This window comes from Zea mays, chromosome 3, assembly GCF_902167145.1.
Source record: "Zea mays cultivar B73 chromosome 3, Zm-B73-REFERENCE-NAM-5.0, whole genome shotgun sequence".
NCBI lineage: Eukaryota > Viridiplantae > Streptophyta > Magnoliopsida > Poales > Poaceae > Zea > Zea mays.
The window spans coordinates 4386844-4456720 of NC_050098.1; the positions used below are offsets into that span (position 1 = coordinate 4386844).

The following is a 69877-nucleotide window of genomic DNA, read 5'->3' on the forward strand; positions in this document are numbered from 1 at the left end:
GGAGGTCGTTCGGCAGAGGCCAGGGCGGAGTCCGAGCCCTGGGGTCGGGCGAAGCGGAGTTCGCCGTCTTCCGGGGCTAAGCCTGAGTCTGAGCCCTAGGGTCGGGCGGAGCGGAGTTCGCCGTCTTCCGGGACTTAGCCCGAGTCCGAGCCCTGGGTCGGGCGGAGCGGAGTTCGCCGTCTTCCGGGACTTAGCCCGAGTCCGAGCCCTGGGTCGGGCGGAGCGGAGTTCGCCGTCTTCCGGGACCTAGCCCGAGTCCGAGCCCTGGGTCGGGCGGAGCGGAGTTCGCCGTCTTCCGGGACCTAGCCCGAGTCCGAGCCCTGGGTCGGGCGGAGCGGAGTTCGCCGTCTTCCGGGACCTAGCCCGAGTCCGAGCCCTGGGTCGGGCGGAGCGGAGTTCGCCGTCTTCCGGGACCTAGCCCGAGTCCGAGCCCTGGGTCGGGCGGAGCAGAGTTCGCCGTCTTCCGGGACTTAGCCCGAGTCCGAGCCCTGGGGTCGGGCGGAGCTTCCTATGGTGCCTTTGGCAGGGCCTGACTGCCTGTCAGTCTCACTCTGTCATGTGGCACTGCAGTCGGAGTGGCGCAGGCGGCGCTGTCCTTTTGACAGGCCGGTCAGTGAAGCAGCGAAGTGACGGCGGTCACTTCGGCTCTGCCGGGGGCGTGTGTCAGGATAAAGGTGTCAGGCCACCTTCGCGTTAAATGCTCCTGCGATTCGGTCGGTTGGTGCGGCGATTTAGTCAGGGTTGCTTCTTAGCGAAGGCAGGGCCTCGGGCGAGCCGGAGATGTGTCCGCCGTTGGAGGGGGGCCTCGGGCGAGACGGAAATCCTCCGGGGTCGGCTGCCCTTGTCCGAGGCTAGGCTCGGGCGAGGCATGATCGAGTCGCTCGAATGGACTGGTCCCTGACTTAATCGCACCCATCAGGCCTTTGCAGCTTTATGCTGATGGGGGTTACCAGCTGAGAATTAGGAGTCTTGAGGGTACCCCTAATTATGGTCCCCGACAGTAGCCCCCGAGCCTCGAAGGGAGTGTTAGCACTCGCTTGGAGGCTTTCGTCGCACTTTTTTGCAAGGGGACCAGCCTTTCTCGGTTGCATTTTGTTCCGGTGGGTGCGCGCGAGCGCACCCGCCGGGTGTAGCCCCCGAGGCCTCGGAGGAGTGGTTTCACTCCTTCGAGGTCTTAATGCCTTGTGTAATGCTTCGGCTGGTCTGGTCGTTCCCTCATGCGAACTGGTCGTAGCCCGGGTGTACGGTCGGGGCCCAAGTTCTCGGGCTCGTATGTTGACGCTGTCAACGGTTCGGCCGGAGCCGGGTTTGCGAGAGCAGCCCCCGAGCCTCCGCACAGGGCGAGAGGGCGATCAGGGACAGACTCGGCTTTTTTACATACGCCCCTGCATCGCCTTTCCGCAAGGAGGAGGGGGGAAAGCGCCATGTTACCCTCGATGGGCGCCGAACATGGTGTCTCCGGTGAGCTGCAAGCGGGTAATCCGAGTGGACGTCCGTGCCCCGTTCGTTAGGGGTCGGCTAGGGGCCCAGAGGCACGCCCAAAAGTACCTGCGGGTGATCTGCCGGACCCGGTCCCCTGGCGACGGGGTCTGAGGGCTCGATGCCTCCCTCTGATGGGATTCCGTTACAAGATCGCTCCCGCTGGTCTCGAAAATGTCCTAGGGTACCTCGGGAGCGCAGCCCGAGCCTTGGTTATGTATCGAACGTACCCCTGGTCATCCCTCGCTCGGCGTCTGAGGCGGCTGTGAACCCTTCGGGGGCCAGCCTTCGAACCCCTGATCAGTAATGGGCGCGGAGCCCGAGTAGCCTGAGGCGGCCGTGGAACCCTTCGGGGGGCCGGCCTTCGAACCTCTGACCAGTAGTGGGTGTAGGGCCCACGCGATCTGAGGCGGCTGTTGAAACCCTTCGGGGGGCCAGCCTTCGAACCTCTGATCAGTAAGGAGGCTCGGAGCCTGGTTCCTTCACGGGGAAGGATCTTTTTCGGGGTATCCCCCTTTCCCGGTCCCTGTTGCAAGAGATAGAGAAAGAGAAAAAACGGAAAAGGATACGAAATCGAACGACGCGGCGTACCTTTTTTGGCGCGGTTATTACGGCGAAGGCGAAGCGTCGCCCGCTCCTCCTGCCAGAAGCGTCGTCTGTCCCGCCGCGGAGTTAATGCGACGGGGCGAGTTGTTGGTAGGGCGGTCGTCGCGCGTGCGTGAGCCGTTCGAGGAACGGATCACGGGCGCGTCGTCTTCACGCCGTGAGAGGAGGTTCTCTTGCTGCCCCCGGATGGGACGTGAGCTTGGTTGACGACGCGACCGCTGCTCCCGCCCGCCTGCCACCGTCATTACTGCCGGCCCACTTTTGGCCGCTTTGACCGCCGCGTCCGGCTGGCGCTGCTGGGTCGTGCGCTGGGTTGCCTCGAGTCGCGGTATTGGTTCCGCAATCCAGGAGGCACGGTGGTGGCGCAAGTGGCGGTGCAGTTGCTTGCATGCAGCATCCGGCGCGCCGGTTGCGTGACGCGTGGGCCTGGGCCTCCAGGCTGGGCGCGTTGGGAGTCGGAGAAGCGCGTCCACTCGGCGCGGTTGCATGCCGCCTGCATGGCTGCCCGCCTCTTTCGCCCGTTGGTCTGGGCAAAAGTGGAGGGTCACTTGTAACCGCTGGGTGGTTGTGTGCACCACGCGCGGCGGTTTGGCTTCTTCTGCTCTGAGCCGGTTTGCATGACATGCGGGACCCAGCCCCCGCGCCGCAGGGGAGGGCCTTGGAGCGTGTTGGAGAAGACTCAGCCCGTGACGGTTGGGGGCGCAAGTAGGGAGAGTTGCCTTTAAAAGGAGGGCGACCCCTTTCGGAAGGCGACCATGTCTTCTCGCTCCCTTATGCATCGCGTCTTTCCACCTTCCAAGCCCCCGGATGGGGGATACCCGTCGTCTTTTCGCCTCATCGTTGGAGGAACGCAACTCCATGGGAGTTGGTACCTTTCAGCCATCGTTCGGCTTCAAGGATTTTCATCATGCAGCCCGGCTGCACCCCTCCACCGGCGGTCACCCAAGATGGTGACCTCTAGCTTGATGGTGGGGGAAAGCGAGCCGGGCTGCAGCCTCTGCCCCTCCCTCAGCCTCAAGGATTTTCATCACCAGGGCTGGGGAGGGGAGTGTGCCGAGCTGGGGTCGGCCCCTGCACGGGCAGCGGCCCGCTCCTTCACTCAGTGATCGGAGGGAAGGGCGGTCGTCGTCCGTGGCGCCGGCAGCTGCACCGTGCCTGGCTCTCAGACGCGAGTGGCTTCGGAGCCGCTCGCGGCGCCGGCGTCTGCCACGGCAGCTGGAAGAGGTTCCTCCACCGACGAGATAGCCAGGGCCGCCCACGGACCGACCTCCAACTCTACGGCCTTCTGCCCGTCCTTGCCTCACAAGTTTGGGCATGGGCGGGGGCCTCCTAGCAGCAGCACCCGCCCTGAGGTCAGTGCTGCCGCTGTTCGGCCCCCCGGAGCAGAAGTCGTCGTCGTCGCTGCTGCTGGAGCAGGTGACGGCGCACCGTTCGTCGGTCTTCTGTTGCTCCGCAGGCCCACCCCTATCGAGTGGGGTTGTTCGTACCTGCGGAGGGGGAACCGGAGTTCCGTTTGTAATAGCACTTTGAATGCCAGTGTTTTTGTTCATTATGGCTGTCGAGGCCTGAACATGTATGTAATTTTGGCACGGAGCCGTGTTTTTTCCTCATTTTCGAGCACTAAGACTCGCCTGTTGATTATCTGAACCGCTTCACCAAGCATGAGTCGCCCCGTGTCAAGGTGACGAGTGAGGTATCCGTATCCCGGAGGCGTAGGAGTCCCTCGGCTCGGTCGGCCTTGTTGTCTGAGGCTCCTCTAGCTTAGTTAAAGGGACCCCTTGGCCGCTCTTCGACGAGCCGAGGCCAGGGGTAGCGATATCAGCATGAACAGAGGCGGAGTTGGTTCGAAAATGAAACCTGGTTGGCCGGAGCCTAGCCGGGCTGTCCGTTAGCGGGACCGACGCCGGAGTTGACCAGCCGAGGCCTCGAGTCGGGCTGGCGCCCTTGGAAGATGGTTGGCTGAGGCCCCAGAGGTGACCGGCCGAGCCGCCTGCTCGGGCCGGATTCCCGGAGAAGACCCTGGCGGCGATGGCCCGGGCGTGGTGATGACGTCGTCCTTCGGAGTGGAGGTCTTCGGACCGCTTCGCCGTCCGAGGCTAGGTCGAACCTCGCCGAAGTTGTCGTCGATGCCAAGGGTGCTGCTGCCCCCTTCCAGCGTCAAGACCCAAGCCTGCAGGATCAGATTGTCTTGTAGCGTGTGCCTTCTGCGGCCGTCGAGGCCAGAACACACACCCTCGCTGCGTTGTAAAGTTGTGTCTCCTTTCCTCTTGTTTCGAGTATCTGGACTTTTTTGTCGGTAACAGGGATGTTTGTGCGAGCGAGAGTTGCTTCTCGCGGAAGGTGATGAGAGAGGTATCCGTATCCCGGAGGCGTGGGAGTCCCTCGGCTCGGTCGGCCTTGCCGCTTACGCGCACTTTCACCCGTCCATGAGGCCCTGTCACCGACTCAGTCGAGAAGGCTCGAAGGATCGCTTCGGCAGAAGAGCTTCCGAACGTGAAGACTTGTTCGGTCCGCGGAATCACTTTATCCGAACGCGAGTTACTTATCGCAGAAGGTGATGAGTGAGGTATCTGTATCCCGGAGGCGTAGGAGTCCCTCGGCTCGGTCAGCCTTGGCTGCTTACGTGTACTCCGTCGTTTTCAGGATCCACTTTTCGAAGTAGTCAGAAAGCACGAAAGATATTCTGGCAGAAGAGATCTTTTTTTGAGGAAAATTTCAACGCAGGGGGGGGTCCCCCCCTTTTTAGCCCCCGAGGGAGGGTCGGGCTTTGCCGAGGCGAGGCCGACCCTTCCTTGATGACTAAACTTTGCGTGGGTGCGAGGTATATGAACAACTTGAAAACATCTTAAGGGTAGAAGCGACGTAGCTGTTGGATGTTCCAAGCGTTGTCGTAGACCTCGCCTTGACTGTTGGCCAGCTTGTACGTTCCGGGCTTCAGAACTCTGACGATGACGAATGGCCCCTCCCAGGGGGGCGTGAGCTTGTGCCTCCCTCGGGCGTCTTGCCACAGCCGAAGCACCAGGTCGCCCACCTGGAGGTCTCGGGGCCGGACCCCTCGGGCGTGGTAGCGTCGCAGGGACTGCTGGTACCGCGCCGAGTGTAGTAAGGCCTTGTCCCGAGCTTCTTCCAGCTGGTCCAGCGAGTCTTCTCGGCTAACTTGGTTGCTTTGATCGTTGTAGGCCCTCGTCCTCGGGGAGCCGTATTCCAGGTCAGTGGGCAAGACGGCCTCGGCCCCGTAGACCAGGAAGAACGGCGTGAAACCCGTGGCTCGGCTCGGCGTTGTCCTCAGGCTCCAGACCACCGAGGGGAGTTCCTTCATCCATCGCTTGCCGAACTTGTTGAGGTCGTTGTAAATCCGAGGCTTGAGCCCTTGTAGAATCATGCCGTTGGCACGCTCTACTTGCCCATTCGACATGGGATGAGCCACGGCGGCCCAGTCCACCCGGATGTGGTGATCCTCGCAGAAGTCCAAGAATTTTCTGCCGGTGAACTGGGTACCGTTGTCGGTGATGATGGAGTTCGGGACCCCGAAGCGATGGATGATGTTGGTGAAGAACGTCACCGCCTGCTCGGACCTGATGCTGTTCAGAGGTCGGACCTCGACCCACTTGGAGAATTTGTCGATGGCGACCAGCAGGTGCGTGTAGCCCCCGGGCGCCTTCTGCAAGGGGCCGACGAGGTACAGACCCCACACAGCAAAGGGCCAGGTGATGGGTATCGTCTGTAGAGCCTGAGCGGGCAGGTGGGTCTGCTTCGCATAGAATTGGCACCCTTCGCAGGTGCGGACAATTCTAGTGGCGTCAGCCACCGCCGTTGGCCAGTAGAAGCCTTGCCGGAAAGCATTCCCGACAAGGGCTCGAGGCGCTGCGTGATGGCCGCAAGCCCCCGAGTGTATCTCTTGCAGGAGTTCCTGACCTTCGGCGATGGAGATGCATCGCTGGAGGATGCCCGAGGGGCTGCGGTGGTAGAGCTCCTTCTCATCGCCCAGCAAGACGAACGACTTGGCGCGTCGCGCTACCCGCCGAGCCTCGGCTCGGTCGAGGGGTAGCTCTCCTTGGCGGAGATACTGTAGGTACGGGGTCTGTCAATTCCGATCAGGCGTGGCCCCGCTCCGCTCCTCCTCGATGCGCAATGCCTCGCCCTCGGAAGCCGATGGTACCTCGGGCTGAACCAAGGGCGCCTCGGGCCGAGCTGAGGGTGCCTCGGGCTGTGCCAAGGGTACCTCGGGCTGGACCGAGGGCGCCTCAGGCTCGGGCGAGTCGTCGATCTTGACGGAGGGTTGATGCAGATCCCGGGAGAAGACGTCCGGGGGAACCGTTGTTCGCCCCGAGGCTATTTTTGCCAGCTCGTCTGCAGTCTCGTTGTAGCGCCGAGCGATGTGGTTAAGCTCGAGCCCGTAGAACTTGTCTTCCAGGCGCCGAACCTCATCGCAGTAGGCCTCCATCTTCGGGTCGCGGCAGTGGGAGTTCTTCATGACTTGGTCAATGACGAGCTGCGAGTCGCCGCGGGCGTCGAGGCGCCTGACCCCTAGCTCGATGGCGATCCGCAACCCGTCGACCAGAGCCTCGTACTCAGCCACATTGTTGGACACCGGGAAATGGAGGCGTAGCACATAGCGTAGGTGTTTCCCGAGGGGCGAGATGAAGAGTAGGCCCACGCCGGCTCCCGTCTTCATCAGCGACCCGTCGAAAAACATGGTCCAGAGCTCCGGTTGGATCGGAGCCGTCGATAGCTGGGTGTCGACCCATTCGGCTACGAAGTCCGCCAATACCTGGGACTTGATGGCCTTCCGAGGGGCGAACGAGATTGTCTCGCCCATGATTTCCACCGCCCACTTTGCAATCCTGCCCGAGGCCTCTCGGCACTGGATGATCTCCCCCAGGGGGAAGGATGACACCACAGTTACCGGATGAGACTCGAAGTAGTGTCGCAACTTCCGCCTCGTCAGGATCACTGCATATAGCAGCTTCTGAACTTGTGGGTAGCGGATCTTGGTCTCGGACAGTACCTCGCTGACGAAGTAAACTGGCCTCTGAACGGGCAAGGCATGCCCCTCTTCTTGCCTCTCGACCACAATCGCGGCGCTAACCACCTGAGTGGTCGCGGTGACGTAGACCAAGAGGGCTTCTCCGTCAGCTGGAGGCACCAAGATAGGCGCCTTTGTGAGGAGCGCCTTCAGGTTCCCGAGAGCTTCCTCGGCCTCAGGGGTCCAAGCGAAACACTCGGCCTTCCTTAAGAGGCGGTACAGAGGCAGACCTCTTTCGCCGAGGCGTGAGATGAAGCGGCTCAGGGCCGCGAGACATCCCATGACCCTCTGTACGCCTTTTAAGTCCTTGATGGGCCCCATGCTAGTGATGGCTGCGATCTTCTCCGGGTTGGCTTCGATGCCCCGCTCGGAGACAATGAACCCCAAGAGCATGCCCCGGGGCACCCCGAAGACACACTTCTCGGGATTGAGCTTGACGCCTTTCGCTTTGAGACATCGGAATGTCACTTCAAGGTCGGAGAGGAGGTCGAAAGCCTTCCTCGTCTTGACTATGATGTCATCGACGTAGGCCTCGACCGTGCGACCGATGTGTTCACCGAACACATGGTTCATGCATCGCTGATACGTCGCGCCCGCATTCCTCAAACCGAACGGCATGGTGACATAGCAGTACATGCCGAAGGGCGTGATGAAAGAAGTCGCGAGCTGGTCGGACTCTTTCATCCTGATTTGGTGATACCCTGAGTAGGCGTCGAGGAAAGACAGGGTTTCGCACCCAGTAGTGGAATCCACGATTTGATCGATGCGAGGCAGAGGGTAGGGAACCTTCGGACATGCTTTGTTGAGACCAGTGTAGTCTACACACATCCGCCATTTCCCCCCTTTCTTTCTCACAAGCACAGGGTTGGCAAGCCATTCGGGATGGAATACCTCTTTGATGAACCCTGCTGCCATTAGCTTGTGGATCTCCTCGTCTATCACTCTGCGCTTCTCCTCGTCGAATCGGCGCAGAGGCTGCTTGACGAGTCAGGCTCCGGCCCGAATATCCAGCGAGTGCTCGGCGACATCCCTCGGTATGCCGGGCATGTCCGAGGGACTCCACGCAAAGACGTCGGCGTTTGCGCGGAGAAAGTCGACGAGCACTGCTTCCTATTTGGGGTCGAGCCCGGAACCGATCCGGATCTGCTTGGAGGTGTCGCCACTGGGGTCGAGAGGGACGGCCTTGACCGTCTCCACTGGCTCGAAGTTGCCGGCATGGCGCTTCACGTCTGGCACCTCTTTGGAGAGGCTTTCCAGGTCGGCGATGAGGGCCTCGGACTCGGCGAGGGCCTCGGCGTACTCCACGCACTCCACGTCGCATTCGAACGCGTGTTTGTACGTGGGGCCGACGGTGATGACCCCGTTGGGGCCCGGCATCTTGAGCTTCAGGTAGGTGTAGTTGGGGACGACCATGAACTTCGCGTAGCATGGCCTCCCCAGTACCGCGTGGTAGGTTCCTCGGAACCCGACCACCTCGAACGTCAGAGTCTCCCTTCGGAAGTTGGAGGGCGTTCCGAAACAGACAGGAAGGTCGAGTCGTCCGAGGGGCTGGACGCGCTTCCAGGGAATGATCCCGTGGAAGGGCGCAGCGCCTGCTCGGACGGAGGACAGATCAACGCGCAGGAGCCTGAGGGTCTCGGCGTAGATGATGTTGAGGCAGCTGCCCCGTCCATAAGGACCATGGTGAGCCTGACGTCGCCGACGACGGGGTCGACGACGAGCGGGTATTTCCCCGGGCTCGGCACGTGGTCGGGGTGGTCAGCTCGGTCGAAGGTGATGGGCTTGTCGGACCAGTCTAGGTAGACTGGCACCGCCACCTTCACCGAGCAGACCTCCCGGCGCTCTTGCTTGCGATGCCGAGCCGAGGCATTCGTCGTATGCCCACCGTAGATCATGAAGCAGTCGCGGACCTCGGGGAACTCTCCTGCTTGGTGATCTTCCTTCTTGTCGTTGTCGCGGGCCTCGCCACCCTCCGCGGGTGGCCCGGCCCTGTGGAAGTGGCGCCGAAGCATGACGCACTCCTCAAGGGTGTGCTTGACGGGCCCCTGATGACAGGGGCACGGCTCCTTGAGCATCTTGTCGAAGAGGTTGGCACCTCCGGGGGGCTTCCGAGGGTTCTTGTACTCGGCAGCGGCGACAAGGTCCGCGTCGGCGGCGTCGCGTTTCGCTTGCGACTTCTTCTTGCCTTTCTTCTTGGTGCCGCGCGGAGTAGACGCCTCGGGAGCATCTTCCGATGGGCGGCCCTGGGGCTGCTTGTCCTTTCGGAAGATAGCTTCGACCGCCTCCTGGCCAGAGGCGAACTTGGTGGCGATGTCCATCAGCTTGCTCGCCCTGGTGGGGGTCTTGCGACCCAACTTACTCACCAGGTCGCGGCAGGTGGTGCCGGCAAGGAACGCGCCGATGACATCTGAGTCGGTGATGTTGGGCAGCTCGGTGCGCTGCTTCGAGAATCGCCGGATGTAGTCCCGGAGAGACTCTCCCGGCTGCTGCCGGCAGCTTCGAAGGTCCCAGGAATTCCCGAGGCGCACGTACGTGCCCTGGAAATTGCCGGCGAAGGCTTGGACCAGGTCATCCCAGTTGGAGATCTGCCCCGGAGGCAGGTGCTCCAACCAGGCGCGAGCGGTGTCGGAGAGGAACAGGGGGAGGTTGCGGATGATGAGGTTGTCGTCGTCCGTTCCACCCAGTTGGCAGGCCAGGCGGTAGTCCGCGAGCCACAGTTCCGGTCTCGTTTCCCCCGAGTACTTTGTGATAGTAGTCGGGGGTCGGAACCGGGTCGGGAACGGTGCCCGTCGGATGGCCCGGCTGAAGGCCTGCGGACCGGGTGGTTCGGGCGAGGGACTCCGATCCTCCCTGCTGTCGTAGCGTCCCCCACGCCTGGGGTGGTAACCTCGGCGCACCCTTTCGTCAAGGTGGGCCCGACGGTCACGATGATGGTGCTCGTTGCCGAGGTGGCCCGGGGCCGCAGGCGCGGTGTTGCGCGTGCGCTCGGTGTAGACCGAGGCTTCCCGCATGAATCGGGAAGTCGCGGCATGAGGTTCCGAGGGGTATCCCTGCCTTCGGGAGGCAGAGCTCTCGGCCCATCGGACCGCAGCGCCTTCCAGGAGATTCTTGAGCTCTCCCTGGATTCGCCGACCCTCGGTGGTTGATGGCTCCAGCATCGCGCGGAGAAGCATCGCTGCTGCAGCCAGGTTCTGACCGACCCCACTGGATGCGGGCGGTGGCCTGAGCCTGACGCCGTCGGCGACGCGGTGCTGGAGACCCTGGGGCAGGTGACGTATTTCTCCGGCCGGGGGTTGGCCCGCCCACGCCTGCCCGACGTCCCGGCGGATTGGCTCAAGCGCTCCTGCTCCCTCGTCGAGCCTGGCCTGCGCCCCGCGGACTTGCTCGAGCTGTGGGTCGTGACCCCCCGCCGGAACGGGGACCACAGCTAGCTCCCGCGGGATGTCAGCGCGAGGCACCGGCCTAGGGAGATCACCGTCCTCCGGCATGCCGAGATGATTGCCTTCGGAGGGATCCCCTAGATCGACGTGGAAACATTCGCGGCTTGGGCCGCAGTCCTCGTCGTCGAGGCTGCGGCTACCGTCAGAACAGTCGGAGAGGCAGTAGTCACATGCGGTCATGAAGTCCCGCATGGCACTGGGGTTGCCAAATCCAGAGAAATCCCAACAGATGTTGGGGTCGTCATCTTCCTCGGACCCAGAGGGCCCGTAGGTCGAGACGTCCGTCAGCCGGTCCCAAGGCGACCGCATGCGAAACCCCAGAGGGTTTGAACTCGCCTCTACGAGAGCGCCCGCCAAAGCAAGGTCGCTAGGCGGGTTGAGGCTGAGTCCAAATGACGTAGGATGGGAATCGGTCGGTACCTTTCGGTCGACGAGCAGCGACATAGTCACGTCGGGGACTGATTGCACCGTCGTCTCAGGTACGAGGGCGACGTCCTGCAAGCCCTCCGCGAGCGCACTGGCGTCGTCCGCTTGCTCGGGATTGGCGTGTCGCGGGGAGACGGCACTCGCCTTCGTCTCAAACGCGAGGTCGACGCCCGACGCGCCCCCCGTTGGGGCGCTAGGGACGTCGACTCGCTCGACAGCCGACGAGGCGCGGCTTCCCGCTTGGCCTTGGTTGCCCCGCCTCCTCCTCTGTTGGCGGGGGAGAGGGCGGGGCGAGCTCGAATGTTGTTCTTCCACCACGCGGGGAAGACGTCGTCGATCCCGCCGCCGGCGGGCGGGCTGTCGGCCGCCATTGTCGTTGTCGCGCGGCGGTGGAAGGAGTATCATGTCGTAGCTGCCGTCGAAGGACATGAACTCAAGACTCCCGAAACGGAGCACCGTCCCGGGTTGGAGAGGTTGCTGGAGACTGCCCATCTGGAGCTTGACGGGAAGCTGTTCGTCAACACGCAGCAGTCCCCTACCTGGCGCGCCAACTGTCGGCGTTTCGAGACCGGGGGGTCCCTAAGCCGACGAGTGAATGTCGCCGCGTGCCCCAGCCCAGATGGGTCGACGCGAGGCCGAGCGCGAAGGGGGGAAGTGAGGTGGCCGGAGATGGGCGTGAGAGAGGTGGAAATCCCGCGGCCTTCGTGTTCGTCCCGCGCCCAGGTCGGGTGCGCTTGCAGTAGGGGGTTACAAGCGTCCACGCGGGAGAGGGAAGCGAGCGGCCCCAAGAGAGCGTCTGTCCCGTCCTCGTCCCCGCGCGGCCAACCCTCTCTAAGAGGGCCCTGGTCCTTCCTTTTATAGGCGTAAGGAGAGGATCCAGGTGTACAATGGGGGTGTAGCAGAGTGCTACGTGTCTAGCGGGGGAGAGCTAGCGCCCTAAGTACATGCCGATGTGGCAGCCGGAGAGATCTTGGCACCCAGCTGGTGTGATGTCGTGGCCGTCGGAGGAGCGACGGAGCCTGGCGGAGGGACAGCTGTCGGAGCGGTTGAGTCCTTGCTGACGTCCTCCTGCTTCCGTAAGAGAGCTGAGAGCCGCCGTCGTCACAGAGCACGCGGGGCGCCATCATTGCCTATCTGGCGGAGCTAGCCAGATGGGACACCGGTCTTGTTCTCTGCGGCCAGAGTCAGCTCGGGGTAGGGTGATGATGGCGCTTCCTGTTGACGTGGCTGGCTTACGCCCTAGGTTGGGCGACGTGGAGGCTCCTCCGAAGCCGAGGTCGAGTCTGTCTTCCATGGCCGAGGCCGAGCCCGAGCCCCTGGGTCGGGCGAGGCGGAGGTCGTTCGGCAGAGGCCAGGGCGGAGTCCGAGCCCTGGGGTCGGGCGAAGCGGAGTTCGTCGTCTTCTGGGGCTGAGCCTGAGTCCGAGCCCTGGGGTCGGGCGGAGCGGAGTTCGCCGTCTTCCAGGACTTAGCCCGAGTCCGAGCCCTGGGTCGGGCGGAGCGGAGTTCGCCGTCTTTCGGGACCTAGCCCGAGTTCGAGCCCTGGGTCGGGCGGAGCGGAGTTCGCCGTCTTCCGGGACCTAGCCCGAGTCCGAGCCCTAGGTCGGGCGGAGCGTAGTTCGCCGTCTTCCGGGACCTAGCCCGAGTCTGAGCCCTGGGTCGGGCGGAGCGGAGTTTGCCGTCTTCCGGGACCTAGCCCGAGTCCGAGCCCTGGGTCGGGCGGAGCGGAGTTCGCCGTCTTCCGGGACCTAGCCCGAGTCCGAGCCCTGGGTCGGGCGGAGCGGAGTTTGCCGTCTTCCGGGACCTAGCCCGAGTCCGAGCCCTGGGTCGGGCGGAGCGGAGTTCGCCGTCTTCCGGGACCTAGCCCGAGTCCGAGCCCTGGGTCGGGCGGAGCAGAGTTCGCCGTCTTCCGGGACTTAGCCCGAGTCCGAGCCCTGGGGTCGGGCGGAGCTTCCTATGGTGCCTTTGGCAGGGCCTGACTGCCTGTCAGTCTCACTCTGTCATGTGGCACTGCAGTCGGAGTGGCGCAGGCGGCGCTGTCCTTTTGACAGGCCGGTCAGTGGAGCGGCGAAGTGACGGCGGTCACTTCGGCTCTGCCGGGGGGCGTGTGTCAGGATAAAGGTGTCAGGCCACCTTCGCGTTAAATGCTCCTGCGATTCGGTCGGTCGGTGCGGCGATTTAGTCAGGGTTGCTTCTTAGCGAAGGCAGGGCCTCGGGCGAGCCGGAGATGTGTCCGCCGTTGGAGGGGGGCCTCGGGCGAGACGGAAATCCTCCGAGGTCGGCTGCCCTTGTCCGAGGCTAGGCTCGAGCGAGGCATGATCGAGTCGCTCGAATGGACTGATCCCTGACTTAATCGCACCCATCAGGCCTTTGCAGCTTTATGCTGATGGGGGTTACCAGCTGAGAATTAGGAGTCTTGAGGGTACCCCTAATTATGGTCCCCGACAGGTGCACACCGGACAGTCCGGTGAATTATAGTCGTACGTCGCCGATGAATTCCCGAGAGCGGCCAGTTCGCTCGAGCCAGCCTGGCGCACCGGACACTGTCCGGTGCACCACCGGACAGTCCGGTGCTCCCAGACTGAGCAGAGTCTTGGCTGCTCGAGCCAAGACATTTCCAATTGTTCTTTTCCTGTTTCCAGCACTTATACACAGTACATTAGTCTCTAAAACAATGTACTAAGTCTGAGAAACATACCTTTTGACATGATTTGCACTTTGTTCACCACTTTGCATAGATCAACACAAAAGCACTTGTGTTGGCACTCAATCACCAAAATCCTTAGAAATGGCCCAAGGGCTCATTTCCCTTTCAGTAATAAATATGCAGCTCTATTGCCAGAAGCATCCCATGAGCAAATCCAGAGGTGGCGCCAGGGAAATGAAATTTGGGCAGTTGCACTGCTACAACAGGTGACACCAGAGTTGAAGGTAGTCACTGAACAAGTCCCTGAGTGTGTTCAAGAGGTGTTGGACCAATTTAAGGAAGTGTTTAAAACCCCCAGATTCTTTACCACCCTCAAGAGAATATGATCATACTATCTCTCTATTGCCTGGAACTACACCTTTGAATGTAAGGCCCTATAGATATTCACCATTACAGAATGATGAGATTGAGAGGCAAGTCCAAGAAATGATGCAAGCAGGAACAATCACTAGAAGTGTAAGCCCCTTTGCTTCTCTTGTTTTGTTGGTTAAGAAGAAGGATGTGAGTTGGAGATTTTGTGTGGACTATAGAAAATTGAATGATATTGCAGTGAAGAACAAATTCCCTATGCCTATTATAGATGAATTTATGGATGAGTTAGCAGGAGCCAATGTGTTCTCTAAACTGGATATGGTTGTTGGTTTTCATCAGATAAGGATGGTAGACCAAGATGAAATGAAGACAACATTTAAGACTCACCATGGACACTTCCAATTTAGAGTTATGCCATTTGGTCTCACAAATGCACCGGCTATATTTCAATGTTTGATGAATGCAGTATTTCAGCAACTCATGAGGAAGTGTGTCTTGATCTTTATGGATGATATATTGGTGTATAGTCCTTCACTAGAGACACATGTTGTTCATCTCCAACAAGTTTTTCAAGTATTGGAAACACATCAGTTGTATGCAAAAAGGAGCAAATGTGCTTTTGCTATCACTCAAATAGAATACTTAGGGCATATTATTTTAGACAAAGGGGTATCAACTGACCCTGCTAAGACAGAATCAATGAGAAGGTGGCCTACTCCAAAGTCACACACGAAACTTAGGGGATTTTTGGGACTCACATGCTATTACAGGAAGTTTGTCAAGGGGTATGGGATACTGGCAAAACTTCTGACAGTACTACTGCAACAAAAATAGTTTGGATGGCCATCATCAGCACAAACTGCCTTTGAGGCTTTGAAGGCTGCTATGATTACCACTCATGTTCTTGCCTTACCTAATTTCAGTGAGACATTTGTCATTGAAACTGACGCTTGTGACACTGGCATTGGAGCAGTGTTGTCACAAAAGGGGAATCCTGTGGCTTTTTATAGTAAAGCTTTAGGAGCAAAAACAGCCAACTGTCAACTTATGAGAAGGAATGTCTTGCAATATTAATGGCAGTAGAGAAGTGGAGATGTTATTTGAGTAGAGGACCTTTTGTGATTCGGACTGATCACATAAATCTGTGTCACATTCAGGATCAGACTTTGGCAACTGATATGCAAAAGAAAGCAATGACCAAATTGGCTGGACTACAATTTTCAGTACAATATAAAAAGGGGACAAAAAATAAAGCAGCGGATGCCCTTTCTAGAGTGGCCAATAATATGGTGTCTACCATTTCTGCAACTACTCATGTGTGACTTCAGGAGATAACAAATTCTTATGAGTTGGATACTTATGCCCAAAGTTTATTGGCGGAATTGGTTGTCTCTAGTCCAAATGAGCAAGGGTTTGAATTGAAGAATGGGCTGATTTACAAGAATAACAGGCTTGTAGTGGTTAAAGTGGGATCTGCTGCCTACAAGCTGTTGTTGCCTGAATCTGCTAATATACATCCAGTGTTTCATGTGTCTCAACTCAAGACACATGTTCCAGATTATACTCCGGTGTTTACTGAGTTGTCACCGACAGTTTTTCCTGAAAATGTGACTCCCAATCCAAAAAGGATTTTGGATAGGAGGTTGGTAAAGAAAGGATCAACGACAATTACTCAAATTTTGATCAAATGGGAGGGAATTCCAGTTGAGATGGTTTCCTGGGAAGATTATACATTGCTGCAATCCAGATTCCCTAATTCGTCCATCTCGGGACCAACTGGTGCTTCTGGAGGGGGCACTGTCACATCGGTGCTGCATCAGGATCACGCAAACATCGCCGCTGATGACAGAGGAGGCGGTAGGAGAGGTTTACTGACAAGGTTTGTTTTTAGTGGATACCATTGGGCCGGATTTGGCCTTGTAAACTCAGTTGTTAGACTTCGTTAATCTCTGGTATTAGGTCGTAATGTGGTCGTGTATTCGCGGGCGAGTTGGCCACGCGTATAAGAGGCAAATGTCTGAACTGAAGAAGGCATCGAAGAACAGAAACCAAATATCCATACCTCTATCTACTTCTCTTTGCCTATGTTCTTTTCCCTTCTTCTCTCTTCTCTCCGGTGATTGCTGGTGATAATCCATCGGATATCACAGAAAACCAGTGCCCATCATAACCAGTTATGAGTGTAATTTTCACGAAAACGTCAATCCTAGAGCCGGTAAAAAGAAGTTCCTATGCGGTTGCGTTTAAATCTGTACAGGGAGAAAGCTGCTTCTTTATAATTGGGCCTATATACGTTTCAGTTCCGTACCAGCCCAGCCTGTCTGCTCTAGACGCCGCCCCTAGCGCCGTCGTGACGGCCTCTTGGCGCACGCCTCGTTGGACGGTCCGATGTGACTAGACATGGCACTGGTTTCTGAAACTTGAATACATGACGAATTTTATCCGATATAAGCTAGTTTGGGATCCACATTTTACTAAGGGTTTTTCATTTTCCAAAAGGAAATTAGTTTATTTTCTCTTGAAAGAATAAAAATCACTTGGAAAAATGGAATTCTCAAACTAGTAATAAAGATAAATATGAGATGATTTCTTTATCCATGGATATGTTAATGGATGAGAACCTCTACCCGTCGGGTAGACAAGTACGTGTATGGGTAAGTACTACCCATACTCGTATATCCATAGGTAAAATATACTCGCATCATATTGCTATTTACCATGTAATTAAAGTTGTCTTACCTAAAAAAAATACTTCTCCTGTTAAGCTACGTAAACATATGTTTTATTATATTTTAAGTTAAACTTATTTTTTATGGGTTTGTTTGTCATTTTCGGTGATTTGCACACTTTTGACTATCAATCTATTTAAATTTGTGTACTTAGTTTTGATGATGTCCTCATTTTTATTCTTATTTGTGTTTTTTCTCAGTTTTTTTATTCTGCTCTATAGCACTAGAAAGACAAAATCGAATAAAAAAATACGGCTAAAGGTAAAAATCAGGACACGAGCAAAACTGAGGGCATCAGCTTACAAATCCAAAAATTCGTGGCGCTAAGAATGGTGGGTGAAAAATAAGGGATGAAAACCATGGCTGGACGTCGAATAGAGGAACGGACGGTTGCGATGGGTATCGTGCGTCGGTGCATAGACGATGGGGTGGTGCCGTGGTGGTGGTTGTGGTGATGCCTTTTCCCCACGAGGGCCCACGGAGGCAGTGGCTTGGCGCGCGCGGCGGCGACGGGCACGCTCCCTCGCTTCCCTGTCCCTGCTCACCTCTGAACCCAATCTAACCGCCGTCCGCCACCTTCGCGCGCGAAAACTCCCCCCCTCCCATTCGCGCCGCCGCCGCCGACCACCACCCATCCCGGCGACAAGGGCTCCCCATCCGGCTGATCCGTCAGGAACCTAATCTTCTCGGCGCGAGAAACGCCGGGCGGGGAACAAAGGACAGGACCCCATTCCGGTGCGGCGGGACCAATGGGCTCCGGCGAATAGCTCGAGCACCTCGAGCTCGCCGGAAACAACCGAGGCGGCGCGGCGTCTGTTCTCCCCGGCGTGATGGCGATGCAGGGGACAGGCAACGGATCTCCAAGCCGACCCAACATTTCCGTGCCCGGTCGTTGAACGCAGCGGTGGTCCCGTCTCGTCCTCCAAGGCATTGGGAACCTGAGAGGCAGAGGCTCGGCCAGCGACGGTGGGTAGCGAACTGGCGCCTGGTTCCCGGGTTGCTATTCTCCGGGAGGAGGCGCTCCCGTTGCCATGGGTGCGCGGCGGCGGCTTCGCCAGGGCTCTGGACGGCTCCAGCTGCTGTTTTCCTTCCTCGTGCTGCTGCTCCAGGCACAGGCCAGCGTCGGCGCGGCTTCGATCAACGGTGAAGGTAATAACGTCCTGTTTTGCAGAGGGCAGTCTGCTTATGGGACATGGCATTGGTGGCGCGGTCGTGTTCGGTGGATTCGGTTTTTGTGATTTGTGACGGTCGAGTCCTGTTTGTGTAACTGTATGTTAGGATTGGCGTTGCTGGAACTGAAGGTGAGGGTGGAAGCTGATCCCCATGGCGTATTCCAGGATTGGGACCCCATGGACAGCAGCCCATGCAGCTGGTCTGGCGTGCGATGCTTTGACGATAAAGTAGAGATTCTGTAAGTGTGGTTTTCATTTATTTCCATCCAGATTGATGCCATGAACAGCCTCCTGATGATTCTTGAAGTTCCATTTTAATAGCTCGCTAATGATCTCTTGATGATTTTTGAACTTCCGTTTCTAATAGTTTGCTACCTCTGTCCATTAAGAGGACAACAGAGGAAGGAATTGAAAGAACCAATTTATGTTGTTCCTTTCTTGTAGTTAGCATGAACTTTTTACAGAGCTGCTGTGCCGATTTGATTTGCTGCTATTGTTTATTTGTGTCTTCACGTTTTACACAAATCATGCACATTGGATTCTTATTTCTTTTCTCATGCACAGGAACTTAACAGGCCGGCAATTGGCTGGAACTCTCGCACCCGAGATCGGGAGCCTCCGAGGTCTAAAATCCCTGTGAGCTGGCTCTTCTACACCCATCTCCACATTCAAGTCATTTCTTAGCTCTCGTGCAATGTACTATGTACCGCAAATCCTCGTTGTGGGATGATATTTTTCTTACTCCTTATGCTGTCTAGTTTACTTCCAAAGAACAACTTCCGCGGGCAAATCCCCAGAGAATTTGGAGGGCTGTCTGCTCTAGAAGTGCTAGATCTGAGCAGCAACAACCTGGATGGAACAGTTCCAGAAGAACTATGGGCTATGCCACTGCTCAAACAACTGTAAGACTTCTTATGCCCCCTGTTATCCTGTTCATTCCTTGGTATAATGAAGGGCTCTTATGTCTCAGATCCCTTCATGATAATCAGCTCCAAGAAGGCGTCCAAGCAATAGCTGATGATCAGGCAGGATGCTTGAGCAGAAAACTAGGGTGCTGGTGAGGGAATATACTTGGTGTTACTTCTGTCTGCGCTCCATTTTAGCTTCCAGCATTTTCCAGTCTTAAATATTTCACCTCTTGTAAAGGTCTTTGCTGTACAAGTGGGACTTTAAGGATTGGATCTCTCTCGGTGGTCTCCGAGAGAAAGATAACACCAATGTACCAAGTAATTTTGCATTTTTCACGCAGCAAAATCAGCACTTGTGCTTTCATGTTATATACGCTGCATTTAACATCATCCTTGTACATCTTTCAGATTTCAGTGAGGCAGACGTAATGCATAATTTGCAGTCATTTGCAAGTGTCATGCGCCGCAGGCTTCTTAGTGAAAATGACAACCTGGCTGCTCTTTTGGGAAATGATGACAAATCTTCTGATCTGCAAAACCTAAAAGAAATTCAGAGATCTGTTGACGTGAATTCTGTAGGAAGTGGCTCGTTCTCTGCATTTCCGGGAATATATGGCCAAGCTCTGGCACCTTTGCTTCCTGAAGATATTGATGCTACCACAGTTCAGCAGCTGTCTACAGATGTGACCCAGACCACTAATGTAGAGATGTCTGGTACAACGTACAGCAAGTGGGCATATATTATCACAATTCCTGCTGCAATATTGCTCATTAGTCTCATAGTTCTGATTTTGGTTTTGCGGAAGCGAGGGCGTGCACCAGTAGCCCCTTGGAAAACAGGGCTAAGTGGCCCTATTCAGAAGGCCCTCGTAACAGGTGAAAATTTGTTATTAGTCTATTTAATTTTACACCTGGGGAGTGAATGCTTGAAAAGATTGACATTCTGCGTTGGCAATTATACAGAGATCACTAGTCTGTTCTACTTTTGTGAGGCTTTAGTCATTGAGGCTCCCAGGTTTTCTTTGTGGGTTCAGATATGGCCAGTTCGGGAGCTCTATTTGTGTTTCGAGCTACACTTTTATATCCCCAGTTCCTTACCTCTCATAACTACGTCTGAGCATCCAATCCAGGTGCCTCAATGCGTTTTCTGTTTCTTGTGTCCAGGTGCCCAAAAACTGAACAGAGCTGAACTCGAAGTTGCCTGTGAAGATTTTAGCAACATCATCAATACTTTTCCTACCTGTACTGTATTCAAGGGCATATTGTCAAGCGGGGTTGAGATTGGTGTTGTCTCCACTACCATATCGTCGAGCAAAGACTGGTCCAGGAGTGCGGAATCATGCTTCAAGAAAAAGGTTTGTGTCTAGCAACATCTTGTTCTCTACCCAAACTACCTGAGAATAAAAATATCCTTCAATACTAATTCATCGTCGATAATCCTCCCCTCCGTGTAGATAGATAGACTGTCAAGGGTCAACCACAAGAACTTCATCAACCTCCTTGGCTATTGCCTAGAAAATGAGCCTTTCACGAGAATGATGGTGTTTGAGTTCGCTCCACATGGTAGTCTCTCACAGCACCTTCACGGTAAGTGATTTTGCTTGCACATAAACCTCCTAACTCATATGCATATGTGTTCGTCTGCAAGTTGAATGCACCGGTTTTTGCAGTCAAAGAGTTTGAGCATCTGGACTGGGCTGCGAGGATGAGGGTCATCATGGGCGTCGCATACTGCCTTCAATACATGCACCATGAGCTCAGTCCACCTATGGCGATCCACGACGTGCGGTCTGACACAACCTTCATTTCAGATGATTATGCTGCCAAGGTACAGCTTGAGCTAGCTATGCTACTTTCAGTAACAATACTGTCATAAATTTCCAGAGAAGGAACGTGCATGGATATTTTGCTCAATTAACCTGTGTACGGCTGTTTCCTTGAGCTAATTACAGACGGTTGCTTGAGCGAACTTAGTGTAATGTGTTCTACTGGCGCAGATTGCAGATGTTGGTGTATGGAACGAGCTTGCTGCCAAAGCGAAGGCTGGAAAGGAGGACGGCAGCAGCCGTGCTGAAGCTCCTCCGGATCTCCCAAGCAACGCCTACTGCTTCGGCGCGCTCATGATCGAGACCATATCCGGGAGGGTTCCTGACCCGTATGATCACAAACCCATATGCAGCTGGGTACGAAATCTCCAGTCTCAGCTCCTCGAAATGTGCTTGTGCAGGGTTGCACCTCTGAAGCTCTCTCTCTCTCTCTTCGCCACAGGCTTCTGAGCATCTGAAAGACAAGAACTACGGCAAGCTCGTGGACGCGTCGCTGAAGGAGCACAAGGAAAGCGAGCTGGAGGCCGTCTGCGAGGTGATCCAAGAGTGCATCGACCCTGACCCGACGCGGCGGCCGTCGATGAGAGACGTCGTGGGCAAGCTGCGAGACGCTCTCGGCATCTCGCCCGAGGCGGCGGCGCCGCGGCTGTCGCCGCTCTGGTGGGCGGAGCTGGAGCTGCTGTCGGTGAAGTCAACCTAGTGTGGAGAACGCTGTGTATACTGATACTGTACCAACATGTTCCAACGCTCCTCTAGCTGAGCTCTAACAGGATTCGTATAGGGGCTTCAATTCGTGCTGCTGATGCTACCGACATTTGTACTGGCCGTAAGCGGTCGTAATTTATGCAGAGAGAGAGAGAGAGAGAGAGAGAGACGTTGTGAAAAAATGCGATTGATGATGTAACTCATGTACATGCTGATCTTTATCAAGGAGGGGAAATACAGTGACTTGTATAAATATCTGTAATCCCAAACTCGTGTGACTGTATAGAAATAAAACAAATAGCTGGCGTTCCCAGTTGCCACTCACTTACCATCAGTGTTTCCTCTGCGTGCGATGGTAGCTCAAGTTGAGCCATATGTTCAGTTCGGCCCATATGGTGCTGGCAACTGGCAAGAATCTGGTCCGTCGCTCGCCCGCCCGCTTCTGAAGCGAGCACATCGTCGCTCTGCACATCGGCGCCGAGGGGTCAGGAGACGCCCAGGCCCCTGTTCCGGTCAATGCCAGGAGACGTACTGTATAGTGTTTTTTTTTGTCTTGGTCATTCACATCACGGAATAATAAATGGTCCGTAGCTTTGCCTGCCCGGCCGGCGGCCGCTCCGCTCGCGACCAGTGCAAGTACTCCCGGACGGCAGCGGCGGTGCGGTTTGCAGGTTGCAGCAAGCAAACCCAGAGGCGGCAGGAGAAAAAGAATGCCGCCGCTCCTGCAGGCCTTGCCTGCACAGCACCGCACTGTACCGGAAGCAGAGCAGTCAAAGGCTACTCGCCGGCCGGTCATGGCGTAGCCCGTGTAGCAGCAGCAGGAGGAGCTGCCGGGCGAGCTGTGCTGCTGTCTGTTCCACTTGCCTACTGCCCGCTGGGGGTTATAATGCGATGGATTGGTGGATGCTGTTTGTGGCTGGCACTGTGGCAACGCAACGGAGGGAGGAGGCGGCAGCGGCTCCGGGTCTCCCGGAAGGTCCGGGCTTTTTTTACGCGGAAAAAAATTTGCTGCAGCCCCTCACAAAAAAGAGGATATGCTTCATCTGTAGACCAATAATACAACTAAAACGTTATCTAGTAGACATGCAGGTAAAGTTTATCCTCCTTTTTTGTGAGGAGCTGCAACAAATTTGTTTCTGCATGGGAGGCCGGGATTTTGTTTAGCGAGTACCAGCGCGACGCTTTTCCAACGTGCATGGCGTTTTGGGCGTAGCTTGGGACTGGAAAGTGGGAAATGAACTTACAACCATACGTAGTAAAGATAATGCATAGCAAATGTAAGTATAATATACTTACAATAGAGCAGGCGGAGATGTCCCCAAACCAAGTTTGACTGCATGATTGAGGCCGCCGGAAGCGGATTTGGCTGCCAGCGCGGAGCAGTGACAGACAAGAAATATATAGCCGGGTTTATACCTCCAACCACGTCGGCGTCCAATCCAACCCCAGCAGCCACACTACAGCTTTGACCGACCGACCACACCACACCATCCAGTCCTCCAGATCCATGCAGGTACACAGCAACAGCGCCGGAGATGCAACGCAACGCTGCTACACTACAGATCGGCCGGCACATGCTACGTGACAGGGGGGCGGCGAAACGTGTGACCAACCAAACTACGTTCGGTGCTACGCTGCTGCTCGTGCTCCGTTCCCCTGCGTCTCACGCCTTAATCCTCGTCTAGCCCTTAGAGGATGGAGATGGGAAAGATTCTCCATCACGCCTTTTTTTGTTTTCAAGATGTGTAACGTAACGCTGCTAGAGCAGCCAAGATAAGATCCACAAGCAGTTCATTACTCCCGCGGTTTAGCACCTCCTGATTACCAAAACCAGGCTCTCCGAATCCGAAATCGTGCGCGGAGACAGGAAACGGCTCACCGTCGCTGCCAAAGTAGAATCCGTCTCCGATAATAAAACACGGCAGTCAGCGGCACACTTATCGCAAAGCCAGCCAGCCAGCCAGCCAGCAGCGGCTGTCCCAAGCTGTCCAAAGCCAAGCCAAGCGCGGCGCGGCGGCAGTCCTCTCCTCGCAGTCGCAGCAGGGCCGAGCCGACCGGTCAAAAGCACTGCTGCCCCACCCCAACCCACCACCATCCCCGTTCCCCAACCCCCAAAGCCGAGAGCCATCCCGCCCGCAGCCGCAACCAGGCAAGCAAGCGGGAGCCGCCAACTCGTGCCTCTCGGCAGCGGCGTCTGAACTCTGAACCGACCGACCGACCGACCGTTCCGTTCCGTTCACCCCACCATGGAGGCGCCGCCGGGACCGGGGCCCATGGAGCTGGACGCCCCACCTCCCGCCGCCGCCGCCGCGGCGATTCCTCCCGCCGGCAGCGACAAGGTGAGCGGGTGGCCCAGATCTGGGTCTGGCGGTGGCGGGCGCGGCCTGGCGCCGCCCGATCTGCTGCTTCCTGCGGGCTGCGCCTGCGGGGTGATGCATGTTGTGCTAATGGCGCCCTTTCACCTTTCCGTGTTTGCCGCAGCACAAGGACGGGGAAGGGGGAGACGCTGTGACGGGCCATATCATCTCCACCACCATCGGCGGGAAGAACGGCGAGCCCAAGCGGGTAAGCTACCACTTCTCTCGCTGTCTGTCCTGCCTCTGCCTGTCGTGCCGTTGCGTGCGTCAATGCTGCTGCGCGCGGCTATTGCGCTTCAACTGGTTCCGATTGTGCTGTAGCGGCTTTTGCGGTCGGGGACCCGAACTTGATCTGGTGGTTTGCGCTTGCGCATGGGTCCGTGTTTCGTGCCTCTCGTTTAGCTGCTAGGTAGCTAGAGCCAGCATGCTGGTGAAATCTGTAGCGGCTTTAGTTCTGATTTTGGTGATGAATTATGCTGTTCCCACCGCTTTGCGGATTCTGGCTGGCTGTGCAGACAATAGCGCTCTTCGCTGCTTTAGTGCTCCAAGCTGAATTATGTGCCTGACTGCTTCAATTTGTGCTCCGTTGCTTCGAGTTTCCAAGGCTCTAGCACGCATTTATAGGAAGCATGGTCGACCAGTTCCGTGTCTAGTTTTGTTGTGTTCGCAATAGAAATGCTGCCTATTAGATTAGTTACATGTGTGAGGATCTGAATTCCTGCCTGCTCAGATACTCTGTCTGATGCCAGCCTACTTCTAGAGTCCGGTTAGCCTCATCTCGTCCTCAGTTACTCACGTGCTGTTCTTATTCCGGCCTTAATCGCAGACCATCAGTTACATGGCAGAACGTGTCGTGGGCACAGGCTCATTTGGGATCGTCTTCCAGGTATGGTGCTCGGCCATGGGGGAGGGGGCTCTTCTTTGTGGCTGCGCCTAACACTGGTTGATGCAACGTGCACTGAATTGGTTCTGGCATGTAGGCTAAGTGTCTGGAAACAGGAGAGACCTTCGCCATCAAGAAGGTGCTGCAAGATCGGCGTTACAAGAACCGGGAGCTGCAACTTATGCGTGCCATGGAGCACCCCAACGTCATCTGCCTGAAGCACTGCTTCTTCTCGACAACGAGCAGGGACGAATTGTTTTTAAACCTTGTCATGGAATTCGTCCCTGAGACTCTATACCGAGTCCTGAAGCACTACAGCAATGCGAACCAGAGGATGCCTCTTATCTACGTCAAGCTCTACATGTATCAGGTTTGTCAACCAGCAGCTTAACTCTTGTGAGACTGCCAATGCGTGCTCTCATTGTTTTGCTAATTGTCTTCTTCTTTTTTGTGATGTTTGCAGCTTTTTAGAGGCCTAGCTTATATTCATAATGTACCAGGAGTCTGCCATAGGGATGTGAAGCCACAAAACGTTTTGGTATGTGTCATGTGGACAAGGATTTGTTCTTCCTTTGATTTGGTAATTAGTTCTGAATTGGTCTCGTCGTCTCTCTTTGATGTACAGGTTGATCCTCTCACCCACCAGGTCAAGCTCTGTGACTTTGGTAGTGCAAAAGTTCTGGTATGTTGTTTTTCTTTCCTCGAGGATCTGTAGTCACATCCTTTTGTTTTATGCTCTTTTTTAAAAATATTGTTATCAAAGGTTTAATCATGTGCAGTTACCTTTATCCTATTTGAGCTAAGACTTATTCAACGGTTTGCGGAGCTGTGTTAGTCTGTATTATCATTAGTTCTTTTACTTCTGTGTGAAATTCCAATCTTGAACTTGACTGTAATTCATGTGTTATAATAATTGGACTCTTTACTTGTATACCGTAAATCTTTGATCCACATGTTAATCAGTTCCTTATGCTGCTTTGTCAGATTCCTGGTGAACCGAACATATCTTACATATGCTCTCGTTACTATCGTGCCCCTGAGCTCATATTTGGTGCGACGGAGTATACAAGTTCAATAGACATATGGTCAGCTGGTTGTGTTCTAGCTGAGTTGCTTCTTGGACAGGTTGGTTGCCTTCATATAATGATTCACCTAATATAATGTATGATGTGATTCTAACCTCTTGGATCTTGTGTATGTATCAGCCACTATTTCCAGGAGAGAGCGCTGTTGATCAGTTGGTAGAGATCATCAAGGTATTGCAAAATGTTCCAAATAGAAATTCTATTCCTCTGCCGCGACGTTACTTATTGGTATGTGATATGCCTGTAGGTTCTTGGTACTCCAACCCGTGAGGAGATACGGTGCATGAATCCCAACTATACTGAGTTCAGGTTTCCTCAGATAAAGGCTCATCCATGGCACAAGGTATTCATATGTTAAATCATGTTTCTGTTCACATCTATTATCCATTTTACCTGCAGGTACTGTAGTTGTATACTTGTAGTCCACAGTCCAAAATGTTTTCAAAGGGCGCTGAAGAACTTGTTTGCAGATCATATCGAAACTTTGAGCTCAGAATGCATCAATTACTAACTGATGCCTCTACTTTCCGTTTTATCCTCCAGATTTTCCACAAGAGAATGCCTCCTGAAGCCATAGACCTTGCTTCTCGTCTCCTTCAGTATTCACCAAGTCTTCGCTGCTCTGCTGTGAGTACTTTTTGTTTACTTTGTTAATTTAGATTAGAGTTGGCTTTGAAGCTAATAGTTTGAGATAATAGACAATGAAACTAGACAGACTAAGGTGGTTGTGTTGTGCATGGTCCATTTTACTTGGCTGTACCTGTTCCAAAGCTTTCCAATGTTGTCAATTATTCGCAGTCTTGTAGACCGTGACCAATTAAAAGTGGCCAAGTCCATGTGGAAGTATGTCCTCCCAAACCTTAGCTTAAATGGTCCTGCATGGATATGATAATTATGCTGCCCAGTGGTCCAGAAGGCTAGAACCAAGAGTTCCATGCATGTTAGCTGATGAAGAGTGGGTGCAACTTTATAGTCACATGTGCTTGTTAAGTGTACTAGCTAGTGGCCCATCTAAAAGGTGTAGTGCTAGTGCTCATGCTGTAGGTGGCACGCAACAATACAACATAATCTTTTAATGTACCAGTCTGTTGGTTAGAAATGTTCTCATGCGTTTCATGTATTCTATACAGCTTGACGCATGTGCTCATCCCTTCTTCGATGAGCTGCGGACACCGAACGCACGCCTACCAAACGGCCGCCCGTTCCCTCCGCTCTTTAACTTCAAGCACGAAGTAAGCAGACTAAACACAGTGCGAAGTTCAAGCAGTTAATTCAAGCCACGTGCTTCAGTTCTTGATCTGCTGTTTCGCTTATCACTCTTCGACCATCCCCTTTTCTGCCGTGCGCAGCTAGCAAATGCCTCTCCGGACCTCGTCAGCAGGCTTGTGCCGGAGCACATTAGACGGCAGATCGGTGTCAACTTCGGGAGCAGCTAGGAGGGCAGGCGCTGTGATGGTCGAAGTTTTCGGTCTTGGTTTCCCCTTCTGGAGAGTGGGAGGGGCTCAAGCAGTACCTGAGAAAAGTAGTGAAACCGTGTAAATTATCTGACCGTGAAGGAGTACTACCGCCAGTAACTGGCGCATGTTCGTCCAGTAGTTATGGTAAGAATGTAGGAGGTGGAGACTGGTTAATGTGTAGGGTCGTTTTTTTTGTTTTGTTTTGATATTACTACCATTTTGTTGTAATGTTCGTCGGTACTTCCAGCAGTAGTGTAGCTGGCCACGTTTTGTTCGTCCGCCATGATGTAAATGATCATCGCCCAACTGTAATGCATGTTCTCTCTGATCGTTTCGTAGTCCTGATGCCTGCTGTGATGAAGCTCAGAGTCTGAGGCAGGAAAGTCGGAAGAACTTCCGGCTCCCGAAATAGGAATCGCTGCCGGTGTGAAACTACGGTGAAGTTGTATCGAAATTTTGCATGCCAATACAGACTATTCTATCGGTTGGAACTTGGAAGTTATCTGATGAGCGGTTCAATCGCAAATGTTCATTCCCAACTCCCAAGGCCACAAATGCTCTCGGATTGTAGTGGGCTTTACACGAACAGTGGCTTCTTAAAATCGTAGTTTGATTTTGTTCTTACACAGAGATATATCGAAAATCACAGGCAACGCGGGTTGGTATCATTTCTTCCGCATCGAGTCAGTTCAAGGCATAGAAACGGGAATAATTAATAGATACAGTCTAGTTTTTGCGATTTATTTGACCGGGCACAAGTGCGTCGCTACACATTCTTGATGTGACTCGCAAGTCGCTGTAGCTTGGAGCAATTCGGTCGTACCTATCGGGCAACCAACCAGTGCACCAGGCGGAGCGCACGACTAGAGCCGCGGCCGCGCCGGCGCCGGCCCGGCGCCGTGGTCCTTGACCTGGGCCCACAGCTGGGGCCACGCGGCCTTCCTGATCTCGGCGACGGCCTCCCCGTCCCAGCCCCTGGCGGCCAGCCTCTCGGCCTCAGCGACGGCCGCGGCCACCACGTCCTCGGGGCCGCCGTCCACGGCGGCGTCCACGAGGCCCCGGCGCACGGCCTCGGCCGCGGCCACCCGGTCCCCGCGCAGCACCAGGTCGCGCCGGGCCGCGGCGTCGGGGACCTTGTCGCGGAGCACGGCGGCCACGAAGTCGACGAACTTGATGCCGACGTCGACCTCGCTCATGTACAGGAGCCCGCGGGAGGCGCGCATGAGCGCGGCGTCGTGCGCGAGCGCCAGCGCGCACCCGGCCGCCGCCGCGTGGCCCGTCACCGCCGCCACCGTGGGCACGCGCAGCGCCAGCAGGTCGGCCAGCAGCGCGCGGAGCCCGCCGTCCATGGCGCCGTGCAGGCCGGGCGGCGCCGCGCGCGCCCACGCCAGGTCGAACCCGTTGGAGAAGAACTTCCCCTCCGCGGCCAGCACCAGCGCGCCGGCGCCAGCGGAGGCGGCCACAGCGGAGCGGAGCGCCGCGAGGAGGTCCGGGTTGAGGCGGTGCTCGCCGGCGCCGGTCATGGTGATGAGGTGCACGCGGCCGCGCCTCTCGACGGTGCACATGCCCTTGCTGCTGCTCTCCATTGCTGATTTGGGGACCACGACGCAGCAGCCGTGACGAGACTGCGTTCGGACAACTCTACGCTATTTGCTTTTTAAGTATGTCTTTGGGATCAGTTTTTTAATCGACCAGAGTTTGAGACGAGCGTCCTATGTGATGCATATGGCGGCTAACTTTCCCGCGATACGATATAAAACTGGAAGAAGGATGTAATTCTTCATGGATCATCTAGCGTGGAGTGGTTCATGAGATTTTAAAACTGTTCGGCTGCACTAAGCAGATCAAATAGTAGTGGCTGAATAAATATATATATAAATACGTAGATAAACCATTTTCCCAAGACGGATCCGGTCCTTCCCTCTTGCCCATCTCCCACAAGCCGGTTCGGCGAGAAAAAGCACTCTCCGAACCTCCTGCCCAAGCCCAACGAGAAGGCGCCCCTTGTTTCTTCGTTTTTTTCTTTCTGACTGTTCTGTGTTTTGCAGCAAATGCAGCAACACTGTAGATGTCCAATGGAACAACAGGACAATTGATTCATAGTGAAAAACAAGACTTCCTTTTGTGTGTGTTGCTATCATACTGCTTTTAGGTATTGCTATAGCAGTCCAACTCTAGTTCTGGGATCGAAGAGAGAAAGCGAACTTGTCGGACCATCAACGACATACATACAAGCATTTTTTTGTATCCTGGGTGATGTACCCAAACGAACTACATCATACCACATCTTTTTTTTAAAAATGTAAGACGTTCTACTTTTTTTAGATAGTTTTTTGCTATATATCTCAACATAGCATATATCTAGATACATTACAAAAGCAATGATCTTCAAAAGACAAGAACCTTTTATAATTTGGGGGGAGGGGAGTAGCTATTGATCTGTAACTTGAATAGATGAATGAAGAAAAAGCTACAAATTCCATCTTTGTAATTCGAAACAACATTGTAAAAAATTCGACTTTATATACATGGCAACCGTCCAGCAGGTACACTTCTACATTCTTTACAGCACAACCTAATACTTTGGATAATTTATACACAGCCCAATTAAAAAAAAAGGCATACCGCAATGTTCTTTTGCTCCATGGTAGAGATTAGCGAAACACAACAGACTTTGCTTTCTTTTTTCCTCATATATAGGTTACCTTTTGTTAGTTGCAGGTAAGTAGGTTAGCAGAGTTTTCAGCTTCAAAATGCCCCATTGATATCATAAAACCACCTGTATTTGATATCAATATACCTCTCAGCAACCAGACCAAATCGTGAAAACGGGCTTCAGGACACCGATCTTCCATAACAGATGGAAGCTAGGTATAGGTTGTTGGACCATTTGTCCTGTAAATAGATTGATCAGGAGGTATAATAAATACAAAACCCCTTACCTAGAGCTCACAAAATTCACATCGAAAAAGGAGTGAGAAAGGTAAGCTACCTTCACATGCTGGCTAGGAAAAGCAGATGTTCTCAGGGTCTCCTGTGTTTCATCAGTAGGCTTTCTCCTTGGTATGCTCAAGATAAAGGCCGCCTGGTCCCATGTGGCAGCCGTTGCCGTAATGCGATAGCCATTGTCCCAACGCATGTGGATGCCCTCACTTGGATATAAGAAATCAAGCTCCACTACCTACAAAATAAATTGGTGCGTTCGGTATAGTGTTTCAGTAATGGAACTTTTGTGATTCTCAATTCGCATATCCATACGATCTTAAATTCTTTCAGATTAATTTCAGCAGATCTACCGATCTATTTCATTCCACTGTAAGGTTGTGGACACTTAAGACCAAGGGCACAGTAACACATATACCTGAGAAGTGAAACCAGCATTGCGGGACATGACAACTGCCCATCGGCTTCCAGCTGTTGCCATAGCAGTGACATAGAAGCCCTCCTTCCACTTTTTGTTTATCCATTTGAAAGGAAATGTATCACTTACTTTGTAGGACTGCTGGGCATATTGTGTTCCTGGAGAACAGAAAACCAGAGTCATTACTTGTTTATTTAGGGCTAGTTTGGAAACTTAAATCCCCTCTGGGATTCCCGGGGATTGAGTAGCTCATTTTCCGACAAACACCGGTAATTCCAGAGGGGATTTAAGTTTCCAAACTAGCCCTTATATACCAATAGCAACAACAATATCCTAGGGTTCCCATTCCCACATTAGATAGCATCAAACCAAAAGGCAAATATGCGTAGTACAGATTCCTATAGTTTATCAGTTACTGTCAAGAAAAGATCGAGCTTATCAGGATGAAAGCTTAAGCAACTCCGTCATGAGGCAGTTGTTACCATGGTTCTTACAGTAGATGCTAAAGGATTAACTTCAAGGTTTAGATGCCAAGGATCAGAAACAAGGTTATTATGGCAGCAAGACAAGAGGTGGCTAGTCACCCCCTTCCAATTTAGACCCCAACGTGGAGTAGAAAGAAAAAAGGATAAGGAAAAAGAAAAAAATGAAGGTGAAGAGGATAAGAAGGGGACTGGCCCGGCCCACTAAACAGCTCATACACCTCTCCCATTGATTAACCTCCCTGTGGTTCCCCCAATTCACCATCCAGAGCCACCACTCCCCCTCAGCCCCTCGCCCCCTCCTATGCACAGTGCACTCTCTCCACGCCTTTGCTCCTCTCGGATCTTACAAAACACATATGACGCCCACAACTCCCCCTGCGTCATTCCCTTTCATCACTGCTCTGCGCTCTAAGATCCACTGCTGCAGCTGCCCCCTTCCCCAGATCGACCATGCCACAGCTGACCGGGGGCTGCAGGTTCTTGGCCTTGCTGGCCAGTCCCCAACCGTTCTTCTTCCGTTAAAAAAAAATTGTTCTCCCCATCTCCCTCCCTCTGTTTTTCTGATATTTTTTTTGTCGTGGCGGACAGAAAGCCCAGAATCCTAGCATGCCTCATCGCTTAAGCGATGCTTTGAAAACCATGATCACAAAAGAAAGGTGTTAAAAAGTTGAGGGATGGATGTGGTGCCATATTTCGACACACTGGTGAAGCTTCATTGAGGTGTGCCATGGCCCTCCTTAATTTTCCATATTGCTTTGAAGTTCTATACTTAACCATGTTTAAACATTGCTAATTGAGCTATTTTAGCACTCGTGGCCCCCTCTAATATTTATGAGATGCTGTTTCCACAGGAGATTTGTGAGATGATTCTTGACACTAGATAATATGCAATGAATTTCCTGTCACCAAGTATGTTCTGCACTCTAGGTGTAGAGAATTAGGGGAACACCTCATACCCATTGTGGAATCACGAGGATCCATGTGGGAAGCTGAGGACGCGCGCGCACAGAGGGAGGGATCCACGGACGAGGACACACTCAAGCAGGCAAGCACGCAGGAGAAGACGCGGAGGAGCAGGCACACACGCGGGTGTTGTGAACGCACAGCCGTGGAATCCGCAGCACGGGAAAGAGGCTAGGGCAGATGAAACAAACGGAAGGCAACCTGGATGATACCATGTAATTACCTCTTGACATAATCACCAAAGAGCTTCCATTATTCGCACCAGCCAGTGCAGTGATATAGAAATTTCTCTCCCACTGTTCCATTATCCATTCCTAACACAGTACAAGCAAGTTAAAAACTGTAACAGCATAAAACACCACTATGCAAATGACAATGAGACATCATTGATGATATATAATCAGTAAAGTGTTGACGTACAATCATAAACAAAGAACAGTAAACCTTTGAAGGTTTTTTCTCTAAAACAAGCAGGAGAGCTGAATATCATTATATTAAGAAAAAAAAGAAAGAACCCTTACAGATCTTTGAAGTCAACAAAATTGATCACTTACCTTGTGAAGAAAGTAACTAGAAAGTTCGTATACTTGAGATGTAAAACCAGTGCCAGCATCCATAATTAAAGCCCACAGGTTTGAGCTGGAGGCAACTGAACTAATAAACAAGCCATCTTCGTTCCCCTTTTGAATATGCTGCACCAATCTATTATCGGCTACGTTGTAGTGGTACCTGATAAACAAATGTGGCAAGACAATGGAAAATTCATGTTACTGCCATTATGCAGATATGTGCATCATGCTGACCTCTGTTTCATAGGTCGACGGGCATTGTAGACACTAATCCACTGAGTTGCCGGCATCCCCATTCTGATCTTTTTCTTAGGTTGCTCATCATCATTTTCGTCCACTATTAAGCGACCTCTCTTCTGCCCAACCTGATATACTAGCTGGCAGATATCCGACCAAGCATAGGCATTAGGCAGATAACTTTTGTTGCATGGATGTAGAAGGATATGATTTATAACATGCAATTGAAATTGAAAATGCAGGATAAACTATTGTATGTTTTGCCAATTCATTATCTTTTCAATTACATGACATGTTAGGCACTGAAAGAGATTGCCCTTTACTCTAAAAGGCAAATGACTCCATATGGCCCATAATAGCAATACTATATTTTCATTATCACGTAAGCCATAGACAGTATTTAGCACATCACACTATCGACATCAGATCAAAATTGATTTTATATGTATGATATGCATATTCCCCCGCCCTAAAGTTTAAGCCACAGGGTTATACCAACGTAGTGAACAGACAACAGAGATTCTTGGCGAATAATGGTTTTTAACATATATTGCTACGTAGCTAATGGAATCATGAATATCTCAGCAAATACTGAGGGCATGGTTGCAAGTCCTTAGAGCTAACAAAAATAAAGAGATCACAGTTCAGAGGATTAATGTACCTTTTGGGCACCATCAGTGTTTATCGGTCTTATGTCTGGATTTGGGCCAACAATACCATCAAAAAGAGAGATGCACCTAGCATAATTTGGTTCTTCATCAAATTTCAAGTTCACGACATACTCAACAAAATTCCGGAAAGGTTGTGGACAGATTCCACACAGAGACTCCGGAGATGTCGCCATCTTTTTCTTGCAGACAAGAAAACCTTTGTTCTCTCCCTAAATTGATTGAAGAATAACAGATAAAAAATTTGTGAGTATTTAAATAAAAACAAAAAAAGAGTAGGAGTAAGAAAAAGGTGAGCAGAACATCAACTACACTAACTTGGTATCCTTGCCAAGGGAGGCGGCCACGGAGAAGAAAAATAAGAGTGTATGCGAGGGATTCAAGATCATCTCTCCTACTCCCAGTTCTTCCCAAGTGGGCATGCACGCTAGCATAGCGAACAGTTCCCCTGTTTATGAAGCAAACACAAATGTCAAAAGTATTCAATGAAATAACGTGAGTGGTAAAGCATATCATACTAATATTCCCAACCGAACCTAAAAATATCAGGTCTCTGATCATATTCAACATGGTGCCCCGTACCAGCATCCTTCCATTTAGTTGCTGCAATAGTATACAAAATAATATATTAAAAAGAAACGACATAAATATCCGACACCAAATAGACCTAGTACATAAGTTGAATCTAATTACAACTTACCCAATCCAAGGTCAACAAGAAAAAGCTTCTTCTCCTCTGGGGTACCAGGAGGACCAAGCAAGAAGTTCTCAGGCTTCACATCACCATGGACATACCTGTGTCATATACGCATCTTATGAGATCCACTTTTAAAACAACCATATAAGAAAAAAAGTTCCATCTCAACAACAGAAAGCAGATCACCCTTTAGAGTGCATCTTTTCCAGTATGGAGATTGCCTCTATACCTATGCAAGCAACCATCTCAACAGACATCCTGTAAAAGACAAGCTCAGGAATGATTGGAAAGATCAAATAGAAACAGTGAAGTGTAATTGCAAAGAATGTGCAGATACCCACGAGTGGGAATTATTATTCCAAACATCCCATAGGCTTGGTCCCAAAATATCCATAACCTACATGCAAACCAAATCGGATTAACAAGAACCAAGTTTGTTAATAGTTGTCAACGAAAGAGGACCAAAAGAAGATTTGCACCAATACCATCTGCCTATCTAATATCTATATTAACATGTGCATAACAAGTGAAACAAATATAAGAAGGTTCATTGCCCAAACCATGATGTAAAACTCTCCCTGCTTTCCTTTGTAGTGTACCCGTGGGACACCATGGTTCCCACTAAGAGTGCTGCCAAAGGGGCACATAAGCAACACAGGTTAAATGTACCCCAAGAAATAACTAGAACCATAAAGTATTACACGAATTGAAAGGATATTATCAACTCAATACTTACTTGTAAACTTGCCACTCATAAGGAGCTCCAAAGTTGCAACCTTTGCTGGATTGGTGTTCAAATTTCAGTGCAACCTAACAAATATAGAAGCATGAAAATTGATGGAACTACGTTTTTTCCAGTTCCAACACTAATCATTTATGGAGATATAGTGACCTCTAAAGCATTTGAACCAGGGTTACGGTCACTGAGACGAGGAGCTGAAATACGTCGACCAACGTATACTTGTCCAAATCCTCCCTTTCCAAGCTTCCTTTCAAGTCTATAGGTTGGTGAATTCCCAATGTGTACCTGTTTCAAGCATGTGTGTGAGCATCTGGAGCAAATGAGCAGATAGCTGAACAAATCATGCAACCACAAATAAAACACACCAATAACTGAACTATCTACCCCAAATTTAAATCCAGGTAACATTATATAGCATGATACAATATATAATGAAGATATACATGGAATCAATTGAGAATATATTAGATTGATATTTGGAATCATACTAATATATTTAATCTGTGCCTACAAAAACTGCTACAGTGTGCCTCCCCATGGCACGCAACAAACCCATTTAGCCCAAAAATACCTTCTATGTTCTACCAGCATATCAATGTATGGATTGAAATGCAGGAATTTCAAAGGATGGTATATTTCTGGCACAAATCAAAAGAAATTCCACTGAGAACAGAGTGAAATAATCAAAACAGCAGAGCCCCCAATTCAAGGGCATACTACTACCTCTGAAAACGAGAAATGATGAATGTAACAAAGATTCATCACAGGACAAGGCAGAGAAAACAGCACTTTGAGACTAGGGAAACCAAGTCTCCTAAAATATGTGCAAATTGCTTATATATTGTGATGGTAGTGTACAGTAACATTTTTTTAGAAGCATATCCTGCAGACAAAATCATTGTTATTAAAACGTCGTTTAAACGACGTTTAAGCGTCGTTTAAGCGGTAGAACGTGATTAGAATCTAAAACGTCCGCACGTTCTAAAAAAACTGGTGTTGAACGTCCGTTTCGGACGTTTAAGCGTCGTGTAAGCGTTCTACGGACGTTCTATGACGTTTTAAGCGTTCTACGGACGTTCTATGTGCTAGTGGGCCTTCCTGGGCCTTTAGTCGCTCCCGCCAGCTACCGCCGTCCTCAGCCCAGCCGCTGCGCCGCAGAACGCGCAGAGCTCTCACGCCCATAGGGCAGTGCGCTCCCTCCTCCCTCTTCCCTCCGCCCATAGGGCAGTGCGCTGCCACTCCATTGCTTCACAGGCCAGTGCGTCACCGCCGCTCCAGTGCTCCACAGGCCAGTGCGCCAGCCGCCTCTGCGCCACTGCTCCATTGCTCCACAGGCCAGTGCACCAGCCGCCTCTGCTCCAGTGCTCCACACGCTACCTCTGCGCCAGCCGCCAGTGTGGCTGCCCAGTGCTCCAGCCGCCAGTGCCCATTGCTTCACAGACCAGCAGCTGAGGGACTAACCTGTAACCTCTGCGCCAGCCACTCTGCCTCACCTCTGCGCCAGCCCCAAGATTTGTTGATTTTGCTCACATTGAATCAATCTCTATTTGCTGAGAGTGAATTTCAATTTCAACTTATGTATGAACTTATTCTATATTTGAAATTCTATGTCAAGTCTGAAAAGACGTTTCAACGTTCGTTTAAACGTTTAAACGTTGAAAAGTTGGTTCATAACGTTTTAACGTTTTACCGCTTTAATAACCATGGACAAAATGATGCCCAACACAGCCATTTCTCTGTTTTTGTTTTCTAAATTGTTAAATACAATGTCCAATGGCATGCGGAAATATAGAGTATTGATGTTGCATAAAACTATAAATGCTGCTAACATTGGCATGCATGGCAATCTAGAATGTTCATTTAACCACTCTAGTTTTACAGACTGCAGAGATATGTGAGTCCAGCTATACATAGAAGAAAGAACACAAAGAAACAAAAAAATGAAAAGATAAATTACCAAATTTCACTCACTATCAACACACATACAACATGATCAGTACATCTACGGCATGGAAAAGGTTCTGAAACTACAAATAATGACATTTATTGTTAGAACCTTAACCCCCCCCCCCCCCCACCCCAAGTCTACCAGTTAATAGACAATCATCTCCTTCAGTCGTAATCAATAGTAAACTCCATAATCCATATAAGTCCATAGAAAGTGGCAAACGGAAACTATTAAAATAATGACATATTGGAACATGATGAAGCAGAATTCACCCCACTCGAGACAAACTAAAATAAATGAGCAATGACAAAAAGGCCCGTGCACAATACATATCAATTTCCAAAATAACGGATTCATTAAATTCATCCGCGTGAGTAAGACTAACTGCAGCGCTTCCCGCGCCCCCTCCCCCTACGCTACTGCAGCGGCAACAAGACAATGCTAAACACCGCAACAGCTATCGTCCCTCCCCCTACGCTACTGCAGCGGCAACAGGACAATGCTAAACACCGCAACAGCTATCGCTATCTGCTCCTCTATGTGCTACAGTCCTAGGGGAGCGCACAGTGTCGGGTACCCAGGAACCAAGTGCCCAAAGTAGGCCCAAAGCCTTTTAACGGCCCAGTTGCCGACCAACCTCCGCCAAGCAACCCAGCGAGGCAGAACAGCCGACCAACCCTCTGCCGAGCAACCCTGCGAGGCGGAGCGGCCGACCAACCCTCTGCCAAGCAACCCTACGAGACGGAGCGACCGACCAAACATTCGCCGAGCAACCTAGCAAGACGGAGCGACCGACCAACTCCTTGCCGAGCAACCCTGCAAGGCGGAGCAGCCGATCATCCCTCCTTCGAGCAACCCTGCGAGGCGGAGCGGCCGATCATCCCTCCTTCGAGCAACCCTGCGAGGCGGAGCCGCCGACCATCACTCCTTCGAGCAACCCTGCAAGGCGGAAGGGCCGATCCAGTACTGCTGACCCACGTTAGCACGACAAGACCTCTCCCACGTCCAGACCATAGGCACGGCATACCGAAGGGCGCCGAGAGGTCACGACCAACATGATTGTATGCCGCCGCGTACGATCTCAGGCGCATCCCCACTGCCTTGTGGGGCCGATCAACCCCAGTCATGGGGGACCTCAGCACTAGAGTCTCTACAGTAACCCACATACCAGAAAGGACGAGACGATACACCATACCGGGTGTATGCCTACGCACGCATGAAGGTGATGCAAGGCTCATGACAGAAGACGAAGCTGCTCCACACACGACCCCGAAGCATACTGTAAGTCTACCCTGCGGGGCCTGCCAAGTGCCACTATGTCAGCATTGGACTCGCTACAGGAACCTACATACCACACGGATGAAGCGGTACGCCATACCGGGAGTGCGGCTACGCACGACCCTACGAGAGACGTCAGAAGGACAACGCCATTCAAGGGCAACAGACCACGCTCCCATCAGTAGAATACAAGTCCCCACTATAAGGTCCTACCATTGAGTTATAAAAGTGCAGGACCCTCTCCTTCACACACACACCAGCTGTAACACAGTCCCCAAGCAATACACTAAACTGGGCTAGGGCGCGAGCCTGAACCAGTATAACTCTCGGTCTCAAACCCTCTTCTCGAATCTCTGCAATTCATCATTCGAAGTGAGTCCGTGCTAGCACCCCCACCGAACACAAATTCTCCCTGATTTCTGAAACCACGACACACAGTGAATCGCCAGATGAAGGGGTGCGGCAGCCGGACCCCTTGCGTCGATTTGTGTGCAAGACAATATTTGTTACTTGTTAGTTGAGGAAAAATAGATAAAGAATGATGAATAGGTATGGAAAATGATATTTTATGGTTGTAGTGGGGTATAGGGGGAAAATTTAGGGGGGAACCGCTGCAGAGGGTAGAGATATAGGGGAAAGAGATTGGCGACGTGGGATAGTGGGACATAGGGGGCGGGGAGCAATATAGAGTAAACCTTTGAAGAGAGTCTAACATCTCCTACAACTACTGCAATTGACCAGAGACCATTTATAGAGGTACTTCAAACTAGCAAACACTTTCCACGCAAAATCCAGCAGTTCAAATTGCAATTCTAATGATACACCATTTATATATAGTTCACCAGTCAGATCTCTAGGCAGTACAGAAACTTGAATCCTACCCTAGCTTCAGAATTGTTCTATCTAGGATCAAAATAGTTCGGGAAACTGTGCATGTATACATTTGTTGTCTTGGCAGCTATGTTTGCTTCCCTTTTAGGTTCTCAACTTCTCACAGGTGTTAATTTGCCTAGCAACAACCACCTAACCAACTCAGTGTGCAACAAACATACCATCTCAGTATCTCGCCATCCTTGGGTTATCAATCGAACCGAATCTGGTCGCAGTCCGCAGTCCTCAGCGTTTAATCAAGCAACAGAACACTAAGGGCCCCGAAATTTCCATAATAAGCATCTACGAAGGGAGAGACCAGGGGCATTCTAGAGCTTACCGTCTGGGGCAACGGAGGAGTGGCCCCGTCGTCTCCTGCGGCGGCGGCGGCGGCGGCGCCCGCCCTGTCCCCGCTCCGCCCGCCGCTGTCAAACTCGTCCATCCCTTCGCCCCGCCCCCACCTCCGCTGCTGTCGCTGCGACTGCGCTGCTGCTACAGCACCAGACACCACGTGGGTCGCGGTCCGAGTACTGGATTCCGCTGCGGCCGCCCTCCACGCCTCGGCACGAGCAACCGCGGGGCGCTAGCATCCGTCACGGACTCAGCCCCACGACCGGCCCGCGTCCGGAGAGGAGATCGGGCCGAGCGGCGAGCCGATACCGGCAGAGACGCGGGCACGCTGGGCTAGGGTTTAGTCCCCGGCGGCGGATGAGGCGGTCGGCGGGAGGGCGGCGATGGGGACGGTGGTCGAGGACGAGGAGAGCAAAGGAGGAAGCACGAGCGCACGGGACGGCGCAGCCGCAGACGCACGGGGAATGTGGTGTGGGAAAAAAAATACTTCCCGACTACTACTATTCCACGCGCTGTTTTGTGCTTTCTGCAGTTCCGCCTGGCCCAGGAGCTTGGCTATGAGGTAAGTAGAGATTCACTTTAAAAATTACAATTTCAGTTTTCACCTTTATCAATAAATAACTTCAAAAAAGATTGATAATATAGGATTTAAGAACGTTTGGCTAGCACATAGACTTCAGCTTCTGTAATACAATTAATTTCTATAAATTTTCTTAATTAACCTTGATAATTAGCAGACGAAAAAATAGACATACATCGATAGGTCATGTTATTGATGACATGGTGGGTAATTTTGGTGCACCGCCATAATGAGGTATAAAAATAATGTTTTGAAGCACCCATTGAAGAGTTTCAAAAAATTATGAAACTGGCCTATAGTTTCTAAAAATTTATGAAATTGACCTCTCGTAAAGCTGGACTTGTTTAGATAGAAAAAACTGAAACAGACTTAAATTTTTTTAAGTAAAGCTCTCCTAAACAAGACCTTAATATATGTCATATCGAACGTTTGAATGCGAAAAATGACTATTAATGAAAGGGAAATAGGGTCAAACCTTTTTCATATGAATTTTGGTGGTTGAATTGCCCAACACAAATCATTGAACTAACTAGTTTGCTCTAGAATATATGTTCTACAGGTGCCAAAGGTTCACAACAAACCAATACAAAGATAAAAGAAAGGGTTCAAAACAAATGAGGAAAGTTAAACCGAAGGCTGCCCTGGTCTGGCGCACCGGACTGTCCGGTGTGCCACCGAACAGTGTCCGGTGCACCAGGGTGGATCAACTCAAACTTGCTAGCTTCGGGAATTTGGGGAAGCCACTCCGCTATAATTCACCGGACTGTCCGGTGTGCCAGCGGAGCAACGGCTACTTCGCGCCAACAGTCGTCTGCAAAGGAACAGTAAAAGTGAACAGTGCGCGCCTGCGCGCAGAAGTCAGAGCAGTGCCAGAAGGCGCACCGGACAGTGAACAGGACCTGTCCGGTGCACCACCGGACTGTCCGTTGGCCCCACATGTCAGAGCTCCAACGGTCGAACCCTAACGATTGGGTGACGTGGCTGGCGCACCGGACAGTGTCCGGTGGCGCACCGGACTGTCTGGTGTGCCATACGACTGCAACCATCCCCAACGACCACTTTGGTGGTTGGGGCTATAAATACCCCCAACCACCACTCATTCAAGGTATCCAAGTTTTCAGCCATTGCATTCAATACAAGAGCTCTAGACTTCACTCCAAGACACAAACAAAGGGATCAAATCCTCTCCCAAGTCCAAAGATCATTCCAATCAAATAGTGACTAGTGAGAGAGACAATTGTGTTCATTTGAGTTCTTGCGCTTGGATCGCCTTTCTTCTTCTTTCTTTCTTGTTCCCAACTCAATTGTATTCAAGGCAAGAGACACTAATTGTGTGGTGGTCCTTGTGGGGACTTAATGTCCCGATTGATTGAGAAGAGAAGCTCACTCGGTCTAAGTGATCGTTTGAGAGAGGGAAAGGGTTGAAAGAGACCCGGTCTTTGTGACCACCTCAACGGGGAGTAGGTTTGCAAGAACCGAACCTCGGTAAAACAAGTCACTGTGTCATCCGCCTTATTTTCTTGTGATTTGTTTTCGCCCTCTCTTTCGGACTCGTTTATATTTCTAATGCTAATCTTGGCTTGTAGTTGTGCTTAAGTTTATAATTTTTAGATTCTGCCTATTCACCCCCCTCTAGGTGACTTTCAATTGGTATCATAGCCTGGTGCTTCATTAGAGCCTAACCGCTCGAAGTGATGTTGGGAGATCATGTTAAGAAGGAGATGATGACCGGCGAGAAGCCCGCTACAAGTCTCGGGAAGGCTCCATCAAGGGAGTCCGGCTCCAAAGGAAAGGGAGAATCACACTCCCACAACAAGTCGCATCGGAATGGCGACAAGAAGAAGAAGATGAAGAAGGTGGTCTACTATGAGACCGATTCTTTCGTCGCCATCCACCTCCGGCTCCGACGCGCCGTCCGTAACTTCTAAGCGCCATGAGCGCAAGAAGTTTAGTAAGATTCCCCTACGCTACCCTCGCATTTCTAAACGTACTCCATTACTTTCCGTTCTATTAGGCAAACCACCGGTTTTTGACGGTGAAGATTATAACATGTGGAGTGATAAAATGAGGCATCACCTAACCTCACTCCACACTAGTATTTGGGACATTGTTGAGTTTGGAGTGCAGGTACCATCCGTAGGGGATGAAGACTATGATTCGGACGAGGTTGCCCAAATCCAGCACTTCAACTCCCAAGCCACCACTATACTCCTCGCCTCTCTAAGTCGAGAGGAGTATAATAAGGTGCAAGGGTTGAAGAGCGCCAAAGAGATTTGGGACGTGCTCAAGACTGCGCACGAAGGAGACGAGGTGACAAAGATCACCAAGAGGAAAACGATCGAGGGGAGCTCGGTCGTTTTATGCTCAACCAAGGAGAAGACCCGCAAGCCATGTACAACCAGCTAAAAACCTTGGTTAACCAAGTGCGCAACCTCGGGAGCACCAAATGGGATGACCATGAGATGGTCAAGGTTATTCTTAGATCACTCGTATTTCTTAACCCTACTCAAGTTCAACTAATTCATGGTGATCCAAGATATAAACTAATGTCTCCCGAGGAAGTAATAGGAAAATTTGTGAGCTTTGAATTGATGATCAAAGGCTCCAAGAAGATCATCGAGCAAGGCGCCTCCTCTTCCGTACCCGAGGCACAACCCGTTGCATTCAAGGCAATGGAGGAGAAGAAAGAAGACTCTACACCGAGTAGGGTCCCCATCGATGCCTCCAAGCTCGACAATGAGGAAATGGCGCTCATCATCAAGAGCTTCCGCCAAATCCTCAAGCAAAGAAGGGGGAAAGACTACAAGCCCCACTCTAAGAAAGTATGCTACAAATATGGTAAGCTCGGTCATTTTATTGCTAAATGTCTTTTGTCTAGTGATAGTGACAGGGATAACGACAAGAGGGGGAAGAAGGAGAAGAAGAGATATTACAAGAAGAAAGGCAGCGATGCCCATGTTTGCCGGGAGTGGGACTCCGACGAGAGCTCCACCGACTCCTCCGATGAGGATGCCGCAAACATCACTGTCAACAAGGGTCTTCTCTTCCCCAACGTCGGCCACAAGTGCCTCGTGGCAAAGGACGGCAAGAAGAAGAAGGTAAAATCAAGATCCTCCACTAAGTATGCAACTTCTAGTGATGAGGATAATTCTAGTGATGATGAGGACAACTTGCTTACTCTTTTTGCCAATCTTAACATGCAACAAAAAGAGAAATTGAATGAATTGATTAGTGCTATTCATGAGAAGGATGAACTCTCGGATAGCCAAGAGGACTTCCTTATTAAGGAAAACAAAAAGCATGTTAAGACTAAAAATGCTTATGCTCGGGAGGTAGAGAAAAAAATGAAAAATTAACTAGTGAGCTTAGCACTTGACATGACACTATCTCCAACCTTAGAATTGAGAATGCTAATTTGATTGCTAAGGTTGAGAAGTCAAATATTTGTGATGATTCAATTACCAATCTTAGAAATGATAATGCTAGTCTAATTGCTAAGATTGAAAAATTGAATGCCTCTCTTACTAGCCTTAAGTTTGAGAATGATAAATTAATTACTAAGGCTAAGGAATTAGATGTTTGCAATGTTTCTATTTCTAATCTTAGAGATGAGAATACTATTTTACATGCTAAGATTGTTGAATTAAATAATTGCAACCCCTCTACATCTACCGTTGAGCATGTTTCTATTTGTACTAGATGTAGAGATATTAATGTTGATGCTATTCATGATCACCTTGCTATGATTAAACAACAAAATGATCATATAGCTAAATTAGATGCTAAAATTGCCGAGCATGAACTAGAAAATGAAAATTTTAAATTTGCTCGTAGCATGCTTTATAGTGGGAGATGCCCTGGCATTAAGGATGGCATTGGCTTCCAACAGGGAGACAATGTCAAGCTTAATGCCCCTCCTAAAAGATTATCTAATTTTGTTAAGGGCAAGGCTCCCATGCCTCAGGATAATGAGGGTAACATTTTATATCCTGCTGGTTATCCTGAGGATAAGATTAAGAGAATTCATGCAAAGAAGACTCATTCTCACCATGCTTTTATTTATAAGAATGAGGCTTCTAGCTCTAGGCGTTCTACACATGTTAAAATGCCTAAGAATAAAACTCCTATTGCATCAAATGATCATAATATTTCATTCAAGACCTTTGATGCTTCATATGTGCTTACTAACAAATCAGGCAAAGTAGTTGCCAAATATGTTGGGGGCAAACACAAGGGGTCAAAGACTTGTGTTTGGGTACCCAAGGTGCTTGTTTCTAATGTAAAAGGACCCAAGACCGTTTGGGTACCTAAGAACAAGGCCTAAATTTGTTTTGTAGGTTTATGCATCCGAAGGCTTAAGTTGGATCATCGACAGCGGGTGCACAGACCACATGACTGGGGAGAAAAGAATGTTCTCCTCCTATGAGAAAAACCAAGATCCCCAACGAGCTATCACATTCAGGGATGGAAATCAAGGTTTGGTCAAAGGACTTGGTGAAATTGCAATATCACCTGACCATTCTATTTCCAATGTTTTTCTTGTAGATTCTTTAGATTACAACTTGCTTTCTGTTTCTCAATTATGTAAAATGGGTTACAACTGTCTTTTTACGGATACAGGTGTTACTGTCTTTAGAAGAAGTGATGATTCAGTAGCTTTTAAGGGAGTATTAGAGGGTCAGCTATACTTAGTTGATTTCAATAGAGCTAAACTCGATACTTGCTTAATTTCTAAGACTAACATGGGTTGGCTCTGACACCGCCGACTAGCCCACGTTGGGATGAAGAATCTCCACAAGCTTCTAAAGGGAGAGCACATTTTGGGACTAACCAATGTTCATTTTAAGAAAGACAGGATTTGTAGCGCATGTCAAGCAGGGAAGCAAGTTGGTGTTCATCATCCACACAAGAACATCATGACGACTGACAGGCCACCGGAGCTACTCCACATGGATTTATTCGGCCCGATAGCTTACATAAGCATCAGTGGGAGTAAGTACTGTCTAGTTATTGTGGATGATTATTCTCACTTCACTTGGGTATTCTTTTTGCAGAAAAAATCTCAAACCCAAGAGACATTAAAGGGATTCTTGAGACGGGCTCAAAATGAGTTCGGTTTAAGGATCAAGAAAATAAGAAGCGACAATGGAATGGAGTTCAAAAATTCTCAAATTGAAGACTTTCTTGAGGAGGAGGGCATCAAGCATGAGTTCTCTTCTCCCTACACGCCACAACAAAATGGTGTAGTGGAGAGGAAGAATAGAACTCTATTAGACATGGCAAGGACCATGCTTGATGAGTACAAGACTTCGAATCGGTTTTGGGCCGAGGCGGTCAACACCGCTTGCTACGCCATCAACCGGTTATATCTACACCGAATCCTCAAGAAGACATCTTATGAACTCCTCACCGGTAAAAAGCCCAATGTTTCATATTTTAGAGTCTTTGGTAGCAAATGCTTTATTCTTGTTAAAAGAGGTAGAAAATCTAAATTTGCTCCTAAGGCTGTAGAAGGCTTTTTACTTGGTTATGACTCAAACACAAGGGCATATAGAGTCTTTAACAAGTCCACTGGACTAGTTGAAGTCTCATGTGACATTGTGTTTGATGAGACTAACGACTCTCAAGTAGAGCAAGTTGATCTTGATGATCTAGATGATGAAGAGGCTCCGTGCATCGCGCTAAGGAACATGTCCATTGGGGATGTGTGTCCTAAGGAATCCGAAGAGCCTCCACAAGCACAAGATCAACCATCTTCCTCCATGCAAGCATCTCCACCAACTCAAGATGAGGATCAAGCTCAAGAGGATGAAAATGAAGATCAAGAAGATGAGCCACCTCAAGAGAAGGACAATGATCAAGGGGGGATGCTAATGATCAAGACAAGGAAGGTGATGAAGATCCAAGGCCGCCACACCCAAGAGTCCACCAAGCAATCCAACGAGATCACCCCATGAACACCATCCTCGGTGATATTCATAAGGGGGTAACCACTCGATCTCGTGTTGCTCATTTTTGTGAACACTACTCTTTTGTTTCCTCCATTGAGCCACACAGGGTAGAGGAAGCACTTCAAGATTCGGATTGGGTGTTGGCGATGCAAGAGGAGCTCAACAACTTCACGAGGAATGAGGTATGGCATTTAGTTCCACGTCCTAACCAAAATGTTGTTGGAACCAAGTGGGTCTTCCGCAACAAGCAAGATGAGAATGGTGTGGTGACAAGGAACAAAGCCCGACTTATGGCCAAGGGGTATTCACAAGTCGAAGGTTTGGATTTTGGTGAAACCTATGCATCCGTATCTAGACTTGAGTCAATTCGTATATTACTTGCCTATGCTACTTACCATGGCTTTAAGCTTTATCAAATGGACGTGAAGAGTGCCTTCCTCAATGGACCTATCAAGGAAGAGGTCTATATTGAGCAACCTCCAGGCTTCGAAGATAGTGAGTATCCTAACCATGTGTATAAGCTCTCTAAGGCGCTTTATGGGCTCAAGCAAGCCCCAAGAGCATGGTATGAATGCCTAAGAGATTTTCTTATCACTAATGGCTTCAAAGTCGGAAAGGCCGATCCTACTCTCTTTACTAAAACAATTGAAAATGATTTGTTTGTATGCCAAATTTATGTTGATGATATCATATTTGGATCTACTAACAAATCTATTTGTGAAGAGTTTAGTAGGATCATGATACAAAAATTCGAGATGTCTATGATGGGGGAGTTGAAGTATTTTCTAGGATATCAAGTGAAGCAACTCCAAGAAGGCACCTTCATCAGCCAAACGAAATACATTCAATATATACTCACCAAGTTTGGAATGAAGATGCCAAGCCCATCAAGACACCCATGGGAACCAATGGGCATCTCGACCTCGACATGGGAGGTAAATCCGTAGATTAAAAGGTATACCGGTCAATGATAGGATCCTTACTCTATTTATGTACATCTCGACCGGATATTATGCTTTCTGTATGCATATGTGCAAGGTTCCAAGCCGATCCTAAGGAAGTTCACCTTAGGGCCGTGAAGAGAATCTTGAGATATTTAGTTCATACACCTAAGTTTGGTCTTTGGTACCCCAAGGGATCTTCATTTGATTTATTAGGATATTCCGATGCTGATTGGGCAGGGTGTAAAATTGATAGGAAGAGCACATCAGGGACTTGTCAGTTTCTAGGGAGATCCCTGGTGTCTTAGGCTTCAAAGAAACAAAACTTAGTAGCTCTTTCTACCACCGAAGTCGAGTATATTGCCATAGGCCATTGTTGTGTGCAAATGCTTTGGATAAGGCAAATGTAGCATCCCAAAAATTCAAATCCTGAAATTTTCTCAAACTTGCCCTAAAATTCAAAATGAATTTCAAATTTCGTTTCAAAATGTTTGTTTGCGAGTCGATATCAACAAATAAAATATAGTGGTCTATATTCTCTCTAAAATCCTCCTCAAAATATCCTACAAATATTTCCCCAGTGATCACCCTCAAACTCTTTCAGAAATACTGCCTAAATATTCCACCGATATATGTCCAAGTATTTTCCTCTTGAGAAATACCTCCAGAATCATTTTTCAAGTCCCTACAAATATTTTCTTCATAACTTTCTTCATGCTCATACGTATACGTATGCCTCCGGTGTCATACGGTGAGCTCTACAAGCTAATTACACTCATATAAGACAAATCCAAGCTAATCTCCCACTAATCCTCTCATCCTCCCACTAATCCTCTCATCTCGCCCCCTAATCCCCCCACCATGGCTATAAATAGAGGGGCAAGGGCCTCCTCTCATCCCACCCCAAGCCATTTCATGGCAACTCCCCCCACACCCACACGCCCACTCCCACTCCACCTTCCACACAAGCACACACTAGCACAAGGATCGTTCGATCGTTCGTCCCCCTGTTCTTAGTTTGTTCGATCGTTCGTCTGATCGTTCGATCGTTCGTCCGATCGTTCATGGTTCGTTCGTCCGTTCGTCCGATCGTTCGATCGTTCGTCCGTTCGTTCGTCCAAATAATCTTTTTCCTGCCGTTATGCTGCCGAAATTCCGATCGTTCGTTCGTCCGATCGTTTGATCGTTCGTTCGATCGTTCATGGTTCGTTCGTCCGATCGTTCGATCGTTCGTCCGTTCATTCGTCCAAATAATCCTTTTCCTGCCGTTATGCTGCCAAAATTCCGATCGTTCGTTCGTTCGATCATTCGATCGTTCATCGTTCGTTCATAGTTCCTATTCATCGTTCATCGTCCGTTCATTGTCACTATTTACCATCACTATTTACCGTTACTTTTTACCGTTTACCGTTACTTTTTACCGTTACTTTTTACTGTTACTATTTACCGTTACTATTTACCGTTACTTTTTACCGTTACTTTTTACCGTTACTATTTACCGTTGCTTTTTACCGTTACTTTTTACCGTTACTATTTACCGTTACTTTTTACCGTTACTATTTACCGTTACTATTCACCGTTACTATTCATCGATCATCCGATCACCCCAAATTTCAACTACTCATCCATCATGCTGTCCAGTCCACCTAAGACCAGCCAGACCCATATTCCAGTTATACAAACTCCGGTGACTGTGATTTTTCTTCCAGTGGGAACTTCCAATCTGGTCACTCATCCTAGGTTTCTCCAAGTTGAGCACGCTTAACTTGAGATTCCTTCGAACCAGGCTTCCAAACTCAGATTCCAATAATTCTCGTTTCTAAATTCTTATCAAACTATTCCCTATCCAACCATGCCATCCCTTAAGCATGGTTCATGTTCCAGAAAAATCCCAAAATACTCTCGTCTCATATTCTGCCTATAACTCTCCTGTTCGTATTAAGTCAGACGATTCATTCGTCACTATTCTCACCAACGGTGAACTTCGCTGTGCTACACCACATACACCCAGCTATAAATACACCCAGCTACCCTCTCCCTCTCCACACACACGCAACACCCTCAGCCAAGACAAACACCCCACTCACTCAGTTACTCCGCTCTGCCAGCTACACGCATAGTGTCGCTTCGTCTCCAGTCCACCCTCCTGGTAAGCACCTTCGCTCCACCACCAGCAGTATCTCAACACCACATGACACATATTCTACTCAAGACTCTACCCATCCATATATCACTATTCTGACCACTATACTAAATATTTGTTGGTATACTTGTTGGTTTGTATGTTTGCTTGTTCATGTTGCATAGTTATCGGAGCGTTCGTACCGTCTCGTGGAGGCCAGATCTACAAGTCTACGCCAGGAGCCAGAAGCCAGTTCCGCGAGCTCTCTTTCCCCTTCGCCGGATAAGCACGGCAATCTCACTGGATCCCTTTGATGCATAAATTACCTATGATTTTTCAACCACAACCCTCAGCCTGTTATTTTATGCATGATATGATTTTGAGACAAGTTATTATGGCCACCCAGCCGCTTGCCGCAATCAATCCCTGATATATTTGTTACAAATGATTTGAGGAAAGGTGTGAGTTTTCAAAAGAAAATGCTTTTCAAAATGTGTATGATGAAGGGTTTTCACCCTTATCACCTTGTGAGTGGGATAATCAGGGACTCCCTGGTTTAGGGGAGGGCCTAAGGTGATGGCTCAGCTGGTTTAGGCGTGAGCAGAAGGATTGTCCCCTCGTATAAGGACCGGTTTGTCATCTTTCACTACATGTACTCATGACAAGTACAACCACTCGAGACTGTGTGGGCAGTCACTCAATCTGAACTCATACGGTCCAACCCCAGGGTTATGAAGGCTAGGGAGCACCGGGAGGATAAGGAGGGGGAAAGTTTTGTCCGGTTTGGACATGGTGGTGGCCTGACTCCTTCTGGATAACCGTTAAGGTTAGGACGTGCGGGGAAAGAAAGAGATTCGGATTCAGATCTCACTGATCATGAGATCGCAGAGCCGGACTAGTGGGTAAAGTGTACACCTCTGTGCAGAGTTTGAAAACCTATTCGAATAGTCTGTGTCCACAGGAATGGACGAGTCTGGTATGGTATGGCAATTAATGTTTTGTTTTCAAAAAAAGGGGTGCGTTTGAGAAAAATGTTTTTTAAAGGTTCGACGGTTGAGCCGTGAGCTATGGTGGACGGGAAGTCCAGTAGCTATTTTTGAAAATGAAAACCAGTGGGAAACTGCTGAGATACCTGGATGGTTTAGTCCAGGGGATTTTTGTTCTAATATTGAAAAACTTCCTGCTCCTTTGGGAGAGGATGCGCTTTGCAAAATACAAAATGTTTTTCAAAACAACCCTGCATAAAATATTGATGTTTTTGCAAAATATCCTGAGCTCCACATATTCCATGCATTATATCTGATTTCCCCATTCCGCGGGTGAAGGTGGGCTGCTGAGTACGTTTGTACTCACCCTTGCTTATTTATTTTTTTCAGAAAAAGGAGATCGGGTAAGAGTTACGACTATTCCCAACCTTGCCTGTGGCTGTTGGACCGCTGATTTGCTTCGCTGCGTATATCGGGCTGCTTCAGCCCCACTCTGATGATATGTCCCGAGTTGTGGACCAACTCTTAAAGTTGTTCGCCACCTTTATAGGTTTGTCGTTTAAGCAGATCTGTAATCATCTGATGTATAAATGTGTTTACTAGCCTCCTAGGACTAGTAATTGTATCACATTTGAGTCCCAGAGGATTGGGGCGCTTCAGGTGGTATCAGAACTGTTAGGTTGGCCGCAGGACGTAACCCTTAGCCTGATCCAAAAGTTTTTGAGTCAAAACTATTTTCTTAAAAAAATTCTTGCTCTTATCCCTTCATTTCAAAAATGGTTTCCTCCTTTCCTTCTCTCAGAAGTCAGATGGAGGTTCGCTGCCAAACCAGCTTTTGCCAGAATGAAGATGGTTTCCCCAAGTTGCTGAGAGCATGCACAGTCCGCCTCGGAATCAGGAGCCAGCCAAAGTATGATGGTCGTGAATTCATCGAGCATGGCACGGAGAAGTGTGTCGTGACTGTATACATTGGATCCAGTCCGCACCATGTGGAATGGAGTGTCACTGCTGCGGGGCACAGATTCAAAGACACCTGCCAAGTCGTCGCTCGCAAGGCATTGAGGGCCTTGTGTCAGATCTATGAAGAAGAAGTGGCCGACACCCCGCTCAGATTCTTTCCGCCCTTTCAGAGAGACCGTCCAGTTTGGATGGCCAGGATGCGTGCATTGGAAGGGAAGCAGCTGCTTGAGGACGACCCCACAATCGTGTACCTCACTGCATACCTGCTCACCCTGGATGCACAGTATGATTTCTTGGCTCGGCACCACCGTCAGATGATTGCCCGAGCAGAAGATACAGAGAAGCTCAACAGTAAGCTCCATGTGGATCTCACCACAGCTCAAGCCCATGTAGCTGCCTTGGAAAGTCGTGAAGCCATTGCTGTTGAAGCCCTGAAGCAAGCCAAGGATGAGCACATCTAGAAGTTGATGGATGCCTACTTGGTAACCCATAACCAACGTAGAGCCCTGCGGATCCAAGAGCCCGCTTCATCAAACCCAGTTCAACCCATCAGAGCTGAAGACCCCCAGATTCTTGAAGGTCACCCGGTCTCTATCAGAGGAGAGAAGAAGGCTTGGGAACTCCCCGAAGGAGCCATAGTCTTGGAAGGAATTCCAGTCTTCCCTCAGGCTATGAATAAGCAAGAGAACCCCGAGTCCTCCCAAAATCCCCCGCCGGAGTTGTTTGAGCCCCTCACCATGAAGAAGATTCCAGCACCATCCCTTGAAGTCAAGGAAGAAGCTGCAAGCACCCCGCCAGCACCGCCGCCCTCTGAGGAACTACAAGAGCCTGTCCCGCTTCAAGAAGAGTTCGACCCCGTGTTGCCATCTTAGTCGCCGCCAGAAGAAGCCATCAATATCAGCTCCCTCTTGACCCATCCAGGAGATGTCTCAAATTGAAGTTGTGTGCAAGCCTTGCCAGAAGAGAAGTTGCCAGATCTGAGTTAGTTATGCCCAGTCCTCTGCATGCATTGGGTAGTGAAGTTTTTCTTCACTTTGGCTAGAGCCCTGCATGTATGAGAGGTAATCGCGTAGTCTCGTGTTTCGAAGAACTCTAATTGTGTGGCCCCCTAGGGCATTTCAAAATGAATTTCGCTTGATGTTTTCTCCCCTTTGGAGTGCATATGTGATGCTTTAACGTTAGTGCTCATAAGTTGCATTTAGCATAGTTCTCAATTCAGTGCCGAGCAATAGTAGTTATGCTTAGCCCCTGAATCTGAGTAGTTCGTGCTTTGAAGAAACTCTATTCTTCCCTTATTCAAAACATTTGATTTGTTTGTGCTTATCATTGCTGAGCTTGTGTGTTTTCTTTTTTAAAAAGGTTTTCTCTAAAAACATAGATAACAAATTAGAGCTAATCCTCACCTTATGCTTCCATTCTCATCTTAACCCATCTCAAGAGAAAAGTGCCTTACCCAAGAAGATACCGGGAAGCTTACCCTTGAAGCCTAGAATAAGCTACAGAAGAAACCTATCCAGCCGCTCAGTCAAAAAGACAGACCGTGAGAATCAAAGCACTGCCCCTAAGTCAAAGTGAGCAGAAAAAGAGGACAGAAGGAGTTATTACCATACAGAGAGGCAAAGATTCTTGGAACCAGAGACCACAAACATCAGGGTCATCGACCCCACCACTCACTCGTACCCCCGCACGCGTGCCCGCCTCCATGCGCACCACCACCGCCCATGCCCCCCTTTGCAGCGCACTACCGCCGCCCACCTCCCTTTGCAGCGCACCCACCACCACCATCGTCGCCGGCAACAGCCCCCCACCCCTTGTCGCACCTGCTGCCGCATGTCACCTGCTCCGTCATCGCCACTCCATGCCCAAGCACCCCCACTCGCTTATAAATTCCCCCACCAGCTCCCTCAACTCCCATCTCGCTCAAAGCAAAGCACACTCCAGATAAATCCCCTCTGCCAAATCGCAAGCAACTCCATTTTCCACTCCCTCGCCCCTAAGATCACAATGCTTGGTGATTCATGGGTTGAAGACTGTTGTACATGGTTCAACATCTTCGGTTTCCTCCTCTATATGATGGTAATACTCTTTGATAGAATCTTCCAGTGGGAAGAGCAAATAGAAGGAAAGGGTCAGTGAAAAGAAGATAGTGAAGAGAAGATGAGAAGAAAGTTCTCCCAGAATCAACCCTGTGTCAGTCATTTCTTCGCAGCCTGCTCAAGCAGCAACAGTAGAAGAAGGCCCTGTAACACCCTTGTTATGAGGTACTTCAAAGAGTTCAAATTCCCAAGATTTAAGAGATCTACCCTCATTCTTTTTAAGTGGGGTAGTGTTCCAGTAAGGTTCCTGCCATGGAGAAAAAGAAGAAGGCCTGTAGCAAGCTTGTGGAGGACCAGATCATCAAAGCTTATGAGGTTCTGGATGAGAAGTGGTCACCCAAGTTCCATTGATGAAGCACTAGAAGACCAATCAAAGAAGAAATCCATGTGGAAGTTTGTAAGAGGAAGGTTTGCGTGTTGGCATCGTTGCTTCTTCAATAAGCTAGCTGCCAAGTGAAACCTAGAAGCCTGAAGATGATCTTTGAGTAGCCAGAATCAGCGTTTGCAATTAGCAGCCGGATGCTCCTCAAAGGCTAGATTTTGTTGAAGCTCCATCTCCTCGAAGAGTCTGCAAAGTGAAGATATGTAGCTGAAGTAAAGCTATACCCATAACCCTTCTAAGCCGAATCTCGAGGACGAGATTCCTTTTAAGTGGGGTAGATTTGTAGCATCCCAAAAATTCAAATCCTGAAATTTTCTCAAACTTGCCCTAAAATTCAAAATGAATTTCAAATTTCGTTTCAAAATGTTTGTTTGCGAGTCGATATCAACAAATAAAATATAGTGGTCTATATTCTCTCTAAAATCCTCCTCAAAATATCCTACAAATATTTCCCCAGTGATCACCCTCAAACTTTTTCAGAAATACTGCCCAAATATTCCACCGATATATGTCCAAGTATTTTCCTCTTGAGAAATACCTTCAGAATCATTTTTCAAGTCCCTACAAATATTTTCTTCATAACTTTCTTCATGCTCATACGTATACGTATGCCTCCGGTGTCATACGGTGAGCTCTACAAGCTAATTACACTCATATAAGACAAATCCATGCTAATCTCCCACTAATCCTCTCATCCTCCCACTAATTCTCTCATCCCTCCCCCTAATCCCCCCACCATGGCTATAAATAGAGGGGCAAGGGCCTCCTCTCATCCCACCCCAAGCCATTTCATGGCAACTCCCCCCCCCTCACACCCACACGCCCACTCCCACTCCACCTTCCACACAAGCACACACTAGCACAAGGATTGTTTGATCGTTCTTCGATCGTTCGTCCCCCTGTTCTTAGTTTGTTCGTTTGTTCGTCCGATCATTCGATCGTTCGTCCGATCGTTCATGGTTCGTTCGTCCGTTCGCCCGATCGTTCGATCGTTCGTCCGTTCGTTCGTCCAAATAATCTTTTTCCTGCCGTTATGCTGCCGAAATTCCGATCGTTCGTTCGTCTGATCGTTTGATCGTTCGTCCGATCGTTCATGGTTCGTTCGTCCGTTCGTCCGATCGTTCGATCGTTCGTCCGTTCGTTCGTCCAAATAATCCTTTTCCTGCCGTTATGCTGCCAAAATTCCGTTCATTCGTTTGTTCGATCATTCGATCGTTCATCGTTCGTTCATAGTTCCTATTCATCGTTCATCGTTCGTACATCGTCACTATTTTCCATCACTATTTACCGTCACTATTTACCGTTACTTTTTACCGTTTACCGTTACTTTTTACCGTTTACCGTTACTTTTTACCGTTACTTTTTACCGTTACTTTTTACCGTTACTATTTACCGTTATTTTTTACCGTTACTTTTTACCATTACTATTTACCGTTACTTTTTACCGTTACTTTTTACCGTTACTTTTTACCGTTACTTTTTACCGTTACTTTTTACCGTTACTATTTACCGTTACTATTCACCGTTACTATTCATCGATCATCCGATCACCCCAAATTTCAACTACTCATCCATCATGCTGTCCAGTCCACCTAAGACCAGCCAGACCCATATTCTAGTTATACAAACTCCGGTGACTGTGATTTTTCTTCCAGTGGGAACTTCCAATCTGGTCACCCATCCTAGGTTTCTCCAAGTTGAGCACGCTTAACTTGAGATTCCTTCGAACCAGGCTTCCAAACTCAGATTCCAATAATTCTCGTTTCTAAATTCTTATCAAACTATTCCCTATCCAACCATGTCATCCCTTAAGCATGGTTCATGTTCCAGAAAAATCCCAAAATACTCTCGTCCCATATTCTGCCTATAACTCTCCTGTTCATATTAAGTCAGACGATTCATTCGTCACTATTCTCACCAACGGTGAACTTCGCTGTGCTACACCACATACACCCAGCTATAAATACACCCAGCTACCCTCTCCCTCTCCACACACACGCAACACCCTCAGCCAAGGCAAACACCCCACTCACTCAGTTACTCCGCTCTGCCAGCTACACGCATAGTGTCGCTTCGTCTCCAGTCCACCCTCCTGGTAAGCACCTTCGCTCCACCACCAGCAGTATCTCAACACCACATGACACATATTCTACTCAAGACTCTACCCATCCATATATCACTATTCTGACCACTATACTAAATATTTGTTGGTATACTTGTTGGTTTGTATGTTTGCTTGTTCATGTTGCATAGTTATCGGAGCGTTCGTACCGTCTCGTGGAGGCCAGATCTACAAGTCTACGCCAGGAGCCAGAAGCCAGTTCCGCGAGCTCTCTTTCCCCTTCGCCGGATAAGCACGGCAAGCTCACTGGATCCCTTTGATGCATAAATTACCTATGATTTTTCAACCACAACCCTCAGCCTGTTATTTTATGCATGAGATGATTTTGAGACAAGTTATTATGGCCACCCAGCCGCTTGCCGCAATCAATCCCTGATATATTTGTTACAAATGATTTGAGGAAAGGTGTGAGTTTTCAAAAGAAAATGCTTTTCAAAATGTGTATGATGAAGGGTTTTCACCCTTATCACCTTGTGAGTGGGATAATCAGGGACTCCCTGGTTTAGGGGAGGGCCTAAGGTGATGGCTCAGCTGGTTTAGGCGTGAGCAAAAGGATTGTCCCCTCGTATAAGGACCGGTTTGTCATCTTTCACTACCTGTACTCATGACAAGTACAACCACTCGAGACTGTGTGGGTAGTCACTCAATCTGAACTCGTACGGTCAAACCCCAGGGTTATGAAGGCTGGGGAGCACCGGGAGGATAAGGAGGGGGAACGTTTTGTCCGGTTTGGACATGGTGGTGGCCTGACTCCTTCCGGATAACCATTAAGGTTAGGACGTGCGGGGAAAGAAAGAGATTCGGATTCAGATCTCACTGATCATGAGATCGCAGAGCCGGACTAGTGGGTAAAGTGTACACCTCTGCGCAGAGTTTGAAAACCTATTCGAATAGTCTGTGTCCACAGGAATGGACGAGTCTGGTATGGTATGGCAATTAATGTTTTGTTTTCAAAAAAAGGGGTGCGTTTGAGAAAAATGTTTTTTTAAAGGTTCGGCGGTTGAGCCGTGAGCTATGGTGGACGGGAAGTCCAGTAGCTATTTTTGAAAATGAAAACCAGTGGGAAACTGCTGAGATACCTAGATGGTTTAGTTCAGGGGATTTTTGTTCTAATATTGAAAAACTTTCTGCTCCTTTGGGAGAGGATGCGCTTTGCAAAATACAAAATGTTTTTCAAAACAACCCTGCATAAAATATTGATGTTTTTGCAAAATATCCTGAGCTCCACATATTCCATGCATTATATCTGATTTCCCCATTCCGCGGGTGAAGGTGGGCTGCTGAGTACGTTTGTACTCACCCTTGCTTATTTATTTTTTTTCAGAAAAAGGAGATCGGGTAAGAGTTACGACTGTTCCCAACCTTGCCTGTGGCTGTTGGACCGCTGATTTGCTTCGCTGCGTATATCGGGCTGCTTCAGCCCCACTCTGATGATATGTCCCGAGTTGTGGACCAACTCTTAAAGTTGTTCGCCACCTTTATAGGTTTGTCGTTTAAGCAGATCTGTAATCATCTGATGTATAAATGTGTTTACTAGCCTCCTGGGACTAGTAATTGTATCACATTTGAGTCCTAGAGGATTGGGGCGCTTCAGCAAACCCTTAGGGACTAAGGCTACAAATTTAGCAAAGTCCCTCTCCTATGTGATAATGAGAGTGCAATCCGCATGGCGGATAATCCCGTTGAACACAGTCGCACTAAGCACATAGCCATTCAGTATCACTTTTTGAGAGATCACCAACAAAGGGGGATATCGAGATAGCCTATATAAACACCAAAGATCAATTTGCCGATATCTTTACCAAACCTCTAGATGAGAAAACCTTTACCAAACTTAGGAATGAGCTAAATATTCTTGATTCTAGGAATTTTGATTAATTGCACACATAGCTCATTTATATACCATTGATCATATCTCTTTTATGTCTATGACTAATGTGTTTTCAAGTGTATTCTCATGCTTAGTCATAGAATTGAAAAGGAAATGGAGTATTCGGCAAAGACGATGCTTCCACTCAACTCCATTGGTATTTGCCGGTATTCCGCATCATTCTCCACTTTGGTATAATCTTCACTCACATCTATTTGTTTGCCATTTGGGAGAAAGTAAAAAGGGCTTGTATTTCACTCACAAGTATCTGTTTTTAGCGATTCATGCCAAAGGAGGAGAAAGTATGAGCCCAAAGCAAAAGGACCGCACCACCACCGAATTTTAAAAATGAAGTTTTCAAATTGATATCTTATTATGTTCAAAAAGGGGGAGAAAGTATCTTAAAAAATTTGTAAAACCCTCTTGAACACTAAGAGGAGAATTTCATTGAGGGGGAGTGTTGGTGACTTGTTCTCAAATGCTATGAATCAAGAACAAGGCAACATAAAATGTTAAATATTAACGCCCTTCATCCTTCGAAACATTATTTCCCTTAGGATATAATGATCCTCAGACGAAGGTCATGAAAGACATACCTTCGAATATCGAAGGTAAGATGGTAATAGAAGAAGCGTGTAAAATACAAAAGATGACATAAACAATCATATAGCATTATAAATTCATCTCCATTATATTGTCATGAGAAAATAAAAACAATACTGAATTACATTTGATACCTTCGACTTGATAGACAGCAAAGGTACGAGCGTGATGCAAAAGCAAATGCCAAGTCAGCGTGAACAGTACGGGGGTACTGTTCATTTATTTATAGGCATGGGACGCAGCCCACGTGAAATTACATTCATGCCCTTTACATTTGCTAATGACTATAAGGTAACTCATCAGGGTCTAAATAGCCTTTTCCCCTTTAAGTCGGTTCCCTTTCCTGTTGTCATACCGAAGCTCCCTTGCGCGTAGCTTCGACGCTGCATCAATCTTCGTATTGTTCGTGCTTCTCCCACTGTGGTTCTGATTCGAATCCGAAGGTACCTGTTCATGCATTACAACTCCGGAAACATTGTTAAATCATGTTTTTGAGGACCTTCGGAAGACGAAGGCCCCCAATAGTAGCCCCTCGCAAGGTTAATTTGTTAGAATAACGAATTCAGATTGTGATATGGACGAAGGCCCTAAGCCGAAGGTCCGAAAAAACACCTTCACTTTGCTAGAATAGCAACAGTCAATGACAGACGGGGCCCTCCAACTTGGAGCACGCTAGGCGTATAAATAAGAACTCACCCCAAGCACATTTGGTACGTTACTTGCCACCTGCTTTGCTTTGCTCAATTTCTTGGCCCTTGCTTACCAACAGTTGCTTAGTTTCTTAGATTTTCTAAGTTTCGGTTCTAAGGACACATTTTCGCCATTTCCAAAGAAGAGATGTCTCAAGACAAAAAAGTTGTTGCTGAGACGAAGCTGAGCGAGGAGGAGAAGCTCCTTGAGGAGAAGACTGCTGGATTTATTGAGTCAGTTGCAAAAACAAACACAGAGAAGATAACTAAAGAGATATTAGAAGGTTTGTCTGAAGATACTGATGATAGCGACAGCTATGATATGGAGAGTGGAGGCGAAGACTCGGAAGATCGCCCTTGGCGACCAAGTCACACAGTCTTCGGGAAATCAACTATCAAACAGAGTCATCTTGATAATATGAGAGGAAGGTACTTTCGAGATATTTCTATTGCGAGGGCCGACGTAGACAGGGTTGTTCCTGCTCCCGAAGAAAATGAAGTTGTGATCTTCCAAAGCTTCTTCAAAGCCGGACTTCGGTTCCCGTTGAGTAGATTTGTGGTTGAAGTTTTGAAGACATACCAGATCTACCTTCATCAGATTACTCCCGAAGCGATTATTAGGATGGGGATTTGAAAGTTGCCTAGAGGGGGGTGAATAGGCGGAATCTGAAAATTACAAACTTAAGCACAACTACAAGCCGGGGTTAGCGTTAGAAATATAAACGAGTCCGAAAGAGAGGGCAAAAACAAATCGCAAGCAAATAAGAATGGATGGCATGGTGATTTGTTTTACCGGGGTTTGGTTCTTGCGAACCTACTCCCGTTTGAGGTGGTCACAAAGACCGGGTCTCTTTCAACCCTTTCCCTCTCTCAAACGGTCACTTAGACCGAGTGAGCTTCTCTTCTCAATCAAATGGGACACTAAGTCCACTACAAGGACCACCACACAATTGGTGTCTGTTGTTTTGATTACAAGTGTTATGGAAACAAGAATGAGGAAGAAGAAAAGCAATCCAAGCGCAAGAGCTCAAAAGAACACAAAAGTCTCTCTCTCTAGTCACTAATTTGTTTGGAGTGATTCCGGATTTGGGAGAGGATTTGATCTCTTTGTTTGTGTCTTGTATTGAATGCTATAGCTCTTGTATGAGGTTTGAAGTCTGAAAACTTGGATGCAATGAATGGTGGGTGGTTGGTGTTGGAATGTGAACCTTAACCCTAACAGGGGTTGGGTGATATATTAATAGGCTGAGTAAACTGGGCCAGGCCCATTACAGAGGGGTGAGATGGTCATTACATGGAGAAGACCCCAAACCCTAGACGGGTATTCTAATACCCCCCCCCCCCCCCCCCCCGCAGTCACAACTCTATCCTATATAGATGTTGAGACTAGATTGAAAGTCTAAAAATACACTCGACGGTAACCCCTTGGTGAAGATGTCGGCGAACTGCAGCGTGGTGGGGACGCTAAGAACCCGAATGTCACCGGCAGCGACACGCTCGTGGACAAAGTGCAGGTCGATCTCCACATGCTTCGTGCGCTGATGCTGCACGGGGTTGGTGGAGAGGTAGACCACGCTGACGTTGTCGCAGTAGACGAGGGTGGCACGCTGGAGGGGACTGTGGAGCTCGTGGAGGAGCTGGCGCAGCCAGGAGGCCTCTGCCATGCCGTTGGCCACGGCACGGTACTCGGCCTCAGCGCTGGAGCGAGAGACAACGGGCTGACGCTTGGCGGCCCAAGAGACGAGGTTGGCGCCCAGGAACACGGCGTAACCGGAGGTGGATCGGCGCGTGTCGGGACAGCCAACCCAGTCAGCGTCGGGGATGGTCGGAGAAGGAGGCCGTAGTCGAGGGAGCCGCGGAGGTAGCGCAGAATCCGCTTGAGCGCGGTGAGATGAAGCTCCCGCGGAGTGTGCATATGCAGGCACACCTGCTGGACGGCGTATGCGATGTCGGGCCTAGAGAAGGTGAGGTACTGGAGTGCGCCGGTCAGGCTCCGGTTGGACGTCGCGTCGGCGATCGGAGGCCCGTCGTCCTTAGAGAGCTTCGCCTGAGTGTCGACAGGCGTGGAGCAGGGCTTGCAGTCAGACATGCCAGCCTGCTCCAGGATGTCGATAGCGTACTGGCGCTGGTGGAGGAAGAGACCCTATGGCCGACGCTCGGTGGTGATGCCAAGGAAGTGGTGTAGGGGCCCCAGGTCCTTCATCGCGAACTCCCACTAAAGGGCAACGATCGTGTGGTGTAGAAGGTCGGCGGTGGATGCCGTGAGCACAATGTCGTCGACGTAGAGCAGGAGGTAGACGGTGTCGTCGCCGCGCCGGTAGATGAATAGGGACGTGTCCGACTTGGCCTCAACGAAGCCGATGGAGGCTAGGTAGTGAAAGGGAAATGTGCCCTTGGGCCATTTCTAAGTATTTTGGTGATTGAGTGCCAACACAAGTGCTTAAGTGTAAATCTATGCCAATTGATGGACAAAGTGCAAATCAAGTCTAAAGGTATGTTTCTAGACTTAGTACATTGTTTTTAGAACTAATGTATTGTGTCTAAGTGCTGGAAACAGGAGAAATCGAATTGGAAAAGACTTAGCTTTGTTCAGCCAAAGTCTGCTCAGTCTGGATGCACCGGACTGTCCGGTGGTGCACCGGACAGTGTCCGGTGCGCCAGGCTGGCTCTGGCAAACTTACTGCTTTCAGGACTTCGACGGCGGTGTACGGCTATAAATCACTGGACTGTCCGGTGGTACACCGGACTGTCCAGTGAGCCATTCACAGGCGAACTCGTCGCTCTCGGGAGATGATTAACGGCGTACGACTATAATTCACCGGACTGTCCGGTGGTGCACCGGACTGTCCGGTGGTGCACCGGACTGTCCGGTGATCCAACGGTCAGCCGGGCTAACGGTCGGCCGAGGATTCCGCGCGTGACACGTGGCCGAGCCAACGGCTAGAATGGGGCACCGGACTATCCAGTGTGCACCGGACAGTGTCCAGTGCGCCAACGGCTCTCAATCTGCAATGGTCGGCTTCGCCAAATAAGGAAAGAAATCCGCACCGGACAGTGTCCGGTGGTGCACCGGACTGTCCGGTGCGCCAGGCGACTAAAGGCAAGAATTGCTTTCCTGGAATGCTCTCAACGGCTCCTAGCTGCCTTGGGGCTATAAAAGGGACCCCTAGGCGCATGGAGGAGCACACCAAGCATTCTCTAAGCATTCCTAAGCACCAAGACTTCGATTCCGCGCATTTGATTCTTTGTGATAGCATCTAGAGCTCTATTTGAGTTGTGAACTCGTCGGATTGTGTTGTGAGCTCTTGTTGCGACTTGTGTGCGTGTTGTCGCTCTGATTTTGTGTCTTGTGTGCGTTGCTCATCCCTCCCTTACTCCGTGCTTCTTTGTGAACATCAAAGTGTAAGGGCGAGAGGCTCCAAATTGTGGAGATTCCTCGCAAGCGGGATATAGTAAAGCAAAGCAAAACACCGTGGTATTCAAGTGGGTCTTTGGACCGCTTGAGAGGGGTTGATTGCAACCCTCGTCCGTTAGGACGCCACAACGTGGAGTAGGCAAGTGTTGTACTTGGACGAACCATGGGATAAACCCCTGTGTCTATCTTGTTGATCCTTTTGTGGTTGTTGTGTTTTGCAAGAACTCCTCTCTAGCCACTTGGCTTTATTGTGCTAACATCTAATCAAGTTTTGTGGCATTAAGTTTTCAAGTTTCACAGGATCACCTATTCACCCCCCTCTAGGTGCTCTCAATTGATATCGGAGCCGTTCTCTTCACGAAGGGACTAATCGCCCGAAGAGATGGATCCTAAGGGCAAGGGGATTGTGATCAATGATAAGGAGAAGGAGTCTTTCGTCAACGAGTCGAAAGATGACAAGCCTACCAACTCGGGCTCGGGCCACAAATGAAAAGATGGGAAGAAGAAGACGAGGCGCATCAAGGAGATCATCTACTACGACGACACCGACGAGTCCTCTTCTTCCCAAAAGGACGACGACAACGACTACGAGAAAAAGAAGACGATTAACTCAAACTTCTCTTTCGATTATTCTCGTATTCCGCATAGTTCAAATACACATTTGCTTTCCATTCCTCTTGGCAAACCTCCACACTTTGATGGGGAGGACTACGGATTTTGGAGTCACAAAATGCGTAGTCACTTGTTCTCTCTCCATCCAAGCATATGGGAGATTGTAGAGAGTGTAATGAAATTTGATAGCTCGGATAGTCCCATGTTTATAAATGAACAAATCCATAAAAATGCACAAGCTACTACTGTCCTTTTAGCATCTTTGTGCAGGGAAGAGTACAATAAGGTGAGCGGCTTGGACAAATCCAAGCAGATCTGGGACACCCTCAGGATCTCACATGAGGGGAACGACATCACCATGCTCACCAAGATGGAGTTGGTGGAGGGCGAGCTTGGGAGATTTGCAATGATAAGGGGAGAGGAGCCAACCCAAACATACAACCGGCTCAAGACCCTCATCAACAAAATAAGGAGCTACGGAAGCACGCGATGGACGGACCACGACGTCGTTCGCCTAATGCTAAGGTCTTTTACTGTCCTTGATCCACATCTTGTGAACAATATTCGTGAAAATCCTAGGTACACCAAGATGTCACCCGAAGAAGTACTTGGGAAGTTTGTAAGCGGGAGAATGATGATCAAGGAGGCGAGATACGTGGACGACGCGTTGAATGGTCCAATCCATGAGCCTCAACCCGTTGCTCTCAAGGCAACGAGTAGCAAGGTGGCGCAAGTTGAGGCGGCAGGACTAAATGAGGAAGAGATGGCCCTCATCATCAAGCGCTTCAAGACGGCGCTAAAGGGCCACAAGGAGCATCCCAAGAAGAACAAGACAAAGGGAAAGCGCTCCTGCTTCAAGTGCGGTAAGATTGGTCATTTTATCGCTAATTGTCCCGATAATAATAGTGACCAGGAACAAGAGAAGAAAGGGGGAAAAGAAGAAGAAGTACAAGAAGGCTAAGGGCGAGGCACATCTTGGCAAGGAGTGGGACTCGGATTGCTCCTCATCCGACGACGAAGGACTTGCCGCCTCAGCCTTCGACAAATCATCCCTCTTCCCCAACGAGCGTCACACATGCCTCATGGCGAAGGAGAAGAAGGTATGTACTCGAAACAATACCACTTATGCTTCTTCAAGTGATGATGAGTCTAGTGATGATGATGAAATAGATTACTCTAGTTTGTTCAAGGGATTGGATAGAACTAAAATAGATAAGATTAATGAACTGATTGATGCCTTGAATGAAAAGGATAGACTTTTAGAAAAACAAGAGGATCTTTTGTATGAAGAACATGACAAATTTGTAGAGGCACAAAAATCTCATGCTTTAGAAGTTAAAAGGAATGAAATGCTTTCTTGTGAACTATCTACTTGCCATGAGACAATTTCTAGTTTAAAAGATGTTAACAATGATTTAAATGCTAAACTAGAAGTAGCAAATAGATCTAACTCTTGTGTAGAACATGTTGTGATTTGCACTAGGTGTAAAGATTTTAATGTTGATGCTTGTAGTGAACACCTAGTGTCTATTGCAAAGTTAAACGATGAAGTGGCTAGTCTTAATGCCCAACTTAAGACTAGCAAAAATGAATTTGATAAACTAAAATTTGCAAGGGATGCCTACACGATTGGTAGACACCCCTCAATTAAGGATGGGCTTGGTTTCAAGAGGGAAGCCAAGAACTTAACTAGTCATAAAGCTTCCATTCCCGCCAAGGAGAAAGGGAAGGCCTCTATGGCTAGTAGTGCTAAAAAGAACCATGCTTTCATGTATCATGACAGGAGACATCCTAGGAATGTTTATAGGAGTTATGATGTTTTTAACTCACATGCCATGATTGCTTCTAGTTCTTCTATTATGTATGATAGAAACTTGACTAGGAAAAATGTTGTTCATCATGTGCCTAGAAGAAATATTGTTCATGCTCCTAGGAAAGTAATGAATGAACCTTCTACAATTTATTATGCTTGCAATGCTTCCTTTGCTATTTGTAGAAAGGATAAAAAGGTAATTGCTAGGAAGTTAGAGGCCAAATGTAAGGGAGACAAAACTTGCATTTGGGTCCCTAAGACTATTGTAACTAACCTTGTAGGACCCAACATGAGTTGGGTACCTAAGACCCAAGCCTAAATTTGCCTTGCAGGTTTATGCATCCGGGGGCTCAAGCTGGATTATCGACAGCGGATGCACAAACCACATGACGGGGGAAAAGAGGATGTTCTCTTCCTATGTCAAGAACAAGGATCCCCAAGATTCAATTATATTCAGTGATGGGAACCAAGGCAAAGTGAAAGGGTTAGGAAAAATTGCTATTTCATCCGAGCACTCTATTTCTAATGTGTTTTTAGTTGAGTCACTTGGATATAATTTGTTATCCGTTAGTCAATTATGCAATATGGGATATAATTGTTTATTCACAAATGTAGATGTGTCTGTCTTTAGAAGGTGTGATGGTTCACTAGCTTTTAAGGGTGTACTAGACGGCAAACTTTATTTAGTTGATTTTGCAAAAGAAGAGGCCGGTCTAGATGCATGCTTAATTGCTAAGACTTGCATGGGCTGGCTGTGGCATCGCCGTTTAGCACATGTGGGGATGAAGAACCTTCACAAGCTTCTAAAGGGAGAACACGTGATAGGTCTAACTAACGTGCATTTCGAAAAAGATAGACCTTGTGCAGCTTGTCAAGCAGGTAAACAGGTGGGAAGCTCTCATCATGCCAAAAATGTGATGACTACATCAAGACCCCTGGAGTTACTTCATATGGACCTCTTCGGACCCGTCGCCTATCTAAGCAGGAGGAAGTAAGTATGGTCTTGTTATAGTTGATGACTTTTCCCGCTTCACTTGGGTATTCTTTTTGCAGGATAAATCTGAAACCCAAGGGACCCTCAAGCGCTTCCTCAGGAGAGCTCAAAATGAGTTTGAGCTCAAGGTGAAGAAGATAAGGAGCGACAACGGGTCCGAGTTCAATAACCTTCAAGTGGAGGAGTATCTTGAGGAGGAAGGGATCAAGCACGAGTTCTCCGCTCCCTACACACCACAACAAAATGGTGTGGTAGAGAGGAAGAACAGGACGCTCATCGATATGGCGAGGACGATGCTTGGAGAGTTCAAGACTCCCGAGTGCTTTTGGTCGGAAGCCGTGAACACGGCTTGTCACGCCATCAACCGGGTGTATCTTCATCGCCTCCTCAAGAAGACTTCGTATGAGCTTCTAACCGGTAACAAACCCAATGTATCTTACTTTCGTGTATTTGGGAGCAAATGTTACATTCTAGTGAAGAAAGGTAGAAATTCTAAGTTTGCTCCCAAAGCTATAGAAGGGTTTTTGTTAGGTTATGACTCAAATACAAAGGCGTATAGGGTCTTCAACAAATCATCGGGTTTGGTTGAAGTCTCTAGCGACGTTGTATTTGATGAGACTAATGGCTCTCCAAGAGAGCAAGTTGTTGATCTTGATGATGTAGATGAAGAAGACGTTCCAACGGTCGCAATACGCACCATGGCGATTGGAGATGTGCGGCCACAGGAACAAAAGGAGCAAGATCAACCTTCTTCCTCAACAATGGTGAATCCCCCAACTCAAGACGATGAACAGGTTCATCAAGAAGAGGCATGTGATCAAGGGGGAGCACAAGATGATCATGTGATGGAGGAAGAAGCACAACCGGCACCTCCAACCCAAGTTCGAGCGATGATTCAAAGGAATCATCCAGTCGACCAAATTTTGGGTGACATCAGCAAGGGAGTAACTACTCGCTCTAGATTAGCTAACTTCTGTGAGCATTACTCTTTTGTCTCTTCTATTGAGTCTTTCAGGGTAGAAGAGGCCCTGCTAGATCCGGACTGGGTGTTGGCCATGCAGGAGGAGCTCAACAACTTCAAGAGAAATGAAGTTTGGACACTGATGCCTCGTCCTAAGCAAAATGTTGTGGGAACCAAGTGGGTGTTCCGCAATAAACAAGACGAGCACGGGGTGGTGACGAGGAACAAGGCTCGACTTGTGGCAAAAGGTTATGCCCAAGTCGCAGGTTTGGACTTTGAGGAGACTTTTGCTCCTGTGGCTAGGCTAGAGTCCATTCGTATTTTGCTAGCATATGTCGCTCACCATTCTTTTAGGTTGTTCCAAATGGATGTGAAGAACGCTTTCCTCAACGGGCCAATCAAGGAGGAGGTGTACGTGGAGCAACCCCCTGGCTTCGAGGATGAACGGTACCCCAACCATGTATGTAAGCTCTCTAAGGCGCTCTATGGACTTAAGCAAGCCCCAAGAGCATGGTATGAATGCCTTAGAGACTTTTAATTGCTAATGCTTTCAAGGTTGGGAAAGCCGATCCAACTTTATTCACTAAGACTTGCGATGGTGATCTTTTTGTGTGCCAAATTTATGTCGATGACATAATATTTGGTTCTACTAATCAAAAGTCTTGTGAAGAGTTTAGCAGGGTGATGACGCAGAAATTCGAGATGTCGATGATGGGCGAGTTGAACTACTTCCTTGGGTTCTAAGTGAAGCAACTCAAGTACGGCACCTTCATCTCCCAAACGAAGTACATGCAAGACTTGCTAAAGCGGTTTGGGATGAAGGACGCCAAGCCCGCAAAGACTCCAATGGGAACCGACGGACACACCGACCTCAACAAAGGAGGTAAGTCCGTCGATCAAAAGGCATACCGGTCAATGATAGGGTCTTTACTTTACTTATGTGCTAGTAGACCGGATATTATGCTTAGTGTATGCATGTGTGCTAGATTTCAATCCGATCCAAGGGAGTGTCACTTAGTGGCCGTGAAGCGAATTCTTAGATATTTAGTCGCTACGCCTTGCTTCGGGATCTGGTATCCAAAGGGGTCTACCTTTGACTTAATTATATACTTAGACTCCGATTATGCTGGATGTAAGGTCGATAGGAAGAGTACATCGGGGACATGCCAATTCTTAGGAAGGTCCCTGGCGTCATGGAGTTCTAAAAAACAAACCTCCGTTGCCCTATCCACCGCTGAGGCCGAGTATGTTGCCGCAGGACAGTGTTGCGCACAACTACTTTGGATGAGGCAAACCCTCCGGGACTTTGGCTACAATCTGAGCAAAGTCCCACTCCTATGTGATAATGAGAGTGCTATCCGCATAGCGGACAATCCTGTTGAGCACAGCCGCACAAAGCACATTGACATCCGACATCACTTTTTGAGAGACCACCAGCAAAAGGGAGATATCGAAGTGTTTTATATTAGCACCGAGAACCAGCTAGCCGATATCTTTACCAAGCCTCTAGATGAGAAGACCTTTTGCAGGCTGCGTAGTGAGCTAAATGTCTTAGATTCGCAGAACTTGGATTGATTTATAGCATACATGTGTTTATGCCTTTGATCATGTTCCTTATGCATTTTGTTGTTTACTTATGGTGCCCAAGTTGTACAAACACTCCCCGGACCTCACAAGTCCTTTTGCACGTGATGCACATATTTAGGGGAGATGTGCTACAACTTGACCCTTTGAGACTAACCGTGTGCTTGAGTTTGCTTGATTTAGTCTCAAAGGTGGATTGAAAGGGAAAGGTGGACTTGGACCATGAAAGACTTCCACTGCACTCCGATGAGAGGGTAACTCACTCCAAGTCCATCTCAATATCCTTATTGCCTTTGTACTCTTATTTGAAGATTTTGGTAAGACAATGGGGTTAAAGGGCCAAAATTGATCCCATTTTGGTGCTTGATGCCAAAGGGGGAGAAAATAAGGCCAAAGCAATAAATGGATCAGCTACCACTTGAGAAATTTTGAAAATAGTAGAATAGAGCTTTTGGTTTGTCAAAACTCTCTTGTTGTCTCTACTGTCAAAAGTTGGCTTCTTATGGGAGAGTAGTTGATTATGGGAAAAATGGGGAGTTTGTGAATCTTTGATCAATTTCTCTTGGAATATCTCTCTTTATGTCTCTACAAGTGAATTTGACTTAGAGATAGGAAATTGAGTTTGATTTGCAAAAACAAACCAAGTGGTGGCAAAGTACGATCCATATATGCCAATTTTGAATCAAAACAATTTTGAGTTCTCATTTGCATTGATATTGCACTTGTTCTAGTTGCTTTTTGTTGTGTTGGCATAAATCACCAAAAAGGGGGAGATTGAAAGGGAAATGTGCCATTGGGCCATTTCTAAGTATTTTGGTGATTGAGTGCCAACACAAGTGCTTAAGTGTAAATCTATGCCAATTGATGGACAAAGTGCAAATCAAGTCTAAAGGTATGTTTCTAGACTTAGTACATTGTTTTTAGAACTAATGTATTGTGTCTAAGTGCTGGAAACAGGAGAAATCGAATTGGAAAAGACTTAGCTTTGTTCAGCCAAAGTCTGCTCAGTCTGGGTGCACCGGACTGTCCGGTGGTGCACCGGATAGTGTCCGGTGCGCCAGGCTGGCTCTGGCGAACTTACTGCTCTCGGGACTTCGACGACGGTGTACGGCTATAAATCACCGGACTGTCCGGTGAGCCATTCACAGGCGAACTCGTCGCTCTCGGGAGATGATTAACGGCGTACGACTATAATTCACCGGACTGTCCGGTGGTGCACCGGACTGTCCGATGATCCAACAGTCAACCGGGCCAACGGTCAGCCGAGGATTCCGCGCATGACACGTGGCCGAGCCAACGGCTATAATGGGGCACCGGACTGTCCGGTGTGCACCGGACAGTGTCCGGTGCGCCAATGGCTCTCAATCTGCAACGGTCGGCTTCGCCAAATAAGGAAAGAAATCCGCACCGGACAGTGTCCGGTGGTGCACCGGACTGTCCGGTGCGCCAGGCGACTAAAGGCAAGAATTGCCTTCCTGGAATGCTCTCAACGGCTCCTAGCTGCCTTGGGGCTATAAAAGGGACCCCTAGGCGCATGGAGGAGCACACCAAGCATTCTCTAAGCATTCCTAAGCACCAAGACTTCGGTTCCGCGCATTTGATTCTTTGTGATAGCATCTAGAGCTCTATTTGAGTTGTGAACTCGTCGGATTGTGTTGTGAGCTCTTGTTGCGACTTGTGTGCGTGTTGTCGCTCTGATTTTGTGTCTTGTGTGCGTTGCTCATCCCTCCCTTACTCCATGCTTCTTTGTGAACATCAAAGTGTAAGGGCGAGAGGCTCCAAGTTGTGGAGATTCCTCGCAAGCGGGATATAGTAAAGCAAAGCAAAACACCGTGGTATTCAAGTGGGTCTTTGGACCGCTTGAGAGGGGTTGATTGCAACCCTCGTCCGTTGGGACGCCACAACGTGGAG

General features: G+C 49.4%; 4 protein-coding genes across 6 annotated transcripts; 2 read left to right on the forward strand and 2 right to left on the reverse strand.

Annotated features, from left to right (window-relative positions):
- Window positions 1-17443: 17443 nt before the first annotated feature.
- Window positions 17444-21385, forward strand: LOC100527941 (receptor-like protein kinase). The gene is made up of 12 exons (NM_001324035.1): window positions 17444-17872; window positions 18002-18134; window positions 18460-18531; window positions 18654-18797; window positions 18866-18952; window positions 19042-19121; window positions 19212-19679; window positions 19968-20158; window positions 20258-20390; window positions 20474-20631; window positions 20801-20986; window positions 21072-21385. Exons 1-12 carry the CDS (start codon window positions 17755-17757, stop codon window positions 21327-21329), a joined length of 2028 nt encoding a protein of 675 aa, NP_001310964.1. The 5' UTR covers window positions 17444-17754; the 3' UTR covers window positions 21330-21385.
- Window positions 21386-23297: 1912 nt separating this feature from the next.
- LOC100282757 (shaggy-related protein kinase eta) lies at window positions 23298-27454 on the forward strand. Of its 2 annotated transcripts, NM_001155663.2 has the most exons (12): window positions 23365-23673; window positions 23816-23899; window positions 24518-24577; window positions 24672-24944; window positions 25038-25112; window positions 25200-25256; window positions 25559-25699; window positions 25780-25830; window positions 25907-26002; window positions 26203-26286; window positions 26790-26891; window positions 27009-27432. In NM_001155663.2, the coding sequence occupies exons 1-12, from the start codon at window positions 23581-23583 to the stop codon at window positions 27093-27095; spliced, it is 1203 nt and encodes a 400-aa protein (NP_001149135.1). In that variant the 5' UTR covers window positions 23365-23580; the 3' UTR covers window positions 27096-27432. The 2 variants fall into 2 exon arrangements, with proteins under 2 accessions (XP_008672878.1, NP_001149135.1); XM_008674656.2 differs by having other exon boundaries at window positions 23298-23673; window positions 25038-25256; window positions 27009-27454.
- A 238-nt stretch (window positions 27455-27692) lies between these two features.
- On the reverse strand, window positions 27693-29419 carry LOC118476621 (enoyl-CoA delta isomerase 2, peroxisomal-like). Its single transcript, XM_035966134.1, has one exon. It carries the CDS (start codon window positions 28700-28702, stop codon window positions 27980-27982), a length of 723 nt encoding a protein of 240 aa, XP_035822027.1. The 5' UTR covers window positions 28703-29419; the 3' UTR covers window positions 27693-27979.
- Window positions 29420-29544: 125 nt separating this feature from the next.
- Window positions 29545-39476, reverse strand: LOC103649605 (casein kinase I). 2 transcript variants are annotated; one of them, XM_008675342.2, is made up of 17 exons: window positions 39275-39341; window positions 39117-39160; window positions 34989-35123; window positions 34833-34906; window positions 34657-34726; window positions 34438-34493; window positions 34283-34354; window positions 34100-34194; window positions 33936-34002; window positions 33718-33847; window positions 33393-33611; window positions 32729-32871; window positions 32480-32654; window positions 32149-32239; window positions 30478-30635; window positions 30109-30297; window positions 29545-30011 (listed from the first exon to the last, which is right to left on the reverse strand). In XM_008675342.2, exons 2-17 carry the CDS (start codon window positions 39117-39119, stop codon window positions 29952-29954), a joined length of 1737 nt encoding a protein of 578 aa, XP_008673564.1. In that variant the 5' UTR covers window positions 39120-39160; window positions 39275-39341; the 3' UTR covers window positions 29545-29951. The 2 variants fall into 2 exon arrangements, with proteins under 2 accessions (XP_008673564.1, NP_001311193.1); NM_001324264.1 differs by lacking the exon at window positions 39117-39160 and having other exon boundaries at window positions 29557-30011; window positions 39275-39476.
- Between the last annotated feature and the right edge of the window lie 30401 nt (window positions 39477-69877).

Excerpts from the sequence above, each read along its gene's own strand:
- LOC100527941 (NM_001324035.1), top strand. The coding sequence starts at position 17,755 with ATGGGTGCGCGGCGGCGGCTTCGCCAGGGCTCTGGACGGCTCCAGCTG. Across the intron at positions 18,953-19,041 it reads AGCAGAAAACTAGGGTGCTG|GTCTTTGCTGTACAAGTGGG; the intron begins GTGAGGGAATAT and ends CCTCTTGTAAAG. Across the intron at positions 19,680-19,967 it reads TCAGAAGGCCCTCGTAACAG|GTGCCCAAAAACTGAACAGA; the intron begins GTGAAAATTTGT and ends TCTTGTGTCCAG.
- LOC100282757 (XM_008674656.2), top strand. The coding sequence starts at position 23,581 with ATGGAGGCGCCGCCGGGACCGGGGCCCATGGAGCTGGACGCCCCACCT. Across the intron at positions 24,578-24,671 it reads CATTTGGGATCGTCTTCCAG|GCTAAGTGTCTGGAAACAGG; the intron begins GTATGGTGCTCG and ends TCTGGCATGTAG. Across the intron at positions 26,892-27,008 it reads TCTTTAACTTCAAGCACGAA|CTAGCAAATGCCTCTCCGGA; the intron begins GTAAGCAGACTA and ends TGCCGTGCGCAG.
- LOC118476621 (XM_035966134.1), bottom strand. The coding sequence starts at position 28,702 with ATGGAGAGCAGCAGCAAGGGCATGTGCACCGTCGAGAGGCGCGGCCGC.
- LOC103649605 (NM_001324264.1), bottom strand. The coding sequence starts at position 39,376 with ATGGACGAGTTTGACAGCGGCGGGCGGAGCGGGGACAGGGCGGGCGCC. Across the intron at positions 35,124-39,274 it reads CTCCTCCGTTGCCCCAGACG|GTACACATTGGGAATTCACC; the intron begins GTAAGCTCTAGA and ends TGCTTGAAACAG. Across the intron at positions 34,494-34,656 it reads AGGGAGAGTTTTACATCATG|GTTATGGATATTTTGGGACC; the intron begins GTTTGGGCAATG and ends GTTTGCATGTAG.